At 39.6% G+C, this 72,089-nt stretch overlaps 3 protein-coding genes, 1 long non-coding RNA gene and 1 pseudogene across 5 annotated transcripts; 2 read left to right on the plus strand and 3 right to left on the minus strand.

Annotated features, from left to right (window-relative positions):
• Positions 1 to 10,092: 10,092 nt before the first annotated feature.
• LOC147494647 (uncharacterized) lies at positions 10,093 to 17,758 on the minus strand. Of its 2 annotated transcripts, none has more exons than XR_015200097.1 (3): positions 17,733 to 17,758; positions 17,589 to 17,644; positions 10,093 to 10,241 (listed from the first exon to the last, which is right to left on the minus strand). It is a non-coding gene; the product is annotated as an uncharacterized LOC147494647 (long non-coding RNA). The 2 variants fall into 2 exon arrangements; XR_015200098.1 differs by having other exon boundaries at positions 10,093 to 10,244.
• A 1,697-nt stretch (positions 17,759 to 19,455) lies between these two features.
• Positions 19,456 to 20,488, plus strand: LOC147494648 (uncharacterized). The gene is made up of 2 exons (XM_086568196.1): positions 19,456 to 19,479; positions 19,652 to 20,488. Exons 1-2 carry the CDS (start codon positions 19,456 to 19,458, stop codon positions 20,486 to 20,488), a joined length of 861 nt encoding a protein of 286 aa, XP_086424322.1.
• Positions 20,489 to 20,510: 22 nt separating this feature from the next.
• On the plus strand, positions 20,511 to 20,993 carry LOC147494649 (uncharacterized). The gene has a single exon (XM_086568197.1). It carries the CDS (start codon positions 20,511 to 20,513, stop codon positions 20,991 to 20,993), a length of 483 nt encoding a protein of 160 aa, XP_086424323.1.
• An 11,656-nt stretch (positions 20,994 to 32,649) lies between these two features.
• On the minus strand, positions 32,650 to 32,744 carry LOC147494650 (small nucleolar RNA R71; annotated as a pseudogene).
• Positions 32,745 to 43,734: 10,990 nt separating this feature from the next.
• Positions 43,735 to 44,205, minus strand: LOC147494651 (uncharacterized). Its single transcript, XM_086568198.1, has one exon. The coding sequence runs from the start codon at positions 44,203 to 44,205 to the stop codon at positions 43,735 to 43,737; it is 471 nt and encodes a 156-aa protein (XP_086424324.1).
• Between the last annotated feature and the right edge of the window lie 27,884 nt (positions 44,206 to 72,089).

Here is a 72,089-nt window from a genome sequence, read left to right on the forward strand (position 1 = left end):
ATGGCCAAAAGCTTAGAAAGAACTTTTCAAAGTTATAACTCGATCACATTTATGAAGGTACAGATCAAATAAGAAGACAAAAATAGCCAAAAGCTAATAGATTTTGAACTAAATTGTACATGTAAATGCCAAACCATTAAAAAACCTCGTGTCATAAAGTTATCACCAATGAAACAATAAAATAAGCAAGGCTAAACATCAAGTAAATCAAGCAAACAAGCAAACAAGCTCAACTTGAAACCAATTGATAAGACCCCTATTTTATGCCTGCAGTACCATTCTGGTTATAGCTTTAATAACCAACACAAAAAGGAGGGGAAGAGAGGACCTTCCTGCCTTAATCCTCCACTTTTCCACCACTTTAAACCAACTGATAAGACCCCTATTTTATGCCTGCAGTACCATTCTGGTTATAGCTTTAATAACCAACACGAAAAGGAGGGGAAGAGAGGACCTTCCTGCCTTAATCCTTTCGAGCTAGTGAAATAACCCACTGGAGTGCCATTAATCATTACTGAAAAATAAGCAGCTGAAAGGCATGTCTTGATCCAACTTCTCCACAAAAATCATATCGCATAAGAAGGTAGTCAAGGAATGTCTGACTAATATTATCAAAAGCCTTTGTAAAATCGATCTTACAAAAAAAAAATAGTAATACCAGATAGTCTTCTTGAATCTATGAGTTCATTAGCGACAAGAACCTCATCTTGAATCTGCTGTCCTTCTATTAACAACCCCTGATAGTCACTCACCAAAGACATTTACTGACCTTCGAAGTCGGATAGTCAATGCTAATGTAGTCATCTTAAAACCTCCTCCCAAAAAGCTAATCGGCAGAAAATCAGCCAAGTTAGAAGCTCCTGTCACCTTCTGGACTAGAGTAACAAAGGTATTAGTATGTCGTTAATTAAGAAAAGAATCATTTGTAACTCCTTGACTACATCCATGATGTGTGCTTTCAGAAAAGACCAACATCGTTTGTAAATTTCCACTGGAAACCCTCGATTTGGAATTCTATAACAAGATCATAATCCATCTCAGTATGATCATCAAAGTGATCAACCCAGGAAGGTGAAACTAAGAACCTGTCTAATCTGCTCATTGAAGGCCACAAGTGTTTGTTAGCATGTGTGAATTGAGCTCCCTCCAATGTAAACCAAAATTGTTAGTAAACTCATTGAATCTCTTTACATCTATTACTTCTGAAACTCCCTCAATTTTCATTGGAGTATCTAACTACGTTGAATGCATCGCCTAGGCACCAAGGAAATCCGCGGATAGTACCCGCTTCACCTAATTCAGACTTGAATTGTTCTTTATCTGCATTATCCAACAGCCCATAGGCATTTCGGGAAAACCTACTTGAAACTAGAGTTCAAGCCTAAAAAGGAAAGAAAGAGTGAAAGCACCCTTTGTTGAACGGTATGTCCAAAGATGCAGTTTCGGATCGTAAACTGCTATGGTCGAAGTTGAAGAAGAGGTCGCAAAGGAAGCGGAGGGGACGAAGGCGATGCAGAGGCAAGACAAGCTTTTTTTGAAGCGGCAAGAATGCTTCTGAATCCCTAGTCGAATGCAGAGATTGCAAAGTTGAGAAACATGACCGCAGAGGAGGCTACTGCTTTGCTTTCGTGCGATTTCGGATGCGTAAACCGCTATGGTCGGTTTCAAGAGGCTGCAAAGCAAGCAGAGAGGGTAGAAGTTGATGCAAAGGCAGCACAAGCTTTTGCTGAAGCAGCAATGCTACAGAATCCCAAGTCGATGCAGAGATTGCAAAGTTGAGAAACATGACCGCACAGGAGGCTGCTGCTGCTCGTGCAATTTATGTTGGGAGATTTCACTAGAAAGTCACACCTCAATCTAGCTACTTTCTATCCTAAATGATTTCAACTTGGAGATCACACCAAGAAAATCACCCACCCAAGACTTTGGTAGTTATCATAACAAACTCAAACAAGCAAAGCCACTAATTTATCATCACCCATAACAAGCAAACAATAAATAAGGAAGTAAATATGCAAAGAGACACAAAGATTTAGGTGGTTCGGTAAATGTTACCTATATCCACACAAGAGCCAAGTTTCCTTTATAGCAAAGATTGAAGAGTTTACAAGAGATATCAAGAATCAAGAACAGGAGGCCTCACTCAAACCCTAGCTCAATAGAGCTCCCACAATACCCAAGAAATGAATCTCTCAAAAGTTATCTCAACCCTAACCATAAGTTTCTTTATATAGGTGGGGAGAAAATTTCATGAGAAAGTGGATTTGGTTATTGAAATTTCGACAAACTGTCAAAATTTCATAATATTTCGTCAAGACGAATTTCGGTCGGTTCACCTGGGCCATCCAAACTTCTCAAGGTTGGTCACATCAGGCCGACTTCGAAACAGGAAGGAAGAAATGTGCGGGGAGTTGGTTCTCTTGGGCCGTCCAAACTTCTTAAATTTGGTCAGATCAGGCTGACTTCGATGCAGGAGAGAAAAACTACACAAATGTGGGACAGTGCTGATGGGCCGTCCAAGAGTGAAAAACTGGCTTAATCCAGCCATATATGTTTCACAACTGTTAGTTCCTCGCTACCGTCACCGGAGCAAAGCTCGACGGTTCCACAAACCCAACAATCTCCCACTTGGAACCTGTCGAGATTCTACAAGCACATCACATCTCAATTGTAAAAACTCCATCCAAATCCAATTTACTAATGATACACTCGACTCATCCATCATGGTCTTCAAGCATGAAGACCCACCGAAGTTGAACACAACTTCAACTTCTCAGTAGGCACAGTCTTGGTCAACATATCTGCCGGATTCTCACTCCCTCGGATCTTCTCAAGTGCCAAAACCTCATCCTCCAATAGAGATCGGATAAAATGATAATGGAGACCAATGTGCTTGGTCCTAGAATGAAAGGCGGAATTCTTAGCAAGATGTATAGCACTCTGACTGTCACTGTGTAACACACTTCTCTCTTGCTTCATCCCAAGCTCTTCCATCAATCCCTGTAACCAAATCATCTCTTTGCTTGCCTCTGTAACAGCCACATACTCTGCTTCTGTGGTAAACAAAGCAACGATCTTCTGTAACAACTGAGAAATCCAACTCACTGCAGTAGCACCTACTGTAAAGACATAACCAGTAGTGCTTCTTCTGCGATCTACCTCACCTGCAAAATTGGCATCCACATATCCTTGTAGGTTCATAACACCCCTTCCATAACATAGGCATTTCTCTGTAGTACCTCTCAGATATCTCAATATCCACTTCACGGCTTCCCAATGTTGCTTGCCAGGATTACACATAAATCTATTGACAGCTCCCACTGCTTGGGCTATATCCGGGCGCGTGCAAACCATGACATACATAAGACTTCCAATGGCAGAGGCGTATGGTACCTTAGCCATGAAGTTGCTTTCCTCAACAGTCTTAGGAGAGTGTTCCTTGGACAACTTGAAGTGGACTGCCAAAGGTGTGCAAACTGGTTTCGCACCACCCATGTTGAACATCTTCAATACCTTCTCAACATACTCAGCCTGAGACAACTCCAGAATACCTTTCTGCCTATCTCTTCTGATCCTCATCCCTAGAATCTGTTTCGCTGCACCCAAGTCCTTCATAGAGAACTCACTTGCTAACTTCTCTTTCAATCTCCCAATTTCTGACATATCAGAACTCGCTACTAACACATCATCAACATATAGCAATAGGATGACGTAGCTGGAGTTGAACCTCTTGAAGTAGCAACAATGGTCAGCGTTGCATTTATAGTAGCTATTTCCTTGCATGAAGTTATCAAACTTCTTGTACCACTGCTTAGGGGCTTGTTTCAAACCATATAAGCTCTTTCTGAGCCTGCATACCATATTCTCTTTACCCTTCTTGTTGAAACCCTCCGGTTGCAGCATGTAAATTTCCTCAACTAGGTTACAATGGAGGAAGGCAGTTTTAACATCCAACTGCTCAAGATACAAATCTTCCGCTGCAACAATACTCAACATTGACCGAATAGTATTTAGTTTCACCACTGGGGAGAATATCTCTGTGAAGTCAACGCCTGCTTTCTGCTGAAAACCCTTGACTACTAGCCTTGCTTTGTATCTCTTGGAACCATCATGTTCCTCTTTAACTCTAAACACTTATTTGTTCTGTAGAGCCTTCTTGCCCATGGGTAGTTTGGCTAACTCCCACGTGCCATTAGAGATGAGGGACTTCATCTCATCTTGCATAGCAAGCTCCCACTTGCTTGCATCACTCACCTCTAATGCTTCATCATAGCATTGAGGCTCGCCACCATCAGTAAGTAGCAAGTAATTCACATAGATGGAGGGCGGATATCTCGTACTTGGTACATGTGGCCTGGATGTCTTCCTTGGGGCACAAGGTGGAGATGGACTCGGTGGTGTAGTATCCTCATTATTCTCTGAGTCACTACTACTGCCATCCTCTGACTGTGGGGCTCCCACTATACCATGACTTACATCGAAGTCTTCCAACTCAACATACTCTGTGCCGCTCTCTGTACCCGATTCCTTGGTTTGTGCTTCATCTCTGTCCTTGTACATCACCTTCTCATTAAACACAACATCTCTACTATGAATGATTTTCCGATTTTGATCATCCCAAAAGCGATACCCAAAATCATCACTGCCATAGCTGATAAAGGTCCACTTTAGTGACTTAGCATCAAGTTTGCTTCTAGCTTAGTCACTAATGTGGATATAGACACACAACCAAACACCTTTAAATGGGAAAGGTTCACATCCTTCCCGCTCCACACTTCCTCTGGAATCTTAAAGTCCAAAGGTACTGATGGTCCTCTATTGATCAGGTAAGCTGCTGGACAGCGAGCAATGGATTCTAGAATGCCATGTAGGTACTCTGCATCATTTGCTGGTCTTGGATGTAACCTAATAAAAACAACAACAATTTGTTTTCCTTCGATGATAAAAGATCATAGAAAACCTACAACAAAGAGAATTTAGATCTTCATTAGTTTCGAGGGACTGCCCTTGGCATGGACCACTTTGGGGTCTCGGTCCTTGTTTGCAAGTGCCAGACTTGGGGCTAAAACAATACTCAGAGATTTTATTACTAACCGCCAAAAGATTGCTAACTAGAACCTTAGCTGAAAAACTTTTCAACAAATTAGGAGGAGGGTAATACACGGGTGGCATTTACGGATCCGCCACAGAAACCGTTTCACCAACCTCTTTGGGAGGGTAGTAGTCATGAGGAGAAGATCTCTTGGGATCTATTTGTCGACTCAATTTTCCTAGCGGTCATCCGTGAAAATCTGCCTAAGAACGGCTCCTCCAAGATTTTGAGGCACCTCCAACAAGCCACCTATCATCGAGAAGATGACTATACACCTCGTGATCGTGAATCATCGACTCGTGCGGTGCTAAGGAGTTTAATCAAGCGTTGAGCCTAACGATGTTACCTAACAAAGTATACAGTAGTTCATTAGTAGCTACATACGTAAGGAAAAACCAAGCAGATGTAAGGGACTTAAGGGAAAGATACCCCACACTATTATAGAGACTAGTATACAGAATGAATGTTCCTGAAAACTGCTCTATAAACAAAATTTGAATAGTTGGTCAAATATTTCAAAACATCCAAAATAATGAGATGGAATGGGCATTTGGTGTAATCTGTTGATACTATATCCGTGATGTTCTGCTGAAGAATACATTATAGTTTCTAGGAGGAATACAAAGAAAGATGAGTTTTGAAAATGTCTTACGGCTTTCCCAGGTTGTGTAGCACGTCGCAAGAAAAGCAGCTATGCTATCTATTGTCCCTGCACTGAGATAACACATTCTTTTGGAAAACCTGCCATGTTTGGTATGGAAAATCAGCTTAGGCAATAGTGAAAAGAACGGGACTCGGTGCGGTAACGTTGATCGCAGTTGCTAAACTTCTAAAGATGGTGGCTTCACAAAATTCACTTAAAAGAACCTAATAGCATCAAGAAAAACTGGTTCAAATATGTTCACTCTCTAATTTCATGACTTTCAAAATGACAAGTAGTTTTTCTATTAGAATATTGCAATATCATCGGCCTTCAAAACATATAACATACCAAACTGCACTCTAACATCCTCTTTCATCGAGCCAACTGAAGTTCTAGGAGCTATGATTGAAGGCAAAGATGTGTGAATAAGGTTGAGAAACCGCCACTTTGGGTAGGAGTTGATTTCGGGGTCATATCCAACCCGGTTTGTCCGAGCTCCTTCAGAGAAAATGGAGGTGGATTGTGCGGTCGCATCTTTGCCACTAAGCCCGCAGAGATTGTTGTTTTCAGATTTGGAGTTGATCGTAGTTAATAAATTACATTCCACCTAGGTGGGAAAAAAGAAGAATGCTTTTTAGGCGGAAAGAACTTACATCTCAGATATACACACCGCTTTAACTTCTCATTTCGGTTAGTAACACTTCTTAGAAACAAAGATGTGCTTTATGGTTTGATCCAACAAAGAATCAATGCTACAATTGTTTCATCCACGGAAGAAAAAATGTGAATTACTTGAAAGCAAAAGGCAGAAAAGTCGGTAAAACCACAGCAGAGAACAGAGGATATACTACTATAAAACAAGTATACACCTTTCCACCATTTGGGACAAGCTCTCGTAGCTCCTTAACTCAATCTTGGATCAACTGTCTATCCCTCGGTCTTGGCTTTTGAACATCACTATTCCTAGCCTTCTTTTGGCCAATGTGGCATGGCTTGGTATCCTTCCTAGATAGAATACACCCAAAACCCATTTCTTGTTCTTCGGCAATCAAATTAGCTCTCGATCCTTTCAGTGAAGATTTAGATGGACACTTTGTAAGATCTTTCCCCGTCCGGAAACAAAACCAGTTCTTACCGAGCTCCATGGACTGAATCATTTTCTCCCAACCGACCGCGATTCGATTGACTCATTTGCGTTTGGCAAGAAGCATCAATCTGTCCCGAGGAGCTTGTAGGTGATCGATACTATTGGATCTAACCGATGCAATATCCCCGAAGCATCACACATATATGAAACCATTGCATCCAATAGATTATCTGCATCTCCTTTTTTTCAAAATAAATCCATTGGATACCCGGTGATGGCTCCCTACTTCCGGTGAAATTTGTATTGCAAATTGAGTCGCTACGCACATCATCACCGAGCCATTTGGGATCCACGGATAATCATTGCAACTTTCTTTGGAGAGATGGACCAAGTGCTTTGTGTAACTTGCACTCGTGGGAAAGTTTAAAAATCCATACAAACTTTTCTCGATCGGTCCACCGACGGACTCGCTTCAAATTGGTGATCCACCATCTCATAATAAGGGGAAATGTTCATACCCATGTTAGTGAGAGCAGAAAAACTATGTTCATTGAAGTTACAATTATGTGAAAAAACCCGTAGATTTTCCTCTAGACCAGCAAGGTCAAGTGCATCAAGTCCTATCATATCCAAATGGTTTTCATTCCACAACTGGTTTTGATTATACGATACTGTAGTAGTATCCATGACAGAACTTAGAGCAAAAAAGAGAGTACAGCTGTTAAAAGGACAACATTCTGAACTACGAAAAATTGTTGAATAACAGGACTCACAAAGACGTCATGCTCTCAAGTCTTTCAAAACCAGGTGGGATACTTCCACTCAATTTGTTGCCATAGAGATTGCTGCCATTAAATCATGCTCTCTATTCGAATATTCACTTAACCAATATAGGACAAACTATTCAATTTGTAATCCAGTAAATTGGAAATGATCTTAAATGAACACTCTGAAAATATTTACGATCCACTATATTAAGAGGTAATATGATATGCTAAAAAAGAGCACCCCTACTAACCTTGCCAGCCCTTGAAAAGAATTGAAACACGTCTTTTTCATCTGCCTTCAAAGAAATCTGTCAAACAAAGCTTAAACTCTGAGAATTGAGTAGAAAAAATGATAAAAATAAGCATAAACATGAATTGGAAAATAAACCAGGTACCTGATACGCAAATACAGTCCTTTGATCTCGTTCTGGATCAGCCTCTGCCCTCTGGCTCCACTTCTTCCTTCTTCTCTTTATAGCGTTTGCAGGAAACAGTCCAAGGCTCCACCATCCTCCCTCCTCCTTTATCCGGGCTTGGGACCGGCAGTGCAAACCAATTATATTGATTTGCACAGGCGGAGTTAAAAATGGGTTAGTACTTTCTTCAACCTGCTAAGCAAACAAGCATACATATACTGCAATCAAATTTAATAAATAGATATAGTATTTAACATATTAAAGTCAATACTCATCCATACCAAAAAAAGGCCATAAGTTTGTCAAGTCACTATGACATCCATATTAAATAAAAAACAAACGACATTCAAAACATAAAGTAACCAAACCATACTGAAAAATTCCAAGTTCAGAAAGTTTGCATATCCCAAACAACTTATTAAGAAAACTGCATCCTTGACTCGAGCCAAATTAAAGGACCTCCTGCACTAAAGCCATCCAAAAATCTAACTCCATCTTGGGGCCCATCGTAAAAACAAGAGCATCACCAACCAAGACTTCCTCTATGTAGACTTTTTTTTCACTGCGAGAACTTTTACGCCATTGCAATCTCCAGCTGTCTCTGTCATGACATACCCCTTAGCAACCACTACACCATCCCTATCTAATAAAGATACATTTGGTGAAGAACCAAGCGTCCCAGAAGGAGGATTCAAATTTACAAACATATTCATCAAGTTTTGTTGAGTCGAGTGACGAATATAACTGGAACTGACTTCAGTTTCTGGTGTTGTTTGGCTGCACGGTGGTTGAACAGTCGGTGTTCCATTGCTTTTGACAGCCTTAAGTACATCCTGACATAATTTATAGTAACAATTAGTTATACATAATGATATTGTATGCAATAAAGCACAAGTGCAAACTGCAAACTCACTTTTAACACGCCCATGACATTAACTAAGGAAGACTTCATCTCATTCATTTCCCCCTTCAACTCAAAATTGGATGAAGAGTTTACTTGCTGCAATAATGCCTTGGCAATACCTGTACGTTGCAATTGCTTCTTAGACTTGTTGGAGCTGATTCCACGAGTTCTACTCCCTTTGTCGGGCCCAAAGACTTCAGACAACTCATCATCATTATCGAAGTCTACTTCCATTACAACGCCCTCACCACCCGCGCTTGCTTCTTTTCTTCTTTTATGAGAAGCCTCCACTTGTTCCTACAATATTAACCACCGATATGAGTAATACAATATGCAACATAGTCTATATACAATACCAACACACAGCTAAGTTCAAGCTTCAATGTTATTAAAACTTACATAATGGGTCTGAGCACTCGCTAATATAGTTCCATCACGACGCTCATGTCCTTTTTTCCAACTATCTACCCGTCCATGTTTTCTCGCTAGGATCTTCTTTATCCTACAAAAAAATCCTTAATAGTTGTTAGCATAACGTGATAAGAAATCGTTAGTGCAAGAATAGACACCTACCATTTTATCCGGTTTATGGGCATATGTGTCCCGCCCATTAGTATGTCGATATATATTCTTTTGGCATTCTCTGCATTCTTTGCGTTTCTAGCTCTCACTTCAGCAGTACTCTCATTTCTAACAAACATAGCCCAATGATTTGGGTCCTTACCATCTGGGCATGCTGCAATAGCTTCTTCCACGCTCCCGCACTTACGCAAAATTTCTTTCCGTAGGGCATACTTTGCTGATCTGAACTTTTGGGGAAAGTCCTTTTCAACTTCTCGGCGTGCCATTGCTTGGGGAACATTAGGCTCAAATTCTTCCTACATGAACAAAGTGACTTTTGTTTATTTCATATTAAGTAAATTTCCATACATAGGGCTGGACAACATGTAGATATAGGACTTGAAAAACATACTAATATTCAAGAATAATGGATGCTATCATCGAAATTAAAGTACATGTAAATCTTACCTTTAATTTATTCCAAACATTATCCTTAAAGCTTCCATCTATTTTCCTCCAATCCTTGTAATGAATTGGAATACGAGATCGAACATAAATACCAACCTGGGTATTCCATTTGGCATGGTTAGGGACCACAAATGACGCCATCCTCATCATCGAACTCTATAGGTAACTTGGTAATCGTTGGTGAGTTTCCCGAAGGCTGAGATGTGTGAGAGTCTGAAGTTGAATTATGAGATGGAAGTGGGACTGAACTCGATGGCTGGGAAGCAATAGATTGAGATTGACCTAGTGCCATTATTAAATAGCCTACTATATGACAAAAAATGTTAGAACAAATAGGTAAAATTAGGATACCACAAAAAAATGACAAAGTTCAAAAGTATACATTTATAGAGACTATTCTTGATTAAAAAAAAAGATAAAAAAACAACTCAAACACACCTTTCACCCAACTGCACAGACAAACTTCAAAATAGAAAGAGTTTATATATTTAAAAGTAGAAAATGAGAAGTTCGCATGCAACTAAAAATCTCACAATATGAGAGTGCAACTATTACAATCAGGTTAGACTTTCCATCAACGGCTGCAAATTAGGTTGGTCCTCAAGAATAGATTGGAAGTCAGTTGGTGCATCTAGTTCATCAACTCGACTTGTCAATCGCCTAGGCGAATTTATGACTACCCACCAGTTAGGATTTCTCAAATCCTCCGAGTAAAACACCGACTAGCCTCGTAAGCAAGAATCACCGCTCATCAAAGTATTGATCAACACTCTTTAGCCTATTGAGATTAACCATCACCAAATTAGAATTTGGACAAAGTTTATAACCATTGGTCTTGTCCTCCACCCTCACCCAATTGCAGTAAAAGACAACATGCTGGAAGGTCGTATAGTCCAACTCTATTATCTGTTTGATAACCCCATACCACTTAGTCGATGCATCAATAGGATTTTTGTCTTTCCTACTCGACGTAAACGTAGTGATTGCTTTCATGCAAACACCACTATCTTGTGTGGAAACTGTTTCGTCATGCGACCTAGTAGAGAACACAAAACCATTAACACGGTACTTTTTATATGTTTTAGCTTTGAACAATGGTCCTTGGACAAATCGCCATAAGTCACAATTTGTGTCTTTTGCAACCAACAACTATGAAGTAAAAAAAATGACAATTAGAAAGATAAAATTAAAATACTAATTGTAATATCCTACTAAACTAAATTATATATAAAACAATACCTTGTCATATAACCACACAATAAACTCAGTCTGTATCTCCACTTCTGTCTTTGCTACCCCTTTTCTTACCTCGCGTCGCGGTTGCTTGCAAGGCCGCGATATTCACTACAATTTGTTTATACAGTTTGACACAACTATTTATTACGACTTTTTAGACTAGTAAATGTTTGAGTCAAATCTATCAAAAACAATCAAACCTGTAATGTTCATCAAGCTTTTCGATGTCGAGTCGAAAAAGAACCCACCTATGGATTTGTATCCATTGTTCCTTGCCTAGGATCACAGTTTTACCCTCAAGTATAGGCCCCTCATCACTATACTCTCCATCTTCATCTAGAAATGCCTCACGAGTAGCTTTGTGATTTCCATCCCGAGAATTTGGCATGTACTCCATAGCATACCTAATGACTTCGAAACAATATAGGACTCCGCAATGGAGCCTTCAACATAACGTTTATTGCTCGGAATATTTTTACACTCCTTCATTGCCCTATTAAAATAAACAAAACCAAAATTGTACTTTGTAGTTTCGTCGATAATAATTGCCACTAAATAAAAAATAAAAGTAAAGGCATTTTACATACCGTTCAAATGGATACATCCACCTAGGATACACAGGTCCACAAATCAGCCCTTCATCAGCCAAATGCACCAAGAGGTGGATGCTGATATCAAAGAAAGCGGTTGGAAAATACTTTTCCAATACACACAATGCCTCTGCAACCATGTATTTGGCATCTTGGATTTCCTTTCGGATTAAAACTTTCGAACATAGAAGATTAAAAAATAAGCTAATCTGATGAATAGCTCTATGCAAATCGCGGTGTTTTGGAAAAGCGTGCTGAAGCAAAACTGGAAGCAAGCAACACATAATCACGTGATAGTCATGTGATTTCATTGTAAGCAAACCAGGAGGACTCAAAGTGACAATGTTTTTTAAGTTCGATGAAAAACCTGTAGGAAGCTTCAAATTCTTCAAAATTGTGCAGAACTTAAGCTTCTCATCTTTATTCAAAACAAATGGGGCCTTTGGTTTAACAGATCTCCCTGTGATTGGGTCTGTTTGCATCCATTGACCACTATGAATCCCCATTTTCTTCAAATCCTCGTGTGCTGAGAATGTATCCTTTGTTTTGTCTTTCTTGTCAAGAATCGCATTTATTATGTGTTCTGCCACGTTCTTCTCATCGTGCATCACGTCAATAAGATGTCGAATTTTATGCTTCGGCCAATATTCCAGTTCAAAGAGAATAGACCTCTTATACCATGCTTCAGTAACTTCATAATCTTCATCATCTTCATCATCTCCAATAGCAACCACATCTACATCATCTATACTCCGTTTGGTACCTTTTAATACTTTCCCAGGTACATAATGGACACGACTTAACATTTTCTCAATTACTTCTCCCTTTAACCTTGGCGGAGGAGGGTTTAACTCTTTTGTCTTAACTCCTAAGTACTTGCCTTGCCTAAATGGGTGATCAGATTTAAGAAACATCCGGTAATTTGTATAAACGATCTTCCTTGCGTTCCAAAGATGCATAGACGGAGTTTCATCACCACAAATAGGACAGGCTTTGTAACCATGTGTTACACAGCCTGATAAATTGCCATACGCTGGTAAATCATGAATGCCCCACATCAACATAGCCCTCAAAGTAAAATGCTCCTATTTGTGCATGTCATAAGTCGCCACCCCTTCTTTCCATAACTGTTGTAACTCATCAACTAGTGGTCTAAAGAATACATCGATGTTTTGACTCGGTGCCTTCGGCCCAGGTATTAACAACGACATCATATGGAACTCAGATTTCATGCACAAAGACGGTGGCAGATTATAAGGCACCACGAAAACAGGCCAACAACTATAACCAGTGGATTGAACACCACGTGGATTGAATCCATCAGTTGCAATTCCAAGCCAAACATTACGCCCTTCCTTAGCAAAATCTGGCCAATCATCTTTACATGTCTTCCATCAGGCGAAGTCGATTGGATGCCTCATATAATTCAAGAAGGTGTCGCCTCTACTGTGCCACGTCATTTCACGTGCTATCCATGATATAGTGTACAACCTTTTAAGTCTAGGAATCAAAGGGAAATGTCTCAATACTTTTTTCGCCTCTTTTGTTTGTTTCTTTTCCCGATTTCCCTCCTTTACTTTGTACCTAGGCGTTTCACATTGAGGACACTTTGTCAAATCGGCTTCGATCTTATAATATAGCATACAATTATTTTCACATGCATCTATGCACTTTCGGCTTTCATTCCCGGATCTTTCAACATTGCCTTCATTGCGGGATACTTAGAAGGCAAAGTGTTTCCATCCGCAACCACATTTTCAACAAAGACAAAAGCGGTCACACTATTTCCCGACCAATTATCTGCTTCTTCAAGTTATGGAGGTCCACATACCGCTGAAAGGGTTGTGGCGGGGGAGCCTCACATGAGGGGTATAATTTTTCTTCTGCTTTTTTCTTATATTCATTGTACCTCTTACCCAAATCAGGTTCTAGAACAATAGGTGGTTCAACATCTTCGTCTTGACTTCCATCGCCTCCACTCAAATCACCCACTAATTCTTCATGCATGCCATAAGCAACATCAACAAAATTCCCTATCCCTAGTCCTTTCTCACTATTTTCTTCTTCAACTCGGTTTACCATTCGATCCTTATATGGGTTCTCACCATGTAAAACCCATACACGATGTGTTGATTCTATACCATTATGAATCAAATGTTTTCTAACTATATCATATGCAAACCTTTTCCTATTTCGACATTTGTTACATGGGCAAGGACACATTAATGGTCGACGTTTAGCCTTTGCCACTAGCTTAATAGAATAAAATCGAAACCCCTGCCTATACACACTCCCAAGTCTGTCATTTTCATTCATCCAATCTTTTGGAATCGGTTGAGACATTCGCAAGTAGCACATCAAGTAAACACAAGGAACAAGTGATAGGGTCAATGTCATTTCCTACTAGCCCGGCTTTTAGCACTATCTCGTTTTATGAAAATTTGATGCATAACGTTCTATAAATATTGAACTATCTCGGTAAACAAGCTAAACGGTGCCTACATTTTAACCATTAAATTGCTAAACATGATCAGATGTACTTCAATTGGTAAACACAATTAGATACGAACTACTTGGCACTGGAAGGATTAAGTGTGGACTGATTTCAAACGCTTTACTTTGAAGGCATTATAACATATAAGCACAAAATGCAAGACAAAATAAAAGACTTCTCATTTCCCCAACATCATACACTCTACATCAAGATAATTGCCTGAAATTCAGTCTTAAAAATATAAATATATGCTATCGGTTTGCACATATATACAAACTCATGTAGTTCATTGTAGATTTTATTCCAAAGGCTCAGCCAATAGGATGCGGACTGTCAAATCACTTCGATACAAGTTTGAAAATTTTGAACTTGCTTCAAATATGAGTCTGAATTTCAAAAAGAGATACTTTGTGTACTAGTTCATATTTTATCTTTTAAAACCCACAGTTACCAGAAACAAGACATGGGTTATTCTTTGTTTAAATATTCAACCCATTCCAGCATGAACTCTAGAAAACCCTATCCACGCTATCAAACTAAAAAAAAAAAGGAGTTAGATACTACTAACAATCAGTGACGGAGCCAGGATTTTGTTCCAGGGTGAGCCAATGAATGCTACAACTTCGTAGACAGATAACTTGTAGGAAAGTAGAAACACAATTCATAGACACACATCTACTAGTTATCTCAGTTTAGAGTCGGATGGTGTGCATCACGATTAGCTAGTTCGATCTCGTAGAGACCACATCTATTAGGCGAACAAGAATACAAAAAATAATATGAAAAAATGCTAAAAATTAGAGAGCTCGTCGTTCTCTTGTCTCTCCGTCGTATCTTTGTTTTCTGTTTTTCAAAGAAATTATTTTGTTTTGAAAGTTCTTTCTAATTTTGCATTTCGATCTCTTCTTATGATAAACTCAATTAACCCCGAAATTAAAGGTGTGTCTATGACCACGAAAAGATCCAACCATTAGTTAAATTTCTCAATTTCCAAAGATCCAAAGGTCACATTTCTCAATTTGAAGGCAACCTTTTTTAATCAAGTTATCGCCATTATTTCAAAAATTTGAGAGAGATGAATAAGATGGAAATAATAAATCTGAGAGATGTTAATGAGAGTTCCACCAAAATAAAACGAAAATACTTATATAACCCACCACTTTGTTTGTTGATTCTCCCTCTCATTAATATTTCCCAGTCCAATTTTTTTTTTCTTTTTATTCAGTTGTCACTCCATAGAAAAGAGAGAGATTGATTGAAAAAAATATTTCTAAAACATGCCTCCTGGTTTTCTGGATTTCAATGTAAGGTTTGATTGAGTTTAGGGAGTTTGAATTAAAGAAATGGAATTAGATTAGATTAGAGAAGCATTTGGGTTCATTTTTAATTCACTACCAAATTACTCCCTCAAACACAATATACGCCATTAAATTTTTTGCTGAAAATGAAAATTATCTTATCTATAAGTGAGGGAAGTTATGGAGGGGTGAAACTGGGTTTGTTTTTCAAATCACTGCTTTTTCGGGGCTGAATATATGGAAAGGAGTACTCCAAACAAAGTAAATAAGTAAAGTTAGTACTCTCTAAAAATAACACTAATTTTTCTGCTAAAATCCAGGGTGAGCGTATGCACCCTCGCCCCCCCTAGCTCCACCATCGCTAACAATCTAACAATCCACAAACCAATCTTCGACAATGGGTAGCTTTAATCCCTGTTATGTGAGGCGATAATCGGCGGTTGTTACATCATCAGATGGGAGTCTGTTAGCTCAGTTCGAGCATACCTTGTTAATCACTCAAGACAGAGCTGAGATATTGACCCAGTGTTAGAATCATTCAACCGGTGAAGGGGAGGACACTAACAGATGACATTTGGTCAATATAGTAAAGTATAACAACAACGGAGTTCGGGTTTTTTTTTTTTTGAAAAATGAAACTCCATGGCCACCTATTTTCTTCAAATCTGAATTTTAATGTCATTAAACAAAGAAGGTGGCCATTCTATGAACCTTCCCTCAAAAGAGAAATGTGGGTTATCACCAATCATCAATTCTAATTGTTATAATCTTCAAATGCCAAAAGATAAACAAGATCTTGAACCAAATTGTACTATGCATTCACATGAAATGAGTTCAAACAATTCAACAATTCTACTAAGCATCCATCCAAGTAGGCTTAAGCTAAAAACATTTCAACAAAGTAAGAATGGTAAACTAAAAATCTGGCTATCCTTAACATCCACCAAATCTCTCCATATGCCCACTCTTGTACATAAGCAAATCCTGCAAAAATTTGCAGAAGTCCAACATTTCTAGCGACCACCGCCGTCGCCCGTCCTGATCCTCCCATGGCCACGGGCGCGACCACGCCCCATAGGCCTCCCTAGCTGTTGGTTTCTTTGGCTTGACCCTAGGTGTCTCCTCAACCAAGTAAAGTCTCAAGGTTTATCTTTGTCGGGAGAATGTAATAGCGAATACTCGCCCCTCACGGTCGGATGATCAAGAGTCACCGGATTCTTTCCTTTTCAGCGTCGGTTTAACCATCTTCAAATGAGTATTCATAATCGATATCTATCCCGATGATGGTGCCATGAACAATAGTGCCGTTCTTAAGCTCGATCGACATTTGTCTCGTTGTTCAACTTCATCAAAACCTGATGAGCTTCATTGTCGTCGCGTTGTTTGAGGTGAGGGAAGAAACCAAAAACTAGGGTTTAAGTCGAGAGGAGTTACTCAGGTTCATTGCTGGCACTCATAACGTTATAATAAAACTCTTTGGTAAACTTGTACCTTAATTAGTTAGTTTCAAGAACAAAACCTATACCAGCTTTACCTTCAAACACCTCCTCTATCTTGAACAACCTTAACATCTCGTTCGCATTCTTCCCAATCCCTCTCCCTATACCACCCATACCCAGCAAGTACCGCTTTCCCATACCCATTAACCGGAACACCTATAAACTCTTCCAACCCTTTATCATCTAGAAACTTTTTTATATCTTCACGAAATTTCTCCAACAATTTCAACTCAAGAGCAACATTATTATTAGTTGCCTTTTTGTCCACACCCGTATCTTTCTTGGGTCTGATATTTAAACCGTATGAAGTTGAGTTTGGGTTTGGGTTTGTCATCAACAGGACTGGTGGTATTCATTATACAAACCGTGTGTGTGTTTGCTAGCATGAATATTAATCTAACAATCCACAAACCAGGAAAAATATAAATCATAACATAACTAAACTAAGTAATTACTAATTACATATAGAAGAGCAAAATCAAACCACAAAAATCGAATTTTTTAATGAATAACACAAGTAATAAAAATCGCACCTTTGGTTATAACTGTAGCCAACCAACACCCAAGTTAATTTTAGTTGTGATATCACCTAGTAGTAGTGTGAAAAATTGAAAAAGAGATATGAGATGATGAAACATAGAAAATCATAGAAGAAGAAGACGCATAAAGTACGTTACCTAATAGCGGCAGCAGCGGCGACCGGTGCTGACTCCCAAAACTTGTTGAACAATGAACTTGTTCAATGAGAGAAGCGATGAAAATAGGGCTGTTCATTAGTAATCTTAAATAGGGGAGAAGAGCGCGAGAATTTTGGTCTTTCCCTCTCACCGAAATTTCTTTCCTCTCACCGAAAATTTTAATTTAGAAATCTTAAATTCTAATTTAGCTATTATTTTAATGTTATATTTAATATTCACGATTTATTTACGCTTTTTGGTCCAAACAAACAATTTTAAAACGTAACAAATTAATTCTCATATTTGGCAAAATTAAGGTAACACTTTATATATAATTGTAACGCTTATAAAACGTTAGGAACCTAGTTACACTTTAAAACTGTTACTAAGCAAAAAACTGGAGCGTTACTAATATCTTGTTTTTGTGTAGTAAAGTAAAATGATTTTTATCTAACTCAAATCCAAAATTGCTTACGAAGTGGGGAAATTAGAGCACTGCTTCGAAATTGTTACACTTACCATATATATTGCCTGTTAGTAGTTACATTACATACTAACACACTATCTTAGCCACCATATGTGCACTTTGTAACATTAATTGGGGCAAAGGAATTATAAGTCAAAAGTCAAAATAGGAACACATAATACTACCAACTCATTATCCTTAGTTCTTTATCATTTTTTTTAATATAAAATATCCAACTCGCCTCTCTTCTCTCCTTCCTCTCTTTGTTTGCCAAGCAGTGGCGAAGCCAGGGGGGCCCAGGGTACGCCCTGGCTCACCCTCAACTTTCGCAAAATTTTTTTTTTCTACTATTCACATATTCACATAAACCGAAAAGCTAGCTAGTCATATCCGAAAAAGACTGAACAGTCTCCGAAAAAGCTAACTGTGTGTCTGTGTAAAGTACTAAAGTACTTGGGTTAACACTTAAGTACTTAACAGTGTTGGCTTCGAAGTATAACTGAAAACCCACGACCTATAACCGACCAAAAGACAAAATAAAAAACAGGCACACAAACCAAAACCAAACAATTGAAACAAACAACGAAACAAAAATATCTTACTCCAGTTTGACTTTTTATCAAAAATTTAAGCAAAACCCACTACGCAAGTACCTACTTTTCCACAGTTTTATCTTTCTCTCTATTATTTTAATTAGTTATCTATAATTTCTAAAATTTTATAGGTAAGCCTAATATTAATAAATTTCTTGTCTTATTTTTTTATCTTTTCATATTAAGTTGATTCCTAAACTATGTTTTTTAATTTTTTTGTATTCTTTTTGTGAATTCATTAAACCACATATTTTTATTTAATTTAATTTTGTGAATATCATAATAACATTGGTAGTTTATTTTAATTAGTGCAATTTCAATTCAGTTGATTAATAGTTTATTTTAATTGTTTAAATAGATATGTTAAAGTATTTGATCAAGGGAAAGTCGTTACCCACTCAACCTACTCAACCACCTAATAAAACAAATATTGTTGCCAATGTTGAAGTAGGATCCTCCTCAAAGCGAAGTCACCAAGAAATTGAGGATGGTGGTGTTGAACAACCCACGTCAAAGCGGGTTCAACGTGAAAATCGTGAAGAACTTGACTTGTCTAGTCTTCAGGGAGACCCTGCACTGAGGAAAAAGATTTCAGATTATCATCCTAATGATCAAGACTCGGTGAGAAGAGCATATTTGCTTAGGGCTCCTTGCCAGCCTAATCATGCTTTTCCTCCAAGAACAAGAGGTAAGAGAATCCGACACTTTCAGATTGAGTGGTATGAGGAGTTTAGTTGGTTGGAATATAGTATTCACGAGGGTGCCGCATTTTGTCTATATTGTTATCTCTTTAAACCTAATAAGGGGGCACAAGGAGGTGGGGATGTTTTTTCTCATAGGGGGTTTACTAATTGGGAAAGAAAAACCAAATTAAAGGAGCACGCGTTGGAGGACCAAATAGTGCTCATAATATTGCTTATAGGGCAGCACATGCTTTGTTAAATCAAGAGCAGCATATCGAGACATTTCTTCAGAGACAATCTGACCAAGTTCGAAGGGATTATCGAATACACCTAACTGTAATAACTGATTGCATTAGGTTTCTTTTGAGACAAGGTTTAGCTTTCCGTGGTCATGATGAGTCAGATGAGTCGATCAATAAAGGTAATTTTCTTGAACTTATACGGTTTCTGAAAGATCATAACGAAGTCATTAAGAAAGTTCTTGATAATGCTTCTAAAAATCGGAAATTGACATCGCCTGATATCCAAAAAGATATTGTGAATTCGGCTGTTGTGGAAACTATAAATGCTATTCTAAAAGATTATGGAAATTCATTGTTTGCTATTTTAGTTGATGAAGCACGTGATATATCAATTAAGGAGCAAATGGTAGTTGTTTTGCATTATGTTGATAAGAAATGTTGTGTGATTGAGAGATTTTTTGGAGTTGTGCATGTTAAGGAAACTAGTGCATTAACACTTAAAAAGGCAATCGATGAGTTGTTCTCCAAGCATGGGTTGAGCATATCTAGACTGCGTGGACAAGGGTATGATGGGGCCAGCAATATGCAAGATGATTTGAATGGCCTAAAAGCACTTGTAATGAAGGAGAATGAGTCTGCATTTTATGTTCATTGTTTTGCCCATCAGCTTCAGTTAGCCCTTGTAGTAGTTGCAAAGAACCATGAGTCAATCGCTAACCTTTTTAGTATTCTCTCTAATGTGGTAAAAATCGTTGGAGCATCATGTGTTTAATTTAGATATGTTCGCCGATGCAATGAAGGCTAAAGTTTTTGTAGCGTTACAAAGTGGAGAAATTTCAAGTGGCAAAGGGTTGAATCAAGAGACTAGTCTTAAACGATCTAGTGACACTCGATGGGGCTCACACTATTATACACTTCTTGGCATGATAACCACTTATGGTTCAGTAGTTGATGTGCTTGATAATGTAGCGGAAAATGGTTCAAGCTCGGAACAAAGAGGTGAGGCTTACGGATTATTAGATTCAGTGCAGTCTTTTAAATTTATCTTCAATTTGCATTTGATGAAAGCGATACTAGGAATTAGCAATGATTTGTCAAAGGCATTGCAGCGTGAAGATCAAGACATTGTCCATGCCATGGCTCTTGTTAAAATAACAAAGGTACGCTTACAGGCGATGAAAGATGATGGGTGGGATAGTCTCCTGACTGAAGTTTCTTCACTATGTGTTAAACATGATGTGGTTGTTCCAAATATGGAAGAGAGGTATATGGCTTGAGGGAGGTCTCGACGAAGAGCAGAAGGAAACACCAATTTACATTACTATCGTGTTGGATTATTCTATCACTGTATTGATTTGCAAATTCAAGAGTTAAACGACCGGTTTAATGAAGCAAACACATAATTACTTCTTTGTATGGCATGTCTTGATCCTAGTGAATCGTTTGTTGCTTTCGATAAGCAAAAGTTGATCCGTTTTGCTCGACTTTATCCCGATGATTTTTCAGAGATAGATCAGATGGAATTAGCGGATCAGCTTAAGAATTATATCATTGATGTGCGTTCCGATACTACGTTTGGTGAAGTAAATGGAATTAGCGGCCTAGCCAAAAAAATGGTTGAGACGAAGAAAGACATTGTGTACCCTCTTGTTTATTTGTTGATTAAGTTGGCGCTGATTTTACCTGTTGCTACTACCACTGTGGAGAGGGCATTTTCTGCTATGAATATCATAAAGAATCGTTTGTGCAATCGGATGGCGGATGAGTGGTTGAATGATTGTTTAATAACATACATTGAAAAAGAAGTTTTTGATAGTATTGATACCGAATTGATCTTACAACGCTTCCAGAAGATGAAGAAGGATGACGAAAAAGAAGGCCGCCGAGGACAACTATGAACAAGTACTTGTTTAGATTTGATTTTTTTTTCTAATACATTAATATATATAATATATGTTTTTTTTTATTTTTATTTTTTTTGTATGCTTGGTTTTTGTCTGGCCGGCTCACCCTCACTTACTTTCCTAGCTCCGCCACTGTTGCCAAGAACACAGTGCTAGAAGTCATGTAAACTAGTGAACACAAAGCTTAATTTTTTTTATCATCTCGACCCAAATACTACTCCTTTCAACTGAAACTTCTTGTAAATAGACCTAAAATAAGTTCTAAGGTAGTTCTCAATCTTTTTTGTTGAAGGAAAGAGGCGATTTTCGTTGAGATTTCAGAGAGCGCGGTTTTAAAAATCTCAGAGCGCAGTTTTATGGCGAATTGGCACTTAAATCGTGAGAACGAGGTTTTAGAGCGGGAGCGATAGGCAATTCACACGGTTTGTGTGACTAAGGTTCGACCTCTAGCTAACTTCATAAACAATGTCTAATTGTATGCAGCTAATGAAAGTAGAAGAATACAAAGAACCCTATTTTTTATAGTCATTGAATGAGAAAAATATGTCTAATTGGTGTACTGTACGTGAACACATCTCCTAGCCTTTGACTGAAGCTCTTATTTTTCGTAACATTTGGATCACCATTAAATCTTCAACCTGCAAAACAGGCCACCAAAAATTCAGTATTCCAAACCCCCCTTAGGTTAACATGCTGACCTTAACAAATTAAAAATTAAAACTTAAATAAAAATCGCAAATTTGCAACCGAAGTTTCAGGTAAAAACACTTCAGGAGATGCAAATGGAGGCCAAAAGAAAGCCATTAGGAGAAAATAAGAATATGCAATCCCTAACGGCACTGAGATGCAACCAATGGCAATGTGTATGTGTTATCTGAGGAAAGATAGTACTGTCTCATTTGGCAGAACATATACACGCAAAGATACGAATTGAAGCTGCCCTCCTCATCCCTCCTGCCTCCATCCTTGTGTGTGACAGTGTGAGTGTGTATATGTGTGTGTGTGAAAGAGAGAGAGACTCTCTTCTCCTTGTCCTATCCAAAGTTTTGAGGTAAAATAATCTTGTTGAATGTTGAAATGTTTTAAAATGAACACCACCTAAGAGTCCTTGTAAGTAAAATGAACATCACGGCAGCTTAAAATGAATTGTGATAGTTCCAAGCAGATTTTGCTCCTAAACCCCCGAGCCCTGACCCGTCTCCTCCCACCGTTACACAATTCAGGCAGAAAGGAATGCATTGCCTGAGAACGTGCTCACTATTCATATCAACTTGTTCAATTTCTCCTAAAAAAACACATTGCTACTCACTTCTAAACCTGGTGCCAAACACAAAAACCAGCAAATGCTGCAACTGTCGGGGGATGTTGGCTCACTTGTTGGAGGCACACTAAGGATACTTACAAAATCCCGCAGGCAAAAAGGAACCGACTTCACAGGAAAGTGTGCAGAGTGGAAATATTTCACAATGGCTTAATATCGTCCATGGTGGATCCAGGATTTCCAATCTAGGTGGGCTGCTACTACTAATTTACATTACTATTTTCTTTTTTGATTGAATTATATACTATACTATTACTACTATTTTTTTTTCTTGACAAACTTGGGGTGGGCTGTAGTAGCCTGCCTTTGATCCGCCCCTGTCGACGACATGCCTTTGAGCAAGGAAATAATGACGTGTTCCTGCCTTCCTAGGAATGGAAAAAACATTAGTACACTCTGAAAACTGATCCTTCGTTCGTTTCAGAAATCTAGTGTTTTCCCTTCTTTCTTTCTCTCACTTCTTCTTTGAATATGTAAAAAGTAATTGTGTTGTAGCAAGAACTCTAGCTCGACACCCAAACCAGAATATGCAGATTCTGGATTTGGCGCCTAATGCGAAAAACCCACAAAACAGAACAAGAAATGGAAATGAACAGATAAACAAAACCGAAACCAGACACAAGGAAAACAACAAACTTTCAAAAAGTTAAAACGAAACAAAAACTCACTCCAATATATCTAACTCTGTCCAAAATATAAAATAACACTGAATACAAAGGAGAGATAAGTTACTTTGTTCATACATAAAAATTACATTATCCGCAAAGCAGAGATATGTCTAATAACACATGACTATGCCAGTGGACAAAACAGCTAGAAGTCACGGTGAAACACCGAGATTTTTAAATGCCTAAGTATAACAGTAATATACATTATGAACCAAAGTGACTCTCTCAGCTCTTACTAAAAGAACTGCAAAGTTCCGATCAAACAGGACCTTCAGCCAACCACACAATGATTTGTATAAAGCCAAAATAATATATGTTTGAACAAACATAAATCCAAGCTTAGACACAGGATATATTTAAGAAAATTATAACGTATATAAGTAAAATAACATGCAGATCTAATGGACAAGAACAGTTACCAAGCTTGAGCACAGCGAAATCCAAAGCTGGTGGCTGACAATTTTCAGCCAAGTCCTACACAGCCCCAGAGCATAAATGTGAGCACTAGAGATTAGAGCATTTAAGATGGCAGACAAAAACTAAGATCTGATCCAAAGCAAAAATGCTTAATAAGAAAAAAATCACTCGCCCTATTAGTTCAAACATTTGCGCGTTTGATAGAGACTAGGCTCTCTTTGTAGACAGCAACCTCTAGAATATTAGTCAAAATGTCTTGGCATGGAAGGTTCTCTTATTCTTGGGCAATAGGATCCCACAAGCACAGCATTGGTTCTCCAGTAACACTGCCCCTCTTCCACCATACTATCTTTCCATTAACAAAAACCCCACAAGGAAAGAAGTGGTACTCTAACACTATCGTGTACAGTTTTGTCCAAGACTCTTTTACACCATATTCATTCAATACCCATACTTCAAAGTGCCAAGGAACCTTTCCCAATGAAAAACCCAGTGAAACCATGCAAGCAATTTTTTCGTTTAACAGGGCTAACATCATCAGATAAGAATTGTTATCAATATGATAAACATCCGGCACTGACATAGTTCCGAAAGCCTCAGTGGTAAAATCAAATGAAAGGATTGAGTTATTAGACGATCCATTTTCTCTCCCCATGCAACAATAAATTCCATTCTAGAAGCGTGCTCTAGGATGCTTGTCCACAACAGCAAAAGGCAATACACAGTCAATCGGTCTCCAAGAATCGGTATATAAGATGTACAACTCAATTGGACTCCTTTGCGAATTATGGTAATCTTCTACAATAACTCTTACCACTTTGTAATCATCAGTTTTAACATCATAACCAAATCCAAAAAATATATCCACGCCGCCATTCATAAGCTCCGAAAGTGGGACAGACGATTTTGGAAGACGTCTGAATTGTTTTGTTGTAGAGTTCCATAGAGAAATATCTTGGTTGTCATGATCTAGACAAACTATTCCTTTACAATAAGCTATTATTGTTGAAAATTGAAGTGGCTCGTTAAAACGGTATGGTAACTCTAAATATTTGAACAGTTGGTAGTTGGTACCAGAGAGTAAACAAAAGTTAAGTGAGTAACATGGAACGTTAATGTCCATTAAATTATTAGCATCCAAAATGATGAGATGATTATCAGAATTATCCTGATTTGCACACTTATAAAGAAAATGACAGTCTTAGTTCGATGAAAGAGTACCATGATTTGCACACTGACTTGAATCGCAAGAGAGACGCATTGGTAGCCATAGTAGTATGTAAAACAACACAGTAGCACACAACAACTACTTGCCATAACTATGCCTTTCTGAAACCAAGAGAGACTGCATATAATCCCTAGTCTATTTTTCAGGTGCTACAAAGATTTGTTGAAGACTTGAAGGCAAATGAAAAAATCTCGATGCGCCGTAGAATTCACGCTTAACAACAAAATTGTAACATTTGCATCCGTTTTGGACGCTGCAAATCCGACCCAAACCTAAAGTACTGCAGGCTGAATCTGTGTTTATTGCATTGATTTCTGAAATCTGAGTGTACTTTGTGTGTCATAATTATTTTTGCACTCGAGTAAGGTTGTGTAAAATTAATGTAGTTACGTTGTTATGAGCACTAACATGCATGTTTGTTTGCTCGGCTGATTAATAACCAAGAAATTGGACTCCAGACTTTTTCTTTAGCGTGTTTTTTGTCTAGAGAAAGACCAATATTATCTTTTGATTCTACTCTAATTTTAGCAACACGTCACTTTTTGGGCGCCGTCTGCCATCGTTCAAAACGTTCTCATTGGAGCACATTCCCAGGAAAGATAACAGATATGCAGACCAAGGCCCAAAATTTCGATATCGGTTAATATATCGGTGTACCCAAAAACCGAGATATATCGGATATATCGGTTTTTTTGGTGACCAGTCCAAACTATTTAAAATATCGGACATATAATATCAGAAATATCGGAAATATATCGGAAATATATTGGAAATATCGGATTTATATTTAAAAATGGTCAAAAAGTCAACCGATATATATTGATTATATCGAAAATGTCGATTATATCGGCGATATAAAGTTTCATATCGGAAATTCCGATATATCTCGGAAAAAAAGGGGTTCAATATTCGGTGGATATATATCGGAAATATCGATATCGGTGTACTAATTTACCGAGATATATCGGCAAGATATCGGATATCTCGGCGATATTTTGGGCCATGATGCAGACAGTCTAGCGTTCTTAGCTTCAAAGACACAGGAGGTCTGCCCCACCACTGTCTGCAGCGACTCCCAGCCTACAGTTCAAAGATAGCACACAAAAGTAAAGATTTTAAAACACGTGTCCGACAGCTGTTTTGTTTTGAATTTAGGTTTTGGAGAATGTGCGGGAACTATTTGGGCTGGATTCGTGGCCCAAAATTACGGCGATTTGTAGGCGAGTAATGATTTAGGTTTTGGGAACACGAAATGTTTTTGTGTTCTCGAGGTGTTTTGGGGCAGTTGAGGGGTTTTTGACTTTGGGATTTCGGTTGCTCAGTTCTCATTCTAGACAAAGAGAAAAACCCAGAGCGAAAGAAAAAAGAAAAGAGAAAAACAAAAAAAACTTTTTCCTTCTTCGGTATTAGGTGCGTCTTTTGATCTTGCAAAACTTTCTTTTTCGTTATTTTTAGATCTCTTAATGTCTGCTACCAGTGATAACTTGAGTGGTGAGGTGGAAGTTGATGAATGGAGAGAGAGAACGGTAAGTGATGAAGAAGTTGAGGAGAGGGTGTGTAGTGGTGATAAGGCTTCATCGGCTTCATCGTTGGAGACGGTGGATGTGAGGAAGCCTAAGTTGGAGGATTGCTATGCATCTTTGAGGGAGGAGTTTGGTTGGGTGGAGTCCGACCTGGCCATGTATGACCTGAGGGGAGAGAGGAATTTGTTTCATAGTGACTACGTTCCTTGGGGTGGAGGAGTAGTCGTTTGCTATGGACAGTTAAAGGCTGGGATGAGATTGTCTTTTTTCCCGTCTTACTGTGGAGGTGTTGAACTTTTTGGGGAAAGCCCTTTGTCAGTTCGTGGGGAACAGCTAGAGGATTCTCCATGTGTTGGACTTGTCTGTTTATCGGATGTGATGGAGCACTTTGTTGAGAGGAGGTCGGGTGCTATGAATTTCGGTTTTCATGTCTTTAAGGGGAAGTCTCCTGTTATCGTGGGGGTGAGTAAGGAGGACTGGAGTCATAGACCGTTGTTGGCTATGGGTAGATATTGTCCTCCTGGTATAGAGATTGAAAATTAGGTTATAAAGTTGCTTGGTAGGTCATTTGTTTTAGGTCGTAATGTGTGTATAATATATCATAATTTGGACGTTCTGATTTATTTCATTTGTTTTTGTAGAGATCAATATTCATTTTCATACTAAGGCTGGTGTTATTGAAAGGTTTGCTTATTTGAGCTTGGAGGAGAAACAAGCGTTGTTAGGGGAGGTTGCGCATTATTTTAAGAGGCGCAGAGGAGAGAAGATCAACCGTAAGAGGCTGGAGCAAAAGGCGAGGGCTCGCAAAGCTGCGGTTGTTATCTCTGATTCTAGCTCAGAATCTGTTATGGAGAGGGAGAGCCAAAAGAAAGCACCTATTTTTGGAGGGAAAAGGGTTGGAGGTGCTGGTAATTGTCGTTCTGGGGCGGCTAGGTCGGCTGGAGGATCTGCTGAAAACCGTTCTGGGGCAGTGAGGATGGCTGGAGGAGTGACGCAATCCAGACGCTCTGAGTTGGGTGACGCAAATCGTTTGTCATCACAATGTTCTGAGTTGGGTGACACAAATCGCTTGGCGTCCCAACATTCTGAGCTGGGGGATGTGGCACGCTCTGCATCCAACCGCTTCTCCTCTGGTGATGCAGATCGTTCTTCATCCACTTGCTTCTCTTATGGAGATGCGGGTGATGTAAGTGCTGGTGGGGAGGGTGATGCTCCCACTTCGTTCTGGAAGCTTAATCTGAAGAGGCATTCTGAAGTGGTTGAGTCGGAGGGGGCTAAGAGGGCCCAAACTGAGTCTGAGGAACGATCTAGTCTTGGTGAGGGTTGTACATTTTCAGGTCGGGTTCATCTGAAGAAAATAAACCTGATTGATTTGGCTACTGATGATGGGGTGGCTGAGGCCCATGGAAAGAAGAAAGTTGATGAGGCTGAGCCTGTTGCTGAACAGTGCAAGGGGTCAGGAAGTATGTACCCAAGTAAGAAGAGTGAAAGTGTTGTTCTGGACAGGATAGTTGTGTATGAAGACCCTGTTAGTGGGCTAAAGAAGTTTGTGGAGAATGGTGATTGTAGCTTTAAGTCCAAGTTGGTTGGTGGGACATTGCTGGAGAGTATTGCGTTTGATGGGGATAGGCGTAAGCTGGAAAATAAGGGTCTGGAAGTGAACTTGCTGGAGATGGACCGGTCTTTCTACTATGTGAGTGTTCTTCCGTTCTGAGCTTGCTTCTTTTGGGTTTTGTCGATTTTGACCCAATCTGATATCTATATTTGTTCTCTTGTTTGTTAGGTTCTGGCAATGTACAGGGAGCTGAAGGAGATGGCTTCTATTTCTGATCATTACAAGAAGGAGTTGGATGCTAGTAGGCAAACTTGCAGCAAGCTGGTGGGTGAGCAGCAAGTGGAGAGGGCTGAGGTTGTAGGGCTGAGGGCTTAGGTGCAAGAGTTAGGTGGGAAAGTAGCTCTCTTGCAACCCTCTATTGACTCTACAAAGTTGGAGGTTCAGCAATGGGCTGCCGAGTGCAAGAAGTTACGATCCATTACTGAACGAGCTGAAACTAAATATAATAACCTGGTTAATTTGGTGGAGAGTGGAGATACCTTGTTCTAGTAGATGATTATCTGGAGCTAGATCGTAGGTATGAGCTCCTGAAGATGGCAGTTGAAAGTGGGGCCAGCGATTAATGTTCCATTGAAGATACTAAGCGTGAGAATCTTGGTGGACGATCTGACTTGCCAACCGACCTAGGTTCTACTCCAGCGGTTCCTCCAGTTGTGCCTCCTGTTGTTGCTGTCTCTGATGTTTCTGAAGTTGTTGCTGATCTAGCTAGTGGCTCGGTGGGTGAAGAAAGTAGGCCCTTAGAGCCTTTGAATGTTGATCAAGTAACATGTGTTGTTTGAGCCTCTTCTTGTTTGATTGATGTTTGTGATGTGGTTGAAGTGTTTGAACAATATTCTCTTTTTGCTCGAGTTGATACTGATACTGATATTGATACACTTTATATTTTTATGATGGGGATACTGAGGTCGTTTTTCTAGGATAACTTGGGGGCCTCATGTATCTAACTGAAATTGTATGTAATTAGCAATACTTAAATTACTTACTTGTTGGAATTTTGCTTGAAGCATGCATGTGATTGTTCTGTTGTTTTTGATTTGTTGATGGACAACCTGTGTTGCATCGTAGTCGTATTGATGAATTGCTTGACTTTGCTAGGTCGTCTGATTTGTTATAGGTCGTAAAGTGTTTGCGTACGACCTGATATATTTGCGTGGTTGGTACCTAGGTTTCGCCTTGTCCCTAGGTGTACGCCCTGATTCGTTCCTTTTGGATGAACTTTTGATTGATATAATTAGCCTTTGAGTGGCCATTATATTTTAGTCTAACTTAACACTTTTGTGAGGTCGTAAGTTGACTTGGGGTCCTTTTGGGGGTCCCCTGGATTGTATTTGTCTGATAATTAGCCTTTGAGTGGCAATTACAGTTAAATCATATTTAACTCTGGTGTTGGTGTTAAGTTGATTTAAGGTCCTTTTGGGGGACATTGTTTGAATTGATTGAAATATAACCACTGTGTCGTTGTTGTTGAGTCGTTGTAGACTCTGCCTTTAATGTACGACCTGACATTGTGGTGACGTAGGTCGGGTTGCGTAGTGAGATGCATTATACTTATGTAATGCAAAAAATGACATCAATACTTGAAATGTTGATGAAACTTTACTTATATCGACTAATGTATTTGGAGAGCGCAAAAGAAAAACTTATTGATAAAATCGCTTTAGGTGAGCTGTATTCCAAGGTTGGGGAAGTATATTGATAAGAGCCCAAAACTGTAGTTTTAACCCTGTAACAGTCATACTATTAGACCAATTATGTGAGTAATAATTAAGAGTTAACACTGATCACGTGTTTTTATGCATTTCAGGCTTCAAAGTCCATTATGTGCAGAAATGTGCCACTTTAGCGAGATAAAGGAGCAAAGGTCGGTTACTAAGGAGTTCCGTGATTAAAGGCCAAGATTCAAGAAGACAAAGCCTTTCTAAAGCTCGGTCAAAAGCTGAAAAGTCGACGCGGGCAGAAACACTACTCGAAGTTAGTAGAACTTCCGAAGGCCATATCTTTGGACTTAGACCTCGGAATGGGGCCTACCTTATGTTAAAACGACCGACTCGGAAAGATCTTTCCAATGGTCTAAGCCTTGATCCAATCAGAGGAGCAGAAGTGGACGAAAAGTCTATTGAAGCCAACTGCAGTTGAAGAGGCCTTTTTGGACTGAAAGAATTGGGTTTTGGGCCTGATTCTCTAGCCCAAAACATGGCTCCAAGCCCATGCACGATTTTTGGATCTGAAAGTATAAAAACCAAAGCTTAACTCTTTGTTAATGGTAGATAGTTAGGTTAGAAAATAAAGGTAGCTTAGAATAGAAAGTAACCATTAGAATAGCTTCTAGATCTAGATTTAATTGTTTTTAATTAATTAAGTTTAGTTTCAAATCCAATTCTTGTTTTAGATTAAACTCTTAGAATCATTATTCTTAATTAGTTTGATAAAAAAAATAGCTATTTGTCAATTTCGATTCTTGTCATTTACATTGTGTTAGACCTGATTTCATTTATTACTTGTTATTCAATTCTTAGTTATTAATTAGATTTTAATTATTGTTTAATTTAGATTAGTAAATTTAAATTCTTTGTATTATGTTTAGTTTTAATTTAATCGAAAATAATTGCGTAATGATTCTCGGCTAAACCTCCATTGAGGGGGTTGAGAAGCCTTGATGAAAGCTTGACTCCGATTATCGTAGAGTCGTCGTAATTTCCTTTCCAATCTAGAAACGATTAGTTCACCATGAGAATTGGTTTAATCGTTCACATACTAGTTATGAATTGGTAGAAATGCCATGTGTAATTAGGGATTAGGAGAAACCATATTGTTCGAAGCGGCGATTCAAATTCGGATTCTGACGATTAAATGCCGTTAATAGGATTAAGTCGAGTTAAGGTGGAATCAATCCCCCCTCTAACTCCTTATCATCGAATCAACGTAGCATTCCCATAGTTGTTCTGATAATCGACTAGTTACATCTTGTGGGTAGTTGCATCGTAGTCTAGTTGCCACTTCGTAAATCTCTCATTAGACTTTAGAGTTAAAAGCACTTATACGTAGAGAACACAGCATGCACGGAAGGACTAGGAGTGGAATGAATCACTCTACTCCATTATATCTCATAGGATTGAGAGTAGAATCTTTGATAAAATATAGGCTCATAAGAAAGTTTTAGTTTACTTACGTTTTGAGTTCATCGTTCATTTCGTAGGTAAACTATTCAATTTTATGTTTATCAAATGGCGCCGCTGCCATCTTAGTTTCACTTTCGCATTGTTTTCGTAGTGTAAGTACTTTTCTTAAAGTCCCATTTCAGCCACCCACCCTTGTTTGATTCATACTGTGGTTGTCCGTTTCAGCATTGAAAACTTCCGAAAAAAAATTTGCACTGAGCGCGACTCTCGCCCAAGTGGAGCGCACCTGCGCCCAAGTTACTGGAAGCTGAGCGCGACCCGCCCTAAATCACTGTAACTTGAAGTTACACGGAGCGTGACCGCGCCCTATGCGAGCGCACCCGCGCCCTAAGCTAGATTTTTCCAGATTTCTACAGTTTTGATTCGAACTTTGATTTTTCAAGTTTTTCAGTGTTCTAACTTGTTATATACACTGAACACGCATAAACAAGACGTTATTCATAAGCGAAGCAAGGATGCAATCAGGTATTTCTTTCTTCCACACCGCGCATCTCCTGTTAGAGGTTTATACTAGTATATCATAATTGTTTGGAGTGTTGATGTGTTTAGCTAAATTTGGTCTTAGCCTTGTATGAGATTAAGGTCTGGCCGAATAAAAACACCGAACGTAATTACACAACAACGTTAACAAACAAGTCTATCTAGTATACCACCCACTACACCTCTAGCTACTATTTCACACACATCACCTGACACAATGCCCGACGAAGAAGAGACTCCTCTCTCTGACTTCTACAAAGCCTTGAGCGATAGCCCCAAATCTTGCATCGTTCTAGGACCCGATTGGGGATTTCGAATCCCCAAATATTTTAATTTGTTACCCGCTTTTCATGGATTAGACCATGAAAAACCTTATCGGACATCGCGTAGGATTGAACAAGTCCTAACAACATTCCACCATCCTACGGTTGGTGCGGAACAAATTAAACTAAGGGTATTCCCTTTCACCTTAGCCCGATAAGGCGACGTCTTGGTTAACTGCCCAAGCGCCCTAATTACGTGGACTCGTGGGCTAAACTTGTTGTTTGTTTATGGAACATTTTTACCCACCCCCTAAAGATGGATGAGATGCTTTCTAAGATTCATTTCTTTTCGACAAAATCCTCATGAATCATTTTCAGAGGCTTGGAATCGTTTCACCGATCTCCTTATAGAGTGTCCACATCATAACTTAGCGAAAGACACGTTAGTTCGTGCCTTTTCAAAGGACTTCTACACCACCATAAAGAAGTCCTAGACATAATGAATGAATGGGGTAGTTTCTTAAGCAAAGGAGCTTGGAGGCTTATAAATTTTTAGAGGATCAAACTAAAGCGAAATAACAACTGGGGGTAGTGGCGATATATCCGCTCCGCTAGTTCATCAAATCTGATTAAGGCCCAAGGTATGTTTGAAATTAAACACGATCCCGAACTTAAAACTCTAATGGAATCACTCACTAAAAAGGTAGAGGCCATTTCTGTTCAACAAAAGCTTATCCCCGTCATGAATGTAAATTCAAATCCATGTAGTTTCTGTTGGAGCCCTGAGCATCCCGACTTCCACTGTCCTATAGCCTATGAACAGGCTTGTTCCATTAATAGTGAACCTAACGCCCCTTGGAGACAAAATCCCAACTTCGGTTGGAGAAATAACCAACACGTCACACCTCTAGGGTACAATCATCAATATGTTAGGCCAACACAAAGTTTTAACAAGCTCCACCACGACACGGACAGGGTCAGGGTAATTTTAATAATTATAACAACCAAGTGCAACCTCGACAAGGTCAAGTACAAAGTCAAGGTAGTTATAATAATTATAATGCTAATAGAGGTATCGTTCCGGTAAATAATAGCTATCAAAATCCACCCATAAATAATTCACGGGAAATAGTTCGGTCACACCACCCGTGACTACTCGCCCACACAACCGGATCGTCTTGACACCTTCATACAAGTGAGCCAAAAACTTTTCCAAACCATGGCTCAATCTAACCAACGGCTTCTACAATCCGTTAATAATTTAACTTGACGGTTGGCTCAAGATAAAGCCCAACCCAAAGGTGTGTTTCCGTGTCCGCGAAATACCTAATCCTAAAACAACAAGTACAGCCTTTGAGGTAACCGATAATACTAGTAATGAATATGAAAATGTAGGTGAGCTAAAGGCCATCACCACTCTCCGTTCTGGCAGAGTGGTTGATAACAAAGTAACTATGCCTATAGTTACCCCACCAAGATAACTTACACCTGCTATTTTACTAGATACCGAAATAGAAACTGAAGAGCCTACCACTGTAGAGGTACCAGTTATAACACAACCTAAGAAATAGAAAGCCACGGTTAAACATCCAGGTGATACTATTGCTAAATATAGAAAGAAACCACTGTTTCCATAAAAATTAGCCGTGTTAACTAGGGATACTAATTATGAGGAGATTAGGGATGTTTTCAAGAATCTAACTATAAACCTTCCTTTCCTCGAAGCTATTAAAAAGCTACCATACCATGCTAAGTTTCTTAAGGAGTTGTGTACTACTAGGCGTAAGACCAATATACCAAAAGGCGCTTTTTAGCGAACAATTCCCAACTCTATCGAACATAATGGAATTGTTAAGTACAAGGACCACGGGTAGATCCCCATCTGCATAATGCACCTTAGGAGATTCTTATCACGACGACCGCGTTATTAGACTTGGGGGCTAGTGTTAACTTACTCCCGTTTTATTTGTATAAACAAATAGGTCTAGGCGAGATGCAACCCACTAAAATGGCGTTGCAATTAGGCGATCGGTCTATTAAGTATCCTAAGGGTGTCGTCGAAAATGTTACGGTAAAAGTTCAGGGATTTTTACTATCAGGCTGATTTTGTCATCCTCGATGAAGTGGATTAACGACTCTGTCCGATCATCTTAGGCGTCCTTTCACGGCAACCGCCAATGCGCTCATTAATTGCCGCGATGGTTCAATGTCCATGTCTTTTGGCCATCTTGTTTGTTGAAGTCAATGTTTTTCAAACAAAGACACGGTTACCCAATTCGATCATGGATGGAGAGGTTAGCATGATCGAGAGCTTTGCTCGAGATTATTTCAACAACACGTTCCATGATAATCATATGCCCAAATTTCTTTCCTTTGGAAGTTCAGACTCCAACATTTCCATCCCTACACTAGTCGATACACATATTACGGATGAGGATGAGATAGATGACTTTCTCAAAGATGTAGAGGACTATCATAGTAACGAGGATATGACCAATCTAGATGAGGAATTCGATGAGTTTCTTAGAGCAGGTGATGAATCACCCTATCAAGAACTACTTTGCACAACATACACCTCGACTTCCCTCCTTCCACCCTTTCAAAGGAATCTCGAGTTTGCAATCGATCCTTTTGTTTCTTCTGTGCTTCATAATTTTTTAAATCCACCTAGTAAACAAATAATTCAGAAGACAAAAGCATTTGACACCTTCATTTTCAGACTTGAAACAGTCCCTACACACACCATGAATGAGTTTTGTGCTAAACCCACATCCTCATTGTTTACATGCTGTCCTTCTACAGCTTATCCATATCCACCATATTCTCCACAACCATTCACTTTTCCACACTTATTTACTAGAACACCCACTCGTTCAAAAATGAAAAAGAAGGTGCATGCTAGGTTACGTAATAGGGTTATCCGACTTCGCTTTCATTTCACTAGGTTGCGTCATAGGAAATCTTGGTGCTTGATTGTGTTTGGATATGTTTTCTGTGATATTTATTTATGGAATGATCCACAACTATTTCGGTTGTTGATATATGATAAACTGCATGTTCATACATATGTTTAGATAAAGTCTCGAGTATCTGACTATAAACAACTCAACTTTTGTGTTTGGTGCATTTCCTTTCATTTCCATATATTGGTGAGTGCACCATTAAGGTAACCGGGCCCTCCCTACGGAGTGTGTGGCTGTAAGTACCGGATCCTAAGTCCACGTTTGACATAATTCACGTTTTCCACTCTTGCATATTTTCTCGGATTTTTAAGTCATGTTTCTCTATGGGGTGAATTATATCTTTCTTGTTTATTGTTTTTCTTTTTAAAAGTAACAATATATATATATATATAAAAAAATAAACATAGAAATCTAGGAAGTCTCGGAAATATGACTTTAAAAGACCCACTGCTAAAAAACAAATTTTCTAAGCTTTGTTCTAAAAAATTTGTTTGGGGGTGGGGTGTTCGTGTTTCCGTACTAGAATGTTTTATGTCCCATTAGAGTTGCTTATGCCGTTGAATTGTATTACGATTCGGGTTGACATAATCCATGAATTTAGAGTTCAATTGTTCGCATAACGTACGTCATGCACGCACTTTGAGGCATTTTCCACTATCTTATATGTCATCCACGGTCGGAATAGAGTGTTTTATGGATCATTAGATTGGAAATTCTCTCCTGATCAGTTCCATATCTCATTCACAAAAATCGGACCGGTAACGAAGCGGCAATTTTGATTTGAAGTTTCGCGAAAAATCGAAAAATTCAAAAATTTCGAATTAGGCTTGGGCCCAACCCGCGCCCTTACCTTTGCCCCAACAGTACTTCATCTTCCAAACCGCCATTAACGCCCACCAAGCTCCAAAAACCTAAAAAATAAAATAAAAAGAAAACCAAATTAACCCACGCCCACAGTTCAAATCCACTTCCAATCTTCTCAAAAAACCAAACGCCCACCAAATCCACCAACTTACATCACCAAAACCCACGAAAATTTAAAAAAAAATTTAAACTGTCGCGCCACCACCACGGTTTGCTTCAGTCGGTCGATTCAAATTCCACCACCACATCCCATTTAAACCCCCACTACATTCCAAACACTAAAATGGCTCAACAACGTCGAATTTTGCCGGAGCAAGCTTTTACTGGCGACCACTTCGCGCTGTTTTACGGTGACGAAATGATCAGTAGAGACTGGAATAGCTTGTGGTACTCGACTGAAGCCTTTTACCACGAAGACTTAGTCCGACGGTTTTACAACACGAAGGAGGTGGAGGGGACTAGAATTTTTGTAATGGTGGCGAAGAGGAGAAAGGAAGTAACTACTGGGTTGTTGGCGGAGATTCTAGGCATTCCGCCTAGAATCCATCTGGATGTCACGTTGTAGGAGTCCCAATATAATGGGGTAGAGCCACTGATGAACGTGACAGTTACCGAAGGGAACTACAATGCGAGATCGCATTGTGTTCGCCAGGCATCCCTAAGAACCAACCAACGGTGGCCGCATTTCGATGGATTGGTCGGGCGAACGCCCTGGGGAAGGAGAAGGTCGGCGACATCGGTCTGAAGCTGCCTCCACATTTTATGGATACTCGGGGAGCGAAGTACGAAGTTACGTATCTTGGAGTTTTTGCTTAGCATGATTAGGGGAGTAGGGAAGTCTGTTGCACCTCTCCCTATGTTGATAACCAAGATCATGCTGAAGTTGAGAGCAGCTCCGGCATCTGATAGGTCTTACATCACCCTGCACTGAAATCCTCGCATTTATAAGGAGTGTGTCCAACGAGTTTGGCGGTTGCCTGAGGATAGGATAGAGGACGAGGAAGATGGTGGAAATGAGAATGCCGAGGAGGATGGGGGAAATGAGAATGCCTCGGAGGATGAGGAGGACTTGACTTGTTTTGATGCGGATTCCCTGGAGAGGTGTTGGTCAGATACAGAACGCATCACCGTAATTCATCGTGGCATGCGTTCGCTCAACACTATCTGCGAAGACCTCCGGACTCGACAGGCAACTATCCATCATAACTTCGAGATCCGTACCCAGAGAGAGGATGAGAGGTGGGAACAGATGAGGGCCGAGCTAGAAGCTTTCGGCGTCGATTCAGGCCGACATGCTTGCACGATTCCCACCTCACGGGGATTCTCCTTCTGAGGACACACCATCGAGGCACGAGCGTTGTCGTCGAAAGACGAATGGTGCTGGCCCATCGGGAGCTCAGGAGCCATCCCTAGACCGTGTGCCCTCCGCTACCAGTACTGGAGTGATTAGGGATAGTATCGTTTGATGTTTCTATTTTTATTTGTAGTTTCATTATTGCCATTTATTTTAATGTAAGTTTTATTTCCGTAATTTGAATTTTGTAGTGAAATGTACTTCGAATGAAAATTATAATTTAATGCGGTTATTTTCATTATGCGTGGTTGTTTAATATTGATCATACCTTCCCAAATTGTTTGGGGGTGGTTTTATCTATTCCAGCATGATTTTTATATGACCCTCGTCTTAGAATTTATTGCGGAGTCAAGGTGAAAATATGGCCGTTTAGGCATATCTATGAATAAGTATCATGGTAGGATGAAATCTCGATTAAATAGGTAGATTCTATCATAAATTCAACCTAAAAGATACTAGGTTTGTTTTAGAATCAAGAAAATGAGTTGTTTCCGTTTTCGGGTTTGGAAATTTTGGTATTTCCGGAAACTGCCGTAAAAACCTTTTGGCAATTTCCTGATCCGGTTTAGCAACTTAAAACCTATATAAACTTCATACATTCTACACTCACAACTTACACTACACCTAACCTCCATCACTCACCTTTCACTCCCACGATTCCCGCGTTTTCGTCTCATTTTCGAAGTTTCAAGAACTCCGAAAGCGCTTTTCGTGCCCTAGAGGCGCCTTTTCGCTCTGCACTTTTTTTTTCAGATTTTTTGTCGAGGCTTTTCGCTTAAGGTGTGAGCGACCGCACTCAAACATTGGAATTCCAAATCTTCAGAGCGCACTCGCGCCCTGACTTCCGTGGACCTGAAAAATTCCATTTTTCTGCGGGTAGTTTCCGGATCATTCGCAGCTATTCTAGAGCGTAATTTTGAGATAACATCTCCAACATTGATACCGGACAGTCTTTCGAAGATTTGTTCCAAAGCACTACTTATGGTGCTTGGTTTCGCGAGGCGATCACATACGTTGGCTGGGAGCCGCTTATGGTAAGACCTGATGCACTTTATTCTCCAACACTAGCATCTTATTTTTACGATAACTGCATTTTCTTTGAAAGACCAGATGAAGAACAAGTGTTCTCCATCAACATTGATAATGAACCAATGGAAATTACGGGTTCTTGCTAGCATTTGTTCTTGGACTTGCTATGCCATTTGAAATACAAGACCCATGGTGCTATTGGGTAGATAATATGTATATCTACACTTACGATTTTTTGCATGAGTCGTATGGGCGGGCATTTTTCGATATCGAGGACCAAGGGGAATATAACGCGTCGCCTTTGGTAGCCTGTCCATGAACATAGGAACTGTTATGTTTTGGATCATGCTAAAATTTTTAGGGAATGGCGTTTTTCTTACGTGAATGATGCCACTTGCGGCGTCTTCTTCCTTGCTTTAGCCACGGGACGTATGTGTCATGACCTTCCCGAACCTTGATGTCTAGTTTAGCTCGATCCCATAGCATGAGGCATGACTACCTTCTTATGCCTGTACTAATTTCCCGTATTATGCTATGTTTCTTTCCTGTTTTTTGTATACGTTTCACAGATTGGATTACGGTCGCGACCGCACATGCGACCCACCAATAGTATTATTCGATCTTTCCGTGCAATGACTTGGCAAGGGTGGAGGATACAACCTCATCAGGTTGCACCCTACACCCCGTCATAGCAAGTGGCTCTTAATAGGTTAACAATAATAGATGATAAATGGCGGGAAGCCTGACAAATTATCATGGCATGGCAGGACGCGAAGGAACCTCACTTCTTTATGGAAGAAGAGGATGAGGAAGATGATGAGTAATGCGGGAGATAAGGTAAGTTTTCATTCTATTTAGTGTCTGCTTATGTCCCAAGCAATTTCATTCTTGTTAACCCCATAATGGGTAGAACTCTTATAGAGTTGAGTCAGTTTTTATTTCCTATATTAGTACGTTCTAACTTTGTTTTGCAGATGTTCCTGAATTTCACGCGCTTCAATGGTATTTTTCCTACCCTCTTTATATATATGCTTTGAGGACAAAGCATGCTTCTTGTTTGGGGGGGGGGGCATAGAAACACGTGTAATTAAGGCATCTGTTAGGATATAGATATGTATAATATGCATTTGTTTTCTAGTTAAAATTTTAAAAATTCAAAAATATAAATAAATAAGTTATGCTATACACTTAGGAATAGTGGTATTGTTTTCTTTCTCTATGCTCTTAACAATCTAGAAGTCTCACGTAACTTTTGCATCAGAATAATTTTTAGAAACTTAGGTTAATATGTAGGTAATAATCTTTGCATCTATCTATAAATATATTACATGAGTATCGATGATTGTTAGCAGTAAGTTTCTGAAATCTAGGCTAGAGTACTTATTCTACAAATTCTGTGAGAATATAGCCTAAAGCCTTATATGAGCGAAACATTTGAGAAATGACACAAGGGAGAAGTAAAATCCGGATAGAGATATCACCGTCCACTTGCTTGATCACTAAACCATATCTAAGCGAGAATTTAGGCCCTCTTTGGATCGATATAGCCAAAAATTCAAACCTATGAATTATTTTCGCTAATTAAGCCCATCTGAACCTTTCTTTAGCCTTCCATAAACCACAATTCTTTTACCCTGTTACAAAAACAAAACAAAATAAAAAAAATTCAACTTACCTAATCTAGAATAAGTCTGAGAATAGAATGAGTGAAGAAAGAAGAAGAGAAAAACACGTGTAAACAAAAATTAGTTAGTTGCTTGAGGAAAAGAAAAGAAGCTTCCATCCAAGGAAAAGAAAAAAATAGAAATAAATAAAAACTCTAAAAATAGAATAAAAGGGAGTCAAAAGCCAAAGAAAAGAAAAAGAAAAATATGGCTAAGGATGGAAACAAAGTATAGAAGCAAAAAAAAATAACAAGGTTTTCTCTAAGTTACATAATATGAAGACTCTATTATCTCAGACTTGTCCCTTTTGAATATCCATTTCTTTCCTTCTTAAACCATCTCCTAATCCCATGAACACCTAATAAAGACCTCTAGCTCAATTAGGAATAGGTTAGTGTGATAGTAAAGTGGCAGATGTGTTTGATCGATTTCGCTCCCTTGTTGTTATTGAGATTGTAAGGTAAAGTGTGCCCATTTTTGCATTAACCGGAGTAAATAAACTTGAGTGGAAAAATCAGAGTGTTGTATCTTGACTAATTTGTGAGAACCTACTTAAGGACGCTATCCCGAGTTTCAGAAACGAACCTGCTAGGCATTTCATAGTATTACTCATTGTATATATGTTTATTGTAGATGATTAATTATTATGTATATATTAGCTTAGGTTTCGACTTGATTACTCTATATGCATTGCTAGTGAGAGGTATAGTTAATTTAGAGCATGAATAAGGAAACAATAGTTTTATTTCTTAGTCGTTGTAGTATAGATGAAGTTTGTGAGTACCTTCACTGGAAAACTCTCACGAGGCTATAACTCGTCCACTAGGGAATTCCTAGTGGTTTAAGGCCTTGTTGCATATGGTCAATGCAATCGCGACTCAAATAAGCGAGAGTAGTTAGAACTCCATTTTTTGGTCACTTATTCTAATTTCTCATCTTTGCTTGAGGACAAAGCAAAATGCTATTTGGGGGTGGTTTGATAAGAGCCCAAAACTGTAGTTTTAACCATGTAACGATCATACTATTAGACCAATTATGTGAGTAATAATTAAGAGTTAACACTGATTACGTGTTTTTATGCATTTCAGGCTTCAAAGTCCATTATGTGCAGAAATGTGCCACTTTAGCGAGATAAAGGAGCAAAGGTCGGTTACTAAGGAGTTCCATAATTGAAGGCCAAGATTCAAGAAGACAAAGCCTTTCTAAAGCCCGGTCAAAAGCTGAAAAGTCGACGCGGGCAGAAACAGCACCCGTAGTCAGCAGAACTTCCGAAGGCCATATCTTTGGACTCAGACCTCGGAATGGGGCCTACCTTATGTCAAAACGACTGGCTCGGAAAGAGCTTTCCAATGGTCTAAGCCTTGATCCAATCAAAGGAGCAGAAGTGGATGAAAAGTCTGTTGAAGCCAACTACAGCTGAAGAGGCCTTTTTGGACTGAAAGAATTGGGTTTTGGGCCTGATTCTCGGGCCCAAAACATGGCTCCAAGCCCATGCACGATTTTTGGATCTGAAAGTATAAAAACCAAAGCTTAAATCTTTGTTAATGGTAGATAGTTAGGTTAGAAAATAAAGGTAGCTTAGAATAGAAAGTAGCCATTAGAATAGCTTCTAGATCTAGATTTAATTGTTTTTAATTAATTAAGTTTAGTTCAAATCCAATTCTTGTTTTAGATTAAACTCTTAAAATCATTATTCTTAATTAGTTTGATAAATAAAATAGCTATTTGTCAATTTCGATTCTTGTCATTTACATTGTGTTAGACCTGATTTTATTTATTACTTGTTATTCAATTCTTAGTTATTAATTAGATTTTAATTATTGTTTAATTTAGATTAGTAAATTTCAATTCTTTGTATTACGTTTAGTTTTAATTTAATCGGAAATGATTGCGTAATGATTCTCGGCTAAACCTCCATTGAGGGGGTTGAGAAGCCTTGATGAAAACTTGACTCCGATTATCGTAGAGTCGTCGTAATTTCATTTCCAATCTAGAAACGATTAGTTCACCATGAGAATGGGTTTAATCGTTCACATACTAGTTATGAATTGGTAGAAATGCCATGTGTAACTAGGGATTAGGAGAAACCATATTGTTCTGCGATGCAGTTCAAATTCGGATTACGACAATTCGTCATTAATAGGATTAAGTCGAGTTAAGGTGGAATCAATCCCCCCTCTAACTCCTTATCATCGAATCAACGTAGCATTCTCATAGTTGTTCTGATAATCGACTAGTTGCATCTTGTGGGTAGTTGCATCGTAGTCTAGTTGCCTCTTCGTAAATCTTTCATTAGACTTTAGAGTTAAGAGCACTTATACGTAGAGAACACAGCATGCGGAAGGACTAGGAGTGGAACGAATCACTCTACTCCACTATATCTCATAGGATTGAGAGTAGAATCTTTGATAAAATATAGGCTCATAAGATAGTTTTAGTTTACTTACGTTTTGAGTTCATCGTTCATTTCGTAGGTAAACTATTCAATTTTATGTTTATCACATATCACCGAGCTGAGTTTTAATCCAGTATGCGCCATTTCCAATGACTTTGTCAACAATGTAGGGGCCTTCCCATGTTGGGTCGAGTTTGGTTGGAGCTAGTGTCTTTTTGATGACTAGGTCCCCGGCTTGAAAAGATCTTGGGACGACCTTCTTGTTGTAAGATCGTTGGATTGTTTGGTGGTACCGAGCTAGGGATATTGCGGCTGTTTCTCTTCGTTCCTCTAGGAGATCAACTTCTTTTGCCAAGATGCTATCATTGACTCTTAACTCGACTATGTCAGAATGTGTGGTTGTGAATGTGAGCTTTGATGGTATTACTGTTTCTGTTCCGAAGAAAAGTGTGAATGGAGACTCATTAGTGCTGCCTCTGGCTATTGTTCTGTATGCCCATAGTATATTCTCGAGCTGCTTTGGCCATTGGCTTTTCTTGCTTTCCAACTTCTTCTGGAGGTTTTCTTTGATTGCCTTGTTTGTGGCCACTGCTTGGCCATTGCTTTGTGCATATTTAGGTGTAGAAAATGCTTGAGTGATGCGCCATTTTTGTAGAAAAGCCTTGACTTGTGTGTGCTCGCAAATTGGGTTCCGTTGTCCATGACAAAGGTGTCGGGTAGACCAAATCTTGTGATGATATTGGTCCATATGAAGTTGATGACGTTGACTTCCTTGACTTGGACTAGTGGGATTGCTTCAACCCATTTGGTGAAGTAATTAGTGGCTGCTAGGACGTATTTGAGACCTGTTTTCTTTTGTGGAATGAACGGTCCCATGATGTCTAGCCCCCACATGTGGAAAGGCCATGGGTTGGCTACATTGATCAATTCCCTAGCTGGACTTAGGTGGTTGTGACCAAATGTTTGACATTGGAGGCATTTAAAAACGTACCTTTTTGCCTCTATATGCATTCCTGGCCAATAATATCCTTGGGTTATTGCTTTATGTGCCAGAGATCGTGCGCCTGCATGGTTGCCGCATTCACCTTTGTGCATTTCGTCGAAAATGAGCTGGCCTTCGCATGGAGTTATGCACCTTAAATGGGGCCCTCTTACAGATTTTGGAATAATCGTCCGTTGATTACTGTGTATTTTGGGGCTCGGAATTGTATTGCACGAGCATTCTTTGTTTCTGATGGGAGTTCGCCATGTAAGATGAACTTGAGAAATGGGCCTATCCAAGATTGACTGATCTCTTCTGCTGATGAGGGTTGGAAATTAGTGAGGTTGTTGACATTTTCTTTCTGGTAAGCGGGTCTTTCCAGGATGTCAATGTAGACTGTGGTGGGGCAGACCTCTTGTGTCATTGAAGCTAAGAACGCTAGACTGTCTACATGTCTGTTATCTTCCCTAGGAATGTGCTCCAATGAGAATGTTTTGAACGATCTGTTGAGGTCATTCACGACCTGAGCGTACTTTGCCAAGTTTTCTTCATTTGTGACATATTTTTTGGTGATCTGCTTGGCGATTAGCTGGGAGTCGCTGTAAGCCTTGAGCTTTGGGACTTGTAGTTGCTGTGCCATGTGGAGTCTTGTGATCAATGCTTTGTATTTCGCTTCGTTGTTGGACGTTGCGAAATCGATCTTGATTGATTTTTGTAGCTGGTCTCCTTCTGGTGAAGTTAACACAGCCCCTAGTCCACTTCCATTGTTGTTGCATGCTCCGTCTATGTAGAGGTGTCATGTGTCTGGGGTGGCTTATTTATGGAGTGAAGTGACTGGCTCGGGCTCCCAGTTGATATCTTCGATGGGGAAATCTGCCAAGAAATCAGCAACGACTTGACCTTTTCGAGACGTTCTAGGAACAAACTAGATGTGATGTTCTCCGAGTTCTTCAGCCCATTTGGCCATGCGAGTTGTTTTATTGTTGGAACTCAATACCTGTTTGATGGGTGTATCTGTGATGACCTTGCTGCTGTGAGATTGGAAGTAAGGTCGGAACTTTCGAGCTGAGTAAAGTAATGAAAGCATTGTTTTCTCCATCGGAGAGTAGTGCTTTTCTGAATCTGCCAACGTCTTGCTGGTGAAGTAGACTGGCTTTTTGACTCCATCATGTTCGCAAAAGATAACTGAGCTGATTGCGAAGTCGGTAGTTGCAAGGTACAGCCTTAGAGTTTCTCCTTCTTCTGGCTTGGACAGAATGGGTGGAGTTGATAAATAAGCTTTTAGGTTGTTGAAGGCTTTATGGCACTCGTCTGCCCAAGTGAAAGTTGCTCCCTTTTTGAGTATTTGCAGGAATGGTCTACACTTGTCAGATGCTCTTGAGATGAACTTGTTGAGTGCTAAAACCATGCCAGATAACTTGTGGATTTGTTGCTTTGTAGTTGGTTCTGGCATTTCAAGGAGAGCTCGTATCAGTTTTGGGTTTGCTTCAATGCGTCTTTGTGAAACGAGGTAACTTAAGAATTTCCCTGATGCTACTCCGAATACGCATTTGGCTGGGTTGAGCTTCATCTTGTTTTGGCGAAGTCATTCAAAGGCTTCTTGTAGGTGGGAGATGTGATCGCCCGCCTTTTCGCTTTTGACCAACATGTCGTCTATGTAGACTTCCATTGTGTCTTCAAGCAAGTCTTTGAACATTTTGGTGACCAGTCTTTGGTAGGTCGCACCTGCGTTTTTCAAGCCGAATGGTAGGATGTTGTAGCAGAACGTACCTTGCTCGGTTATGAAGGACATATCTTCCTAATCTTCTTCTGCAAGCGGTATTTGGTTGTACCCACTGTATGTGTCCATAAATGACAAAAGCTCATGGCTGCAAGTTTGATTTACCAGTATGTCGATCCTTGGTAGGGGGAAGCTGTCCTTTGGGCAGTGCTTGTTGACGTTGGTGAAGTCTATGCAAAGTCGTACCTGACCGTTCTTCTTTGGAACGGCTACTATGTTGGCTAGCCAGGTCGGGTACTCGACTTCTCTGATGAATCCAACATTTTTAAGCTTTTATATTTCTTCATTGATGGCCTTTTGAAACTTGAGTGCTAATTTCCTAGGTCGTTGTCTGATAGGCTTGACAGTTGGATTTACATTTAACTTGTGGCAAGCGACCTGAGGGTCGATTCCTGGCATATCGATATACGACCAAGCAAAAGCATCTTTATTGAGAGATAGAAACTTGACAAGTTGCTCTTTGAGCTTGGGGTCTAAATCAGCCCCTACATAGACAAATTTTGGGTCGTCTGCTGTGCCCAAATTGACTTTTTCTCCTGGTTCTATTTGAGCTTGTTTTCCTTTAAGCTTGTCTGATGCAGTTGCTGGAGGGGTGGATGTTTGAGGATCTTGCCTCTTTGGGATGTCTTTGGCTTCAATGACCTGAGGCTTGGGTGAGGTTGTTGTGCTGACCTGATTGCATCTGTAAGCTTCCAATTGGTTGCTTCTGAGCTCCATGATGCCTCTGGGATAGAGAAATCGCAGAACCTGGTGTAGGGTTGATGGAATAGCTTGGATCTTGTGAATCCAATGGCGTCCTAGAATGGCGGTGTAGGACGACCTGACATCAATCACACTGAAGCGTGTTGAAGTTTTGACCATGTTTTCCTTCTCTCCAATGGAGACTGGCAGGATGACAACTCCAATGGCATCTGTGCGATCTCCATTAAACCTTTAGAGCGGTGCGTTTGATTCTATCATCACCGAGTCTGGCAGGTGCATGTCCTTGTAAGTTTGATAGAAAATTATATCGCACGAGCTGCTTGGATCGATGAGGACTCTTTTGACTGTCCACCTATTGATTTTTACGTGCACTACCAAGGCATCATTGTGGGGGTAGGCACACCTTGTCTAGGTCTTCTTCAGTAAATGAAATTGCTGTTGTTGTTTGTGGATTGGTGGGGTTGATCATCTCACCTTTGTGTGAGAGGTGGTAAATCTCTTGAAGTGCTCTTACTCTTTTGCGCTTCTCCCAACCTGAGGTTTCGTCGTTTGAGGTGTCTGTAATCATGTTGATTACTTTGTCCTCATCGTGGTCAGAGGAGTGTTGTCTCCTGTTGTGCCTCGACCGACCTGGAGATTTAGATCGTTGGGTTGTTCTGCTCCTGCTTCTGTTGTTGGCAGATCGTTCGTTGCTGCGGCTCCTGCTTCTATGGCGTTTGGCTTCCAACTTGTGACTTAGGTCGCTTTCTGGCAGGAACTCTTTCAATTTTCCTTCCTCCACTAAGTCTTGGAGGTAGTGTTTGAGGCTCCAACAATCATTGGTGTCATGGTGGTGGAGTTTGTGGAAATGACAGTATGGACATTCTGGTATGGCGATTACCTTGTTGATATTGGGTTTGAAGTATGTTGCAGTATATATCTTCTTCAGGATCTGACTCGGCATCCTGGAGAAGTTGGAGAATTACCTTTTCGTGTAAGAAGGCTTGCTGGAGCTGGATCTCTTGCTATTGTTGTTGTTGTTGTTGTTGTTGTTGTTGGTTGAATATTGCTTGTTTCCCTTAGGGTCTTGCTCATTGTTAACTGCGAGGACCTCTTTGCCTTTGCGCTGGGCCATCCATTCTTCATACTTGATATACTTGTCGACTCTGTGATACAGGTCGGCTGAGGTTTTTGGTTTTTTGCGCATGAGGGATCCTGCTAGGTCGGAGTCGTCTAATAGGGCGTTTGTGAACTCAAAATTGCAAAGCCGTCACTGAGTCCTTATTCCAACGAGAGGAGGTCCTTCTTGAAACGTCCTAGGAAGATGCGAATCGTTTCGCTATGAGCTTGCTTGAGCTGGAACAAAGAGTCTAGGTCGACTCGCTTCTTTCTGTTGTGGACGAATTCTGCCGCGAACGTCTCAGCCAGCTTGTCGAAGTTGTTGATAGAATCGGGAGGGAGTGTGTAAAACCAGCCTATTGCTCCGTCCTTCAAACTAGCTGGAAAAAGTTTGCACTTCAGGTAGTCGTAGTCTGGATGGCTTTTGAGTGCAAGGATTTGACTGAAGCGAGCTACGTGCTCGCCTGGACAGGAGGTACCGTCGTACAACGGGAACTTTGGCTGGATGAACTCTGAAGGAGGCTGCTTGTCTCTGATTTCTGTGGTGAATGGTGATGCCTTGTACTTTTCTAGCATCTTCTGAGCGATCTGAATCGCGCTGGCTCTTTAGTTTGACTTCTCTAATTTTTGGGCGAAGTCTTCTAAGCGTTGATTGGTGGTGTTGGTGAGAGCTGCAAAGGCGTTGTGCTCCACTGCTTCTGTCGTGTCGTTGTTGGCGTTGGAGGTGGCCTGGTCACGCATCGTCTGATTCTCTTGTTGTAAAGTGATGAAAGTATCTTGTAGCGTCTTCATTTGTTTAGCCAACATCTAAAGAGAAGTATCCATGGTGGTTTTTACCAGCTTCGTGGGGTTGAGAAAAGAGTAAGTGTGCTTTTCTTAAGGAAACGAACCGACAGACGGCGCCAATGTAGATGTTGTGTTTACTGGACAACGACCTGATAATCTGGAGAATTGGGAATGGCTGCACTCTTCTTGGGATAAGAGTTGCCTACGTATCAAGTTTCTCGGGCTAAACTTGAATTAAGTCTTACGTAGTTCATCTCTCTCTATTTATAGACGTGTGAGTTGACTTTCCATATTTGCTTTGGACCGTTATGAAGTGTAGATCCACTTTGTGTGCTATCTTGATGATTCACCATTAATGTGTTGTTACAAAGTTAATGTTTCCTTGATTGTGGCGTTGATTGAGCTTCGAGATTGCGCTAGTTGATATCCTTCCATAAATGGCTATAACTAATGCTTTGGACGACCTGGGTGTTGGGTCGTTGGGTACGCTCTGATGGGTGTTGGACGACCTTGCTTGGTTATGAAAGAGGACGACCTGTTATGTGGACACGTGTACTGTAGTGTGGAACGGAGGGTACTTACACTGTATTAACTGTTTTTAAAACTTTTTATTTCTCTTTTTTACCCTTTCATTTGTAAAGGCCAATTTCTTCCACAAATAAATAATACGAAAATCTACTTTGCGCATGCTGTAGGTGTGTACGTCAATCAAGGCCACTCATCAGGCAAGGGTGCGTGTGTATTGCTCCAAGATGTACTGCAATCAAATAATACAATTGTTTTATAAAAAAAAAAACCATTTGTCCTTTCACAATTTAACAATTTGAATTACATCAAACAAAGCTTAAACATGCTATTCAAAATTATCAGAGATACATTTTAAATTGCTAAAGCTGTATTGAAATTAGTTGTAATCAACATACCTTTTTTCTATTTTTGAAGTTGATGTTTTCCACATTGTTTTGGTCTCCAAGAAATTCATCTCAATTTTAATTGGAATTTTGTAGATTTCAGATGAATTTTAGTTATTTTGATTAACCCACTACTCTTTTGGTAACTGATTTAGTTTGTAGCCTTTTTTTTGTTGGTAGTTGTTTCTTTAGTTGGGACTAATAAAAGAGGTCAAATTTGTAAAATTCAGTCTGAAATTTGAGACAGATGTCAAATTTCAGTTTTTATGGAGGAAGAACGAATTTTTTTTTGCTATTTCCTCTTAACTTAAGAAATGTTCGGCTATGTACCTATACCCAATTTTCTAAATTAGTAACTTACTTGACTACCTAATGTATTAGCAAAAGAGTTACATGGTATGGTATCAACTAGGACCATATTGAAAATCCGATATATATATATCGTATACAAAATGTGTCAATATATCCATATCGGATACCTCAAAAACCGAAATATATTAGTGATATTTCATAAATATCGGCAATATTTTGGTCTTTGCATTGAAGTAGAATATATTCTCTTTGCAGCCCTTTAAATTTGAAATAAGTGGTCCGCCTGCGTACATGTACTGCCTTGATGCAGCGCACATGTACCGTCTGCGTTTACTAACTTTAGCCTTTATTAATAATCAAAACACAAATTTTCTTTTACGATATTTACTAATATTCAAAATTAAACAAGAAATATTCATAAAACTAGAAAGTAGACTCGTGTATATACTATTCGGCCTTTCGTATGTATACGTTGTTTGAATTGTACACACACTCAAACGCGACTCATTCAAGTACCTTACTCACATGCACGTTGGAATACACTTCGAGCAAGGGTTAATTTCTTTCCACTCCTAAATACTAAAATACTTGTTCGCAATTTATTGGAATTTACCACACTAGAGAATTTGTGTGAAGGATTTGATTGATGGTTATTTTGATTACTCTACTATGTTTCTTAAAATTCAAATTACTAAAACTTGCAAAAGCCGATTTACTTAATTAATACAAAGGAGATAGAGAGAAAGAAGCAGGGAGAGTTAATTCGACTCATGTTAAACTAGTTCCATAATTAAGAAGTTTGCATCATGCTGTCTCTAACCTGTTTTGGGTTCATAGACAAACCCAAAACAAGTTAAGACGTCGATCCCTAACAACACGAACCTATCTCGAAACCCATCTTGCTAGCATGAGAGATTGAACTGATATTTCATCTCTGAAATACCTTTTCAATCCCTGATTCTATTCTACACTAGCCGCTCAAATTTCAGAACATGGATGCACCAAAGGGTCGCACGCGCAACTAGCCCTAGTGTCATCTGGGTCGCATACGCGACCTTAACTAGAGCTCTAGACTCCAATCATGGACGATCACTGTCATTTTGTGACAGGATGTTAAATACAACCTAAGTTCCTAAGCAATGATATAGATCTCCTCAACCGGAGTTTGATCTTCACATGAGCGTCATTAGCCCTCCACCAGGGAGGGTTTTAGCTCATGATCCTTATAATCTATAGATATTTAATTCAAAGAATTATAAAAGAGAATAGAATATTCTAATTTACAATTAAGAGATTTTATTAGTAGTGTGGAGTTAAAATATATTACAACTTGAAATTACAAAAACTAGAAAGTCTAGAAAGTAAGAAAAGGAAAATAGAAATTTGCTTGAAACCAAAAAAATGGAACACAACTAAGTTCTATAATAGAGTAAGTAAAACACTTCCTAATGAGGTGTCCTTGTCTATGAAGACTCCCCAACTATCCCATTTAATGTCCATTTTAATTTTTTTCTTCAATCAAGACTTTTGGCACATCTAATTACAACTCTTACCATCCAACTAATCAAGACTTTGTGCACACAAAAGTCTTTCATAGTTTTATTGCAACTTGACTTTGAAAACACATGATGATAGCTTGACGTGTGAGCTTGGTCATGAGCAACCAAGTCTATGGATCCGCATAGTGGGCCTACGTGCTCTATCCAGTGGCGGGTCCGAAAGTCGATTTCTGCAAAAGCTGGCATTAGATAGAGCTTGTCGCACTCTGATGGTTCATTTGCCGAAGTTAGAGTTCAGGTTCAGAATAAATGTTTGTCGAAAGTTCTATCTATTTTTTGTACGTTAACCCTATTATGACTTGGAATTGTCTTGTTTGAGTCCCGGGCTTTGGTCAAGCTTTGTGGAGCTTTGCATGAGCTAAATCGGAATACTTCATGTAGACACACTATTCCGTGCTTAAATACTGGCTTTATCTTCATTTTTGCGTTCATCGCGAAAACCTATAGAAACACGAAAATACAATTAATTTATGATTATTAAACACATAATTAACCAAAATGTTATGTCTCTATGAGATTTTATATTACAGTTTTGGGTACTTATCATATACGCACCGACTCTTTTAAAAACTTGCTCAGCAATTATATCTATACATATAAAAATTTTCTAACAAATCGTGATTCCTGTTTTCATTGCTAACCTATTTTAATTCCCTAATAAATTGTTTTAATCAAGTCTTAAAAGCCCGTTTTTAATTTCTCAACAGTTGTTTTAATTAAGTTTTACAACTCATAACTATACATATAGAAATTTTCTAACAAATCGTGATTAATGTTTTTGTCGCTAACCCATTTTAATTTCCTAACAAATTGGTTTAATCAAGTTTTAAAGACCCGTTTTAATTTATCAACAAATTGCTTTAATTAAGTTTTAAAAACCCATTGTAATTTAGAAGTGTGATTTCCGTTTTTAATAGGAATTGTTTTAATCAAGTCTTAAAAACCCGTTTTAATTTCTCAATAAATTGTTTTAATTAACTTTTAAAAACTCGTGTTTTAATTGGGGAGAGATCCCATTTTAATTTAGAAGTGTGATTCCCGTTTTTAATAGTTTTTAATAAGAGAAGGATTCATGATTTAATTAGAAGTGCTAGAATTTCTCTTTTCATTAAGAGAAGAATTTCCGTTTTAATAGGAGTTGATGATGTGGAATTTTAAGAAAGCTAGAAAAATACCCCTTGTGGGAGCTTTAATATTAACTAGAAAGTAGACCCGAGCATTCGCAGTGACTCTTTTAAAAACTTGCTCAGCAATCATAACTATACATAAAGAAATTTTCAAACAAATCATGATTCCTGTTTTCGTGGCTAATTCGTTTTAATTTCCTTACAAATTGTTTTAATCAAGTCTTAAAAACATGTTTTAATTTCTCAACAATTGTTTTAATTAAGTTTTAAAAACCCATTTTTTAATTGGAGGAGGGAGCCTGTTTTAATTTAAAAGTGTGATTCCCATTTTTAATAGGAGAAGGATTCCCGTTTTAATTAGAAGTGCTAGATTTTTTATTTTTTATTTTATTAATTTATTATTATTATTATTTTTCCAATAAGGGAGGAATTCCCATTATAGCAGGAGAAGGATTCCCATTTTAATTAGAAGTGCTAGAATTTCCCTTTTCAATATAGGAGAGGAATTTCCGTTTTAATAGGAATTGATGATGTGGAATTTTAAGAGAGCTAGAAAAATACCCCTTGTAGGAGCTTTAATATTAACTAGAAAGTAGACCCATGCATACGCACCGACTCTTGTAAAAAATTGCTCAACAATCATAATTATACATATATAAATTTTCTAACGAATCAATTTCCTAACAAATTATTTTAATCAAGCCTTATAACCCCGTTTTAATTTCTCAACAAATTGTTTTAATTAAGTTTTAAAAACTTGTTTTTTAATTGGGGGAGGGATATCGTTTTAATTTACAAGTGTGATTCCCATTTTTAATAGAAGAAGGATTCCCATTCTAATTAATTAGAAGTGCTGGATTTTTCTTTTCAATAGGGGAGGAATTCCCATTATAATAGGAGAATGATTTCCGTTTTAATTAGAAGTATTAGAATTTCTCTTTTCAATAAGAGAGGAATAACCCGTTTTAATAGGAGTTGATGATGTGTAATTTTAAGAGGGCTACAAAAATACCCCTTGTGGGGGCTTTAATATTAATATACTAGAAAGTAGACCCGTGCATACGCACCGACTTTTTTAAAAACTTGCCCAACAATCATAACTATACATATAGAAATTTTCTAACAAATCGTGATTCCTGTTTTTGTCGCTAAGAGCATCATCAATGCATTGCCAAATCCCATTTCTAATGTGACAGATGGAAATGATTTTGGCAATTTCGACCCCCAATGCGCTGCGAAAACATGATTTGTATTATAACAATTGTCAAATTCCAAACTAGATTCCAAAGAAAAATAGAAATGAGCCGCATGGGACAAGTTGTCCCGTCCAACAGTGGGACGGGACAACATGTCCCATGCGAACGAGACAAGTTTTGTCGTCCAGCATTTTTTTCTATTTTTTTTAATAAAAAATTAAAACAGCTCGATTTTGTACCGTTGGAATTAACGGATATATTTTGTTCCGTTGGACTGGGCCTATATATATTACATGCTTGCTTAACTAATTTTTCACCAATTCACTCATCTTTCTTCTTTTTTTCTTCACCAAAATCACAAAATGTCTTCACAAAGGTCTAGAGATAGAGGGAATAGAGGTGGTAGAAATAGTGAAAACCAAAGCCAAGAAAATAGCCAACATAACTATGTGCAAGGTCGTTTAAAAAATTTTCACAGCCGTATGTAGAAGATGAAATTTTATGTCATAGTTGGATTTTAATTTCAGAAGATGTAGTTGTTGGAACGGGCCAAAATAGACATGTTTTTTTTTGAGAAAATTGCTGATAAAATGAACAAGTGTATGAGCCAGGTTGGTGATAAGCACCCAAAACTGTAATACTAAACCCCGTAGAGACATAGCATTTTGGTTAATTATGTGTTTAATAATCGTGAAATAATTATATTTTCGTACCTTTACAGGTTTTTGCAGTTAACGTGAATATAATGATAAAACCTGCATCAAAGTACGGGAATATTGTGCATAGTTGAAGCCTTCCCACTCAGCCCCAGTAAAGCCCAACAAAGCCTGACTAGAGCCAAAGATTCCAAAGGGACAAAACTAGTATAGAACGGGACCACGTGTAAAGAAGCAGCAAACTTCCAAAGCTCACATCTTTCAAACTTGGACACCGATTTCGGCAAGTGAACTGCCAAAACGACCAGGGCGATGAGCTCTACGCAAAGACAGAAAGTTGTAAAAATGCCAAAATTCGGACCGCCACTAGACATCGCACGTGGATCCACTCTGCGGGCCCATAAGAAATGATGAGTCATCATACATAGACAAGTGGCAAGTGATGGACACTTTTGTGACACCTTGCAAGAAAAGACAAAACAATACATTAAATGCATGATTAGATTGTTGATTAGAAAATGGTGAAAAAAGTTTGGATGTTTTGAAAAGAAAAAGACAAACTTTGTGAAAAAATTTGGATGTTTTGAAAAAGGAAAGGACAAAACTTATAAATGTAGGAAGGCTTCACGTGAGATTCCCATGGGATATATATTTTGGATGTAGAGAAAGGATAGGGGGCTTCTTGCATTTCATTTTGGTGGTTTTCATTTTCATGCTTAGTATTTTTTCTCATTTTGAAGCTTTTGTATTAGGTTGGTACAGGAAGTCTTGAACTTCAAATAAAATCTATTTCTTCAAGTTAAATTCCAGTTCTTCCTTGACTTCATTTCACTTTTTTCTTTCATACATTAAATAAATCAATCCATCCAAGGACCATGAGCTAAAACCCTCCCAAGGGGAAGGTTAATGATTCTCATGTGAGGATCAGACTGCAATTTAGTAGTCCAGAATCACTACTTAGGGAATATGGTTTGATTATACATCCGGTCCCAAAATGACTGAGTCTGACCAAGTTTGGAGTGCTGATACTCCAAACCAGCCTCGTGCGAGACCCTATGGTGGTCGTTAGCCCTCTGGTTTGTCCAGCTGGTATATACTTAAACCAGGAGTTGAAGTGTTATTCCAGAGATGGAATGTTAATTCAACTCCTCATGCTAGTAAGATGAACTCAGGGATTAATGCATCTTACTAGGGATTGATACTCGATGCCATTTCGGGTTTGTTTATGAACTCGAGACGGATTAAAGCTGTAGTGATAAGGTACTCTAAACTCTTGTAATTAATCTTGCATGATTATGATTAACCTTTTTCATGTATCTCTCTCTCTCTCTCTCTCTATCTAGTTTATTAAGTAATCAATCTTTGTAATTTTACGTTAACTTGCATTCCAAGTTTTAATTGAGCAACATAAGAAATAACAAAGTAAATCCTACTCACTAATTCCCTTGAAGCTGTAAATCCAGTTGTGAACCTTGCCTAGTCTTAAGGTTTGAACGATCCCTTACTCGATATATGCTACCAACCCATGTGAGTAAGGTAACTTGACTAATTGGACGTTTTACGGACTTTTTTGTTTTTAAACAAATAAGTTAGGGTTAGGCATACCCCACCTGTATTAAACTCAATGTTTCCTTATATAAGTTTTTCCATTTGCATCCTCATTTACAGTGGTTTGTAACTCATAATCTAAGGGACTAGCAAAATAGACAGTAGACAACTCATGATTATGGACAAGTCTTGCAAGGTAGTCAGCTACCCTATTCACTTCTCTAAAGACATGTGAAAAAGTTATATAGCTAAAACTATCCTTTTTTCTTTCGATAGCAGCCACCACATCTCTACAGTACCATGGAGGTTTCTCTAACTTGTTAATGGCATTTATGGCTCTCATGGAATCAGACTCCACTTCTACCTCAGCAGAACCTTCTAGTATGCATCTCTCCAGACAAACCTCAATAGCCTTGAGTTCTTAGAAAATTACTGATTGATGACCTCTAGTCCCACTAAAAGCTGCAACAACTCTACCTTCCTTGTCCCTCATCACACCTCCGTGACTGGGACCATTCTTGTTTAGAGCCCCATCTGCATTAGCTTTAATCCTGTTGCCCATTGGATGAATCCATGAACAATTAATGTTCACCTATTGCTTGAAATGGGTGGTGATGTTTAACTTGAGGAAGAGATTTTGAACCTTGACAATATCTTTGACATCAGGTCGCAAGACTTGTAGATAATTCTTCAAATCTCATACCAGCTTGTTAAATAGTGTCTCTGAAGGTTTAGAGGTTAGCTGAAACCTTCTTTCATTCCTTTCTTTCCAAATGTTATTCACCGATGCACAAATGAATATTTTGTAAATCTCCCATACTTCCGCGTCTTTACTCAATTTCATTAAAGAAGCCCATTCTCGATTTGCATTACTAGTATCGGTAGAAATTCCTAACAACCTCTTGAATCTTGAGAAGAAATCCCTCGAGTAATGACACTAAAAAAACTGATGTGTGGAGAATTCTCTACTGTGAGAACAAAGACAGCAGGAAGACTGATTAATAATTTTCTTGCAAACTAACCTGTCTTGTGTGGGGATGCTGTTAGAAAAGAGCTGCCAAGTAGTAAATGAATGTCGTGGCATCACCCATCTTCCCCAGACCATACGACTCCATCTTTTCTTATCTCGAATAGGAGACAAAGCTGCATAGGCGCTGCTGGAAGAGTACATACCACTATGATGTGGTGTCCACACTATGAAGTCCGAATCCAGATGTTTGTTTATGTCCACTGCCAATATGCTTCCTTTCAAAGTTTGAGATTGTAAGGTATGTACTTCTGCATTCCAGCTTCAAAAAGTCGATCATGATATCACTCACTTTAGCGTTCATAGGGAAATTCCAAGCAGCCACCGCCTCTTCATCTTGGATTAGGGGTGATTGAGAACACCACATGTCATGCCATAGTAGAGTGTTTTCCCTATTTGTAATCTCATATTTGATGAATTTTTTGGCAATCTAGCTCTCTGGTACTCAAAATATTCCTCCAAGTTCACAAGCAATCTTTTGGGATCTCATGGTCCAGAAAAACTTCTCCTTAATCCACCCATATAGTGTCCTCTCTTGTCACCAGCTTGAATATTATACCACAATAGACTCTTGAGTTCCATCTTTGTAAATTCATAACTCCCAAGCTACCCTCATCTTTAGTGGGACAGATTGTACTCCAACATGCCTGGTGGTGCCCTTTTTTCATGGTTGTACCCGTCCATAAGAATTGTGCACATAACTTTTCCACTTGTTCCAGAACAGTTATTGGGAGAATAAAGGCTCTCAACCAATAAGTGTGGAAAGAAATAAGAACTGAGTTGATCAGTTGTAATCTACCTGCATGAGAGAGCAACTTTGATTTCGAATTTGTAATTTTCTTAGTAATCTTCTCGACAAGGGGTTGACATTCCCTTATCCCCAATCTGGCCAAGATGAGAGGAAGGCCTAAGTATCTCACAGGAGGTTTAACCAGTTCCACCCCGAGGAGAGTAGCCAAAGCTAAAGCATCTTGGTGATTTAATCCTCCGGCTAATAAAGATATTTTGTGCTTGTTGATATTTAACCCCGTAGCATCTCCAAATGTTTTTAAACACTCTTTGATAGCATTCACGGAAGCACAATCACCCTTGTAGAACAAAAGAACATCATCCGCAAAGGCTAGAGGAGACAGTCTCACTCTGTTACATTTTGAATGAAACGAGATGGCTTTGCTGTTAATGTTCTACATTATAATAGAACTAAGAATTTCCATCACCAGAACAAATAGGTAGGGAGATCAAGGATCTCCCTGACGAATACCTCTCTTCCCTTCAAAGAACCCTTCAGGTGCACCATTAATCATAATAAAGTAAGAAGGAGTTGCAATGAACATCTCTATCCATTTATACATAGATGGAGGAAAGTTAAAGACCTTGATCATAGCTAGGATAGCCTCCCAACTCACCGTGTCATAAGTTTTCCTTAAATCCAGCTTGATTGAGCATCTAGGAGTGCTATACTTCCTATCATAAACTCTAAGGAGTTCATGAGAAAGCAAATGTTGTCTTGAATGGATTTGCTAGGAATAAACGCTGCTTGATTTGCTTGGACAATGTCATTAATTAATGACTAACTTTATCCTATTAGCGACAACCTTATAAATACATTTATAGATGGTGTTACATAGTGCTATCGGTCTGAATCTTCAACCATTGAAGGATTGCTAACTTTAGGTATGAGACATATAAAAGTAGCATTAATCCCTCTAGGACATTTATAATATTTAAAAGCATTACTGATAGCCTCTGTAAAATCATCACCAACTATATTCCAATAGCTTTTGAAAAAGAAAGGAGTGTAACCATCTAGTCATGGTGCTGCATTCTCTTTCATCCCAAAAAGCACTTCCTTTATTTCCTTATGCGAGATATCAGATTCTAGAAGAATTTTCATAGAGGGTGATATGATGGCTTTGACATGAAGGCTGTTGAAAAACTCCTCTCTACTAATCTCTGCTACTTCAGGACCCAGGATCTCAGTGTAATACCCCACTAAAGATTTTATAACCTCAACTTGACCCGTTACAGTAACACCATCTGTATTCTCTATGCACCATATGCCACTCTTAGCTTTCCTTTCCTCTAGCGATTTAAAGAAAAAAGCAATTTCTCTCCTTCTCTAGCCCATAAATCATCTTGTTTACTCTTGATTTCAGTAGCTTCTATTCTAGCCAAGTCACTATATCTTCCGAGAGCTTCCTTTTCTCTTTGTCCCAACAACAAATCCCAAGGTTTAGCTTGCATCTGCCTTTGCACATCATACAGGACTTCCCTAGCTTACTCCACTTGACCATGAATGTTTGAGAACTGAGATCTAGTCCCTGGTTTGATTCTCGCCTTCAGAAGTTTCAGTTTTTGCATAAGGACGTACATTAGGTTCAAGAACAATTGCACATCCCATACTTCTCGCAACATGTTTTGGAAATCCTGTTGTTTTACCCAATAGTCCTTGAACCTAAAAGGTAAAGCTTTACATTCATAATCATACCAGAAAAGTAAGACTGGTGAGTGATCTGATACTCCATGGGGTAGAAATTCTGCCTTAGAAGATGGATATACATCAGTCCATAAACTGTTGACTATGCATCGATCAATCTTAGTCATTATTCTGCCTTTTCCCTCCACCTTGTTATTCCAAGAAAAAAAAACCTATTAAAGCTCAAGTCAGACAGACCTGCTCTTTGTAGACATTCCACGAATTCCTCAGCTTCTCTAGGGTGCATTGGACTTCCCCCTATCCTTTCCTTAGCTTTAGTTATGTTGTTCAAATCACCAACTATAATCTAAGGAAGCATGATAGAACTTTGAATAGACATTGTAGGGGGGATTTCCCGTCACTGAACAGATGATACGTGTATGGGAAATAACCTAAGACTATAGATGTCCAGAATGAGACGAGGACCATCGGATCAGTTTTGTGAATAAGTAATCTCGTGCCTAGCACGAGTGTTTAGTGGACATGTGTCAGGCACATGATCGACCGCCTTCAAACATAACAGTTACCCCAGTCGTTAGGAACTGATATAGACAGTTCCTGAACAGAAGGAAACCGAAGATGGCGATCTTTGATGATAAGGAAGGAATCGTGAAGACATATCTTAAGAGTTATCTTTTAGATATAATCTTCTCATATACGATGGGACATTATGATCGATAAGGCAACTTATCTCTCAAGATATGGTCTAGATTCAGACTTCCATAAGAAGAGGAATCCTAATAGGAAGGCAGAGTCTGAAGATAGAAGGGAACTCACAAGCAGTGAGGAGAGCCCTAACCCTAGGACTCTCGTAGCCCTTCCTATATAAACCATAGGGATTCGATCTTAGGAACTATACAAAATAGGGTTTGATTCTCCAATACAAAAAAAGAGGTACGTAGGCAGCCGTCAGACGGTTCAACCCTGAACTCACCATCATCTCATCCCTTCTCTATTCAGCAAAGGATTGCATATCACAAGGCACAGAGGAAGATCAGGGGATACTCAGAATTTCTCCTACATCTTTTGGCGCCATCTGTGGGGACGAAAGTAGGTAAATATTCATTTTGAATGATTGATTTATTCTAAAAACTCTTACTATTGTGATGGCAAGAGCAAAGAAAACAAAGGTGGCACTACCACCTGCAGCGTCGCCATCAAAGAAGAAGTGCACGAGATGCCTGAAGGGGGTGAGAATGTCGGTCACCGAGGTACGAATGATCCCCCCTAAGGACCTATGACCAGCACCGATGAACCAGTTGTTCCTGGAGCAGGTCCCAGGAATAGCGCTCAGGAGGAACGTCAAAATGGTGAAAATGCTGTCCTCACCAACCCAAAGTCTGTTAAGGCGAGTCAAGCGGTGCAGGCTCTAGAGCAGCAAAGGAGCAAACTTGAGCGAGAATTACAACTGTTAAGGCACTTATATCAATCCGACACAGGAAAGGAGCCACTCATCGATCTCGATGATGATGACCTTCCTGAAGATGGTCGTGCTAGGAACCCAGGGCGTGGGGACCCAGTTCGGCACGATCTATCTGAATCAGAATACAGCAACTCAGATGAGGACTCAGGAACCGCCTCAGAGCTAGAGTCTACTGACCAGGATCGTGATGTCTACCCTCGACACCGAAAAAGAACTCATAACAGGAAACTTTCGACCAAAGAAAGTGCATGGGAAACTGAGAAGAATGACCTGATCCATCAGATGCATCGGATGACAAGCAAGGGGAGAAAAATGCAAGACTCCCTTGTTCAATCCGCCATAATGGGAGCAGGCAGATCTCCTTTTGCATCACGGGTGATGAGGAAGCCATATCCCCGTGGGTACAGACAACCGAAGTTTAGTGTCTTTAGTGGCAAGTCAGATCCGGTCAATCATCTATTCAGGTATCGTGCCACTATGGGGCAATATGAAAGATATGACCATGTCATGTGTCTAGACTTCAAAGCCTCCCTGTTTGGATCTACGCTTCAGTGGTATCACAGATTATCTAAGCGTCAAATCAGGTCCTCAAAAGAACTGTTTAGGACCTTCATAGATAGGTACTCATGCAACAAGCATCAGCCAAAACGGATCGATACACTGTTTAACATCAAGAAAAACGATGGAGAGGCGCTGAGATCCAACATGCAACGGTTCAAGGAAATTTCAATCCAAATAGAGTTTTGTGATGGACAGACTGCTATCATAGCTTTCAAACAAGGGTTGGAGAAAGGGTGCGCGATATCAGATGCACATCACCAAGCAAATGAGGATCATGAACAGTGAGCTGACTACAGAAGCTCAAGTTAATGTGGTACCCCACAAAGATCCACTCATCCTTTTCACTGAGGCTGACTGTTGTAGCATTCAGAGCCCCCATGAGGATGTGCTTGTGTTGACACTTCCTTTTGGAGATTATGATTTGCATCGCACATTGGTGGATCCAGGTAGCTCAATAGATGTGTTATACTACGCCGCATTCAAATAGTTGCAAATTCCTGACTCTGAAATGGTCGCCACCAGCTCCAACCTATATGGATTCAGTGGTGACAAAGCTCTGACTATTGGGGAGATCCAACTACTCATAGCTACTGGTCCGGTAACTCTCATCATAAACTTTGTCGTAGTAAAAGCTAACACACCCTATCATATGATCTTGGGCAGGACCTGGCTGCACAGACTCTGAGCTGTTCCCAGCACCAATCACCAATGTCTGAAGTTCCCACATAACGGAACAATTGAGATGATCAGAGGAGATCAGGTGGCTGCCAAAGAATGCTACGCGCTGGCAACGAAGCAGTCCCAACTCCCTTTTGAACCAATGGAGGTGGGGTGACCTGCCAAATAGCAATTACAGTTGGATCAACCTCTCCTAGACCTGGTCCCATGAGAGAGGGTGGATCCCCCCTCACTGGAGCCATTAGAGGAAGTAGAAATTGTAGGTGGTAGCTCACCAAAAACCATTTTCATTGGAACCTTGTTGATTTCTGAAGAGCGCCAAGCTTTGATACAGTTTCTCCAAGAGCACAGAGATGTGTTTGCTTGGTCATTCGAAGAAATGCCAAAAATTGACCCCCACGTGGCATGCCACAAGCTCAATATCTGTAGTGATGCAGTAGTAGTCAAGCAGAAACCAAGGAGGATAGGTGCTAACAGATCCAAAGCGGTAAAAGCTGAAGTTGAAAAACTAAAGGTAACTAATTTTGTCAGGGAAATCAACTTCCCCACCTGGATTTCTAATATTGTTCCAGTAAGAAAGAAGAATGGGTCATAGAGGATCTGTATTGACTTCACGGATCTAAACCGTGCATGTCCAAAAGACAGCTACCCCTCTGCCATGAATTGACAAGTTGGTGGATGCAACAGATGGACATGAACTGTTATCCTTCACAAATAGGTCGTCAGGCTACAACTAGATCCCCTTACATGAGGAGGACGATAAGCATGCTAGTTTCATAATCGAGGATGGCCTGTACTGCTATCAGGTCATGCCATTCGGATTGAAAAATGCAGGAGCCACATACCAGCGTTTGGTAAACCAGATGTTTGAAGGATTAATAGGCGACATTGTGGAGGTGTATGTGGACGATCTCCTGATCAAGAGTTTGAAACGAGTAGATCATCTCTCTCACTTGAAATGTGCATTTGATGTTCTTTGAGAATATCGCATGAAACTCAACCCTGCGAAATGTGCTTTCCCTGTATCATCAGGAAAGTTTTTAGGGTACCTGGTAACTAAGAGAGGGATTGAGGAGAACCCAGATCAAATCTGAGCACTCATAGAAATGCCCTCACCTAAAAACATGAAAGAGGTTCAAAAAGTCATAGGTAGGTTAGCAGCTCTGAACAGGTTCATCTCCAAGAGTTCAGATAAGCGTAAACCCCTCTTTCAGTTACTACAAAAGAACACCTCCTTCGCATGGACGGAAGAGTGCCAAAAGGCATTCGATTAACTCAAAACATACCTGGGGGCACCACCAATACTTTCAAAGCCTATTGAGGGAGAAGTCATGGGTCTTTATCTCTGTTCATTGGACTACGACATCAGTTCGATACTGATACGTGTGGATGAAAAGAAGGTTGAAAAACTTATCTATTTCTTAAGCTGGACACTCCTACCAGTAAAAACAAGGTACCCTAAACTCGAAAGAGTCGCTTTAGCACTTGTTTTTGTTGTAGAGAAATTACGACCGTACTTCGAGTCCCACACCATCAGAGTGATCACAGAGTACCAATTCCAATCAGTTCTGGAATGACCTAACAGGTCAGGAAGGCTAGCTAAATGGTCTGTGCAACTGTCAGAATATGATATTATTTACGTCCCCAGAATCTCAGAGAAGGGTCAGGCACTAGCAGAATTCTTGGGAGATTTTCCAACAACCTACACTGGGTACGTTTCAACCACTCCCAGTTCCGATGATAGTGTCCTGCTTGAATCTCCAAACTCTTATCCAGACCCATGGGAGTCGAGCTCCAGATGGCGGTTGTTTGTAGATGGATCTTCAAATGATAGAGGTGCAGGAGTTAGAGCTGTGTTAGTTACTACCGACAATATGCAGTTGGAGAAATCCATCCGATTGGGTTGGAACACCTTTAACAATGAGGCAGAGTATGAGGCAACACTTGCTAGCCTCATAATGGCCCTAGACCTGGGCCTAACACATCTCACAGTCTTTAGTGACTCACAGCTAGTTGTGTTCCAAGTTGGTGGAGGGTATGAGGCCAGGGACGAAGGAATGGCCAAATACCTAGAACTAGTTAGGGGTCTCCAAGGAAAGTTTGAGAGCATTCAGTTCTATCAGTTGCCTCGATCTGGAAATCGACACGCAGATGCTTTGGTATATGTTGCCTCAATGCTGGGCAATAGTGAGTCACCCGTTCCATCCATATAGATTTCTAGGAGAAATCTAGCATTTAGATACCGGTTACAACAGTTTGTGTTATTCCATCCATTACCCCAAGTTGGATGGATCCAAATAAGTCCTACCTCAAAGACAGAACACTCCTTGAGGATAAGAATGTAGCAAGACGTCTGCTTGCAAAGATACAAGGATTCACCCTCATTGGAGACGATCTATACAAGAAGTCTTTTTTGGGACCTCATCTCAGATGTCTCTCCCCACACCTCCCTGAATAGGTTATGCAAGAAGTTTATGAAGGAATTTGTGGCAACCATGCTGGGGGCAGAACACTAGCTCTCAAGATCCTAAGGCAAGGGTACTTTTGGCCTTATATGCAAAAGAATGCATATAATGTGAAAAATGTCAATGATATGCTCTGTTAATCCATGCTCCAGCAACAGAACTACACCCATTGGCCAGTCCATGGCCATTTGCAAAATGGGGAACTGACATCGTAGGACCTCTACCACCTGCTCCTGATAATAGCCGATTCCTACTAGTTGCGATGGATTACTTCACCAAGTGGATAGAAGCAGTTCCCTTTGTCTTCATTCGAGAACATGACGTCAGAAAGTTCATTTGGAACAACATTGTCTGTAGGTTCGACATACCCAAAGTTATCATCTCAGATAATGGGTAACAGTTCGCTGGAGGATTGGTCGCTGAACTCTGTGAGGAGTTTCACATTACCCATCTGTTCTCAACTCCAAGGTACCCACAAGGCAATAGCCAGGCTGAAGCCTCTAACAGGATCATCTTGGATAACATGAAGCATAAATTAGATGACGCGAAAGGTTTATGGGTTGAGGAACTACCTAAGGTCCTATGGGCATACCGAACTACACCTAGACGGTCAACTGGTGAATCCTCATTTTCACTGACCTACGGAACTGAGGTTGTCATAACTCCAGAACTGGTAGCTCCCACTCAGAAGTCAGATGTTGTGCACACTCTGGACAATGAGGAGTTGTTATGCAGAGAAATGAATCTCCTAGATGAAAATCGAGAAGGTGTCGCACTTCGCTTAGCTACTAACCAGCTGATTCTAAAGAGATCATATGACAAGAGAGTCTGAAATCGATCTTTCAAAATAGGAGATTTAATTTTGCGAGAGATCCTAGAGCCCAACGGCAAGCTTGGGCCTAACTGGAAAGGACCATACATCATCGACAAGGTTGGCCGAACTAGTTTTTATTATCTACGCACTATTGATGGAGACGTTCTTGTTAAACCATGGAACGTACAACACCTTCGCAAGTACTATCAGTAAATTGTTATTCTATGTTTTTCTATACATTGTTCACTCCTCTCCAAATCATCAATAAAGTGCTTCACATTGCCATCGAATTTATTCCTTGCATTAGTTCTTTATTTATGATCCACAAAGGACTAAGCCTTTAGGGAATTATCTTCTCACTATTTGTTCAAGAATATTGTATGCCAATTTGCTTTAGAACCAGTGATACTGAGTATGGAAAAGTTAAACTGTATGTCAGATCCTTTCCCACTCTCACACAACTGGAACTGTATGCCAGTTCTTTCAAATTGCGATTATCCTCGATGGGTTAAGCCTTTAGGGAATCTGACCACACTAACTATTTAGTAAACTGTATGTCAGTTTGACTTGGAGCAAGAGATAGTGTTTTTGAGAGCCAAAACTATATGTTAGTTCATACTGCTCTCGAACATCCACATAGGGGTTGCTGGGAATATCTGGGTTGGATCTAAATCCTAGCACGCAAATCATGAGCCTGGAACTATATCGGCATGATAGGCACTGAGGAAGACTCCCCCACTGCTGTTCTGGTGATAACCTATTTATTAGTGTTGTGCTCAAGGCACCAAGTTACTTTCGCAAAGCCTTATGACTTTTGTGATCGAACTCCTAATTACAGTTAATTTGAATGGCTTCCATGAAGTCCTGATCATATTCTGGTCATGCCTTATTTTAATCTGTTTAGCTTACTAGGGTCACCTCATTTTAATGTTGTTCCAAATGAACTTTGGGGGCATCAGGGGTGGAATATGCATAGTAATACATGTCATATAACATAAAGTGCTTCTAATGTATACATAAACTAGAAGAGCTACAGAGCTCAGTAAGTAAATAGTACGTATGCATAAAATAAAAGAGCTACAGAGCTCAGTAAGTAAATTGTATGTGAGCTACATAGCTCAATATTACAGATCTATAGAATAATTGTTTAAAAATTATTTTTGTGAATCATCAATTGAAAAGCTTATGAAGCAGGGGTAGAATCAAACTTTGGTTCACCATCAGTGCTTGTTGTTGCACCATCATCAGGAACTCATGCTTCACTCTCAAGACTGTGTGGTTAAATTAGCTAGAATGGTTGAAGGCTAATATAACACTCACCTGAAACTAGAAGTGGCAGAAAAGGAAGTTGAATGGGAGGCATGTTATCATCGGTGTCTTCTTCAGAAGATGAAGAAGCATTAGACATAAGTTCTTCTTGGATAGCTGAGATACTGCTGTCTAGATTAGAAAACAAGATGAAAGGGTTGGTCACTTGCCCCTGAGAATCCAACTGAGAGACATATCCAGTAGCCTCAATAGCCTCCTCAAACTTAACTTGTCTGGCAGCCTCGAATGACTCTTGAGAAACATCAATTATTCTTAAAGCAAAGCGAAAGGCATTTTCAGTTGACCTCTTCCTCACCTCTTTCACCACTTGAGAATATAACTCAGAGGTCTCTGCCAAGAGGTCACCAGTCTTCTTATCAGAGCGAAGATGTTTCTCTTTTAAAGCCCTCTCATAGCCTGACATGACCTCATTTGCATGGGCAATGGCTTCCCCAAGGGTCCGCATCTCAGTGTTCCTACGGTTAAGTTCCATCCCCTTGGACTTGATCATATTTTGCTTGCAGGGTAGTGAAGTGGGCGCGTAGTTCCAAGAACTTCACTTTCCAAGTGGCAGCATCAGCAGCTCTTTTTTAGGTTTTCTCCAGAGAGCTTCGAAGGTTAGAGATAGTGTCTCTCATGTTTCTAAAACCAGTATCAGATTTCTTCTCTTTTGCCAAGAGCTAGTCAACCTTGATTTGTAGCTCCCCAGTTCTCTTCTCAGCGGCCTCTTTCGCCCAGATCAGCTCACCGGTAGCCATGGCATCAGTGGATGAATCAGCGGAGGCCGCAAAGATGGGTTCTTTCATAGCTAAAAAGTTATTCACTAACTGGAAAAGAATATAGGATGTGTAAGAAACACAATGAGAGAAATCAAACACTGAACAGAGAAGAAAGTCTTACCTTGGTAAGGTGAACAGCAGATCAGCAAAAGGACAGGTCTAAGGTCCTAGCTATGTTAGCTTCAGCCTTGTCAACAGGAAGTCACCCAACTTCCAAAACTCCAAGCACAATATCAACATCTTTAACAGAATGCTTGTTGGTAACAAATAGTTTATCAGTTCGTCCCCAACGCCTCATCTCCACAATCATCTCTCTCTCAAAGGAATCTGGAGATCTTGGCAAAAAGGGAATGTCGTCACTCACCCCCTTCCTATCACTAGATTGAGGAGGAGGGAGAGTGACAGTTACAGCAGTGGTTTCAGCAATACCCTTCCCCTTGCGATTATCAGGGAAGAAAAGATCAATACTCAGAAGGACATTATCACCAGTTTGTTCAGAACCTATAGGAAGATCTAGAACTGATGGGGGTATAGCTACATTCTTACAAGACTTAACAGGTGGGACAATACTAGCAGGAACCTTAAAAAGTGTCTCTTTACTAATAGAGAGAAGGCAAAACTTCATTTTCTTACCAGAGGGAGCAACATCAGAAGTAGAAGAAGGATCAGTTCTCTTCACTTTTTGACGGTTGGATGCACGCGCTTCCCTTTTAAAATTACTAGCCGCCTGTAGTTTAGGGCCCCTCTTACCAGTGATCACACAATCATCATTAATAGTAGGCTCCTGAACTGTGCCCGATGTCGCAGCATCGCTAGAGGCGGCAGTAAAACTTTTCTCCTTATGACTTCCTCTCCTTCTAGTACTCAAGGAGGATTCATCCTGAACTAAAGAAGGAAGAAGTCCCGCATCCTGATCCACAGGAGGAGGAACTGTTGTGCGCCCAGAACTCACAGTACTTATCCCAAAAGGGGAAAAACTAGGAGCAAGTTGCATCAATTCTTCAGTAGACATGTTGAGATACTCAAAAAGACGGGTGGGATCAGAAACTATCACCCAAGGCATTCTCTGTTCTTTGGGGATCTTCTTGATGAAGTCCACCGTAACAACATCAATTACAGTTAGTTAATTCCAGGGGGAAGAGTCATCTAAGGAATAATAGCAAAGATATTCAGGCGAAAGACTCTTATACCAAATTATAAAGTACCTGAGTAGGAAGACTTACTGGTTGGAGCATGGGTGTGTTTTCTGGGAACAAGAATTCCCATTAGCTCACCATCATCATCGGAGGGGCGAACGTCCCATGCATCACCCAACACACGAAGGTGGTGATTAGCCCATCCTTCGTCACTCTGCTTCCCCTAAAAAAAGACGATCGGAGAATTCTTGTCTCTAGTCATGAGGTAATAGTACGACTGGTCTTGAATACGCCAGACCTCATAAGAATAACCAAATACCTAACGGTTTAGAGCAAAGCCATGTCTCTTGGCAAGAAAGGAAGAGTGCATAACAGTTATGTAAAACAGGGGTGCTGCCTGACCAAGAGCAAGATTGAAGTGAATCAGACACTCTCTTAGCAATGGGTAGAGGGAAAGAGTGAGTCCGGCCCTAAGCTGATCAATGGTGATGAGTGCCACCTCTTTGTAGGCCAACTCATCAGATAACCTCCCCCACTCCAGGCCGATATCTTCAGGGATGTGAAATTTCTTGTGGATCAATTCCAGGGAGGAAAGATCTTCGGAGTTTACAAGTGACCAGTTGGGATTCATGATCGAGAAAGAGGAAAAGTTTCAAGCCTTGGTTAAACCCTAATGGGAGATCAAAAGGTTCAGTATGCAGAAAAAGGTAGCAGAAGAGATAATGAAAGCTCTCTCACCAGATCTCTTATATACAGATAAGATAGACGATTAGGATGAGCCCAAACGGTGCATCTTTTCGAGATGGAACTACCATCACTACCTTTTTCGGGAAATGGCGTGTCTGTTCGAACCGTCTTTTTAGAGCCTTAATTAGTTGGGTACGTCAGCAGTTCCTAATAACAGTTTTGGAAAAGGATTCTCGAGCCAAAAGCAGCGTCGCTTCATGTGCCCACATGCTAGATGGCACGAGAGGGGGTTTCTATAGGGGGGATTTCCCGTCACTGAACAGATGACATGTGTATCGGAAATAACCTAAGACTATAGATGTCCAGAATGAGATGAGGACCATCGGATCAATTCTATGAATAAGTAATCTCGTGCCTAGCACGAGTGTTTAGTGGACATGTGCCAGGCACATGATCAACCGCCTTCAAACATAACAGTTACCCCAGTCATTAGGAACTGATATAGACAGTTCTTGAACAGAAGGAAACTGAAGATGGCGATCTTTGATGATAAGGAAGGAATCATGAAGGCATATCTTAGGAGTTACCTTTTAGATATAATCTTCTCATATACGATGGGACATTATGATCGATAAGGCAACTTACCTCTCTTAAGATATGGTATAGATTCATACTTCCATAAAAAGAGGAATCCTAATAGGAAGACAAAGTCCAAAGATGGAAGGGAACTCACAAGTGGTGAGGACATCCCTAACCCTAAAACTCTCGTAGCCCTTCCTATATAAACCATAGGGATTTGCTCTTAGGAACTACGCAAAATAGTGTTTGATTCTCTAATACAAAAAAAGAGATACATAAGCAGTCATCAAACGGTTCAACCCTGAACTCACCATCATCTCATCCCTTCTCTATTCAGCAAAGGATTGCAGATCACAAGGCACAGAGGAAGATCAGGGGATACTCGGAATTTTTCCTACTGACATTATATCCCTCCATAGTTTAGTTATGAGAGCTTTGGAATTTCTAGCATAGACTATCGTAAGCATGAAAACTTAATTGGTAGGCTTGAACGTAACTTGACAGTGAATAAACTGATCAAAGTCCTTTAACTTCACAATGCTTATCATATAAGAATCCCAACAAATCCAAATTCTACCTGCTGGATCTTTACCATAGTTATTCGTATGTTCCCAGAGTAGACAACAAATGTTTCGTATGTACTCATACTTGTCTTGCCGCACTTTGGTTTCAAGTAAACAAAAAACACTAAGCTTCTTATTCAATCTTACTTTATTTATCTCCCTAGCTTTCTCAATGTCATTGGTGCCTCTAATATTCCAAAAACACATTGATGTAATCATTTATGATTTTTATTCTTGGAGCCTCTTGTTCTGACCCTTCCCTTTTTGCCACTACTTTGATTCTTGTTTGTTGCTGTTTGAGATTTGTTACTGGACTGTTTACTTGCGTTACAACAAGCTTTGCCTGATCGTGTAACAACACCAGTTGGCACCATTGGTGTAGCATGTTCAACTTCAGCACCTTCATTCTCTATGATTTGATCATGAAAAAACTCAGTCTCCTCTTGCATCTCATCCAACTCAGAATTTCCATCCTCTTCAGTAATGTCTGATAATAAGTGAAACCTGCTAGCCTCCATGTTAAAAGCTAAAGCCATTTCATGGTCCACTACATCATTGCTTAGTTCAAGGTTAAAAGGGACTAAAGTTTGCTCCAAATCTGTAGCAATTTCTGATGTCGGATCTTTCTCATTCCATACAACGATGTCAGTATTTCCATTTTGTTATGCCTCTCCTTGCTCTACGATATTGCAAGGAGATATAGATGAATTTACTGGAGATTGTTCTACTGCTTCTTCTTGCGGAATATTTTCAGAGGGGACCTGAGGATTTATCTCAGGTTGTCTCACTTCTTCAGAACTTTGATGCATTTCCATGCCTGCTTCAGGATTGATATAAGGGTCTGCTTCATTGTTAACTATAAAAGCTACTGGTCTCCATTCAGTGGCCTGCTTCCTTCGCTTTAGCCTTCTTCTTTGACTCTTAGAAAGTCTAATATTGTTTCCTTGTGGCTGTGCTTCTTGTGCCATCGGTTCTTTTCCTTTGTCTAGAGCTTGTGGTTGTGTTATAGGAATTTGTACCTATTGAGGTGTTGGTACTTGCTCACTATTTTTAGATGCTTGCCTACACTCTGACACTAGATGCCCAACTATCTTGTAGTGGTTACAGAACTTGGGCAAAGTACCTAGTTGAACTTTTTCCAAAACTCTATACCTAGTTCCGGCACTTCAACAGATATCTGGTCTGGTATCAGTTTGGACAAATCAACATCAACAAGTACGCTCGCATAATATCCATTATTTTGCTCCAGAGAATTCATCTCAACACGAATAGGACTGCCAAAGCCTCTACCCATACTCATTAGTATGTCAACCTCCCAATACTCAAAAGGCAGTACTGGGAATTTGATCTAAACAAAGCCAGTAGTTTGTCTATGCACCTTATAAATCTTACAAGCTGTCCTTGTAGATACCAAGGTCCCCCAAAGAAGATTTTGTTATAGTCCACTTCATTATCAAGTCGAAAAACAACATATCCTTTTCCCAAAGGTGAAAGCTTTAAACTTCCCGTTAAACCCCAATCGGTGTTGACTACCGATCTGATAGTGTGAATCCATTCGAGCAATAAGAGCAAACTTACATGCTTCTACTCCTCTTTCAAACGAACTTAGGGGAATCTTAATTGCTGGCTTATCTTCTTTCTTGGATGGCATAGGAAGAAATGAAACATCCACCATTTGCTTCATTCTACCCTTTGCTATGTTCGCATAAGATTCCCTATTTATGTTATCTTCAACTCTGTTTCTACTTTCCCCTTATCTCGAAGATTCCACACCATTCCCCACTGGAAAACATGTTTGGTGTCTATCACTACTGAACCCAAAAGGGATCGAAGCCATCTCACCAGAACAACAACAGAAAAGAACAGCAGCACCACAACAGAAAAGATAACGAAGATGATTGTTTCCACTAAAGAACTCACACTGTTTACAGTGTAGGATTTTCCACTAAAGAACTCACACGTTTTACGGACTTTGGACTCAAAAGAACAAACCTAAATTACTGATTATCAAATGGCGTCGTTGCATGCCTAAGGACTTCGTACATTTAGCATAACAACTAGAATACATCACTGGCCAACCCCCTTTCCTACCCCCTCCTCATTTTGATTATTCATTTATTTTGCGATTCTAACGTTTCTCTTAACTGCTCGTACCAACTTTTATTTTTCTGCTTACAGGAACCTGTGAACCAGATTGGAATTCTCATCCTTAGAACATTCTAAGAACGTTGTAAGAAGTTGAACTGCTGCATTTATCTCATAGTCTCGGACGAGACCTTGACTGGTTGCGAGCGAGACTGCTCTGGAGTATCAACACTCCAGTTTTCAAGCCCAAGTTATTTCCCTTCTCAGT

Source organism: Coptis chinensis, chromosome 6 (genome assembly GCF_015680905.1).
Source record: "Coptis chinensis isolate HL-2020 chromosome 6, ASM1568090v1, whole genome shotgun sequence".
NCBI classification, from domain to species: Eukaryota; Viridiplantae; Streptophyta; class Magnoliopsida; order Ranunculales; family Ranunculaceae; genus Coptis; species Coptis chinensis.

What these genes read in the sequence shown, in the direction of transcription:
- LOC147494651 (XM_086568198.1), bottom strand. Translation starts at nt 44,205, where the DNA reads ATGGCACAGCAACTACAAGTCCCAAAGCTCAAGGCTTACAGCGACTCC.
- LOC147494649 (XM_086568197.1), top strand. Translation starts at nt 20,511, where the DNA reads ATGAAGGCTAAAGTTTTTGTAGCGTTACAAAGTGGAGAAATTTCAAGT.
- LOC147494648 (XM_086568196.1), top strand. Translation starts at nt 19,456, where the DNA reads ATGCTTTTCCTCCAAGAACAAGAG. An exon ending in TTTTCCTCCAAGAACAAGAG is followed by an intron (nt 19,480 to 19,651) that starts GTAAGAGAATCC and finishes TAATTGGGAAAG; the next exon opens with AAAAACCAAATTAAAGGAGC.